At 41.4% G+C, this 60,948-nt stretch overlaps 1 protein-coding gene across 13 annotated transcripts; it reads right to left on the bottom strand.

The window, feature by feature from the left end:
• Positions 1 to 14,484: 14,484 nt before the first annotated feature.
• Positions 14,485 to 60,538, bottom strand: pcbp3 (poly(rC) binding protein 3). Of its 13 annotated transcripts, none has more exons than XM_035522368.1 (17): positions 60,228 to 60,538; positions 46,932 to 47,009; positions 46,677 to 46,786; positions 46,071 to 46,215; positions 31,873 to 31,979; positions 27,089 to 27,258; positions 26,574 to 26,597; positions 26,405 to 26,437; positions 25,603 to 25,719; positions 25,020 to 25,151; positions 24,574 to 24,702; positions 23,356 to 23,499; positions 22,019 to 22,060; positions 20,653 to 20,731; positions 19,635 to 19,687; positions 19,098 to 19,267; positions 18,265 to 18,719 (listed from the first exon to the last, which is right to left on the bottom strand). In XM_035522368.1, exons 6-17 carry the CDS (start codon positions 27,161 to 27,163, stop codon positions 18,665 to 18,667), a joined length of 1,053 nt encoding a protein of 350 aa, XP_035378261.1. In that variant the 5' UTR covers positions 27,164 to 27,258; positions 31,873 to 31,979; positions 46,071 to 46,215; positions 46,677 to 46,786; positions 46,932 to 47,009; positions 60,228 to 60,538; the 3' UTR covers positions 18,265 to 18,664. The 13 variants fall into 13 exon arrangements, with proteins under 13 accessions (XP_026861506.1, XP_026861505.1, XP_026861510.1 ...); XM_035522347.1 differs by lacking the exon at positions 31,873 to 31,979 and adding an exon at positions 49,163 to 49,257 and having other exon boundaries at positions 60,228 to 60,537; XM_035522358.1 differs by lacking the exon at positions 31,873 to 31,979 and adding an exon at positions 51,138 to 51,230 and having other exon boundaries at positions 60,228 to 60,537.
• Positions 60,539 to 60,948: the final 410 nt, after the last annotated feature.

Here is a 60,948-nt window from a genome sequence, read left to right on the forward strand (position 1 = left end):
AAGGCACAGTCCATGCCTCGCTCCAGTAAGCTCAATGTGATGATGCGCCTATAGACACACAAAAGGCGTTGTAATGCAGCGCCCAGTGAAAGCACAGGTGCTGGAGACGTGTCCTTGGCCCTACTGCACACTACAGAGGTGCAAGCCCACCCCGGTTCCGAATGTGCTACTATCCCTTAACGGTCCTCCTTTTGCCAGCCGCCCTAGGAGCGCCCCAGGGGCAGTCCACCTCCTGGGCTTTGGGCGGACCCATTCAGTATTCCTGGCATGTCCACAGAAGCGGAAGAAATTGGGATTTTTCCTCACTAGCCAGGGACCTAGCCGGCTCCACCAAACTGCTTTCACCGTGGTCCCTGTGGATCCCCTCGGCTCTCTGAGGTCCTGGCTCGGTAGCCCTAAGTTCCCCCCAAGAAATTTCAGGGGGTGTTTTCCTCCTCCTCCGGTGTGGCTGCAAACATTGGTCGTGGTCCTCTCCCCAATATCCAGGGATCCAGGTGACAGCTTGGGATGTCCATAAGCACATCCCTGTAGGAAGTCCATTTTCTGCCGTAGATGGAGTTGGTGTCCTGTGGTGGTCGGTTATTCTGTAACAGCCCGAGTGCCGCAGGGCAATGAGCAGGATGTACAGACTCCTCCAACAGAGACAGACATTTATTGAAAAACACAGAAGACAAAGGTACTCACATATACATTTAACATTAATGATGTGAACATTAACAAAGGCATCGTGCAACAAAGCACACTCCCACAGTGGTTTAAGTACACACAGACATTACCAGACTAAACCATGTGCAGGTGTGTGCTAAATACAAACAAGATGATTTTTCTCCTGAAAAAAAAATATTACAGGACACAATCTAATAATGTATCTGTGGGTTGTAATGAATTTGGCCTAGGTGGAAAAAATTACAGGGTAACTGCACACCCCATTTTAGATACAGGTTTGAACCATTTGCCTTTGTTGGTTTTTGAGTTCATATTTTCACAATAAACTTGCTTTATTTGATAAATGTAATCACAAAGTAACTGTGCCTTTGATGCTTTCTATGCACTGTCAAGTTTGTTTATCAGCTGGCTGGCACTCAGCTGTTGAGCCTTCCTAATGCAAAAGTGCTGCATCGCATCATTAAGCAGATGAGTGGCTACTTATTGTCAGAGAACGCTCGTCTCTCACCAGTCACGTGGTTTGGCCCATCACGTGTACTGGGAGGATCTTTGTTTGTGGCCACGCCTACACACACTTGCACCTCTTGTCTATGTGTATTTAAACCCGTGTCAGTGTGTGCAGTGTTGTTGGTCATTGTCGATGTAGTGTGTTAATTGTAGCTCTATGTATCAGTCTAAGTTTCTTTAAGATGGTGTTAAATGTTAAAAGTGTTTAGTGTGTTTGTGTTCATTGTTTATGTTTATACGTGAGTGCCACTTTAGTCCTCTTTGTTTTATGTAAAGAGTCTGTGCATCCTTCGGCACTCGGGCTACATTTACATTTATGGCATTTAGCAGACGCTATTATCCAGAGAGACTTACAAAAGTGCTTTGTCATTTACTTATAGAATATATCCATGTACAGTAGGTTAGAATTAAACATACCAATGAACTAGAATACTGCAGAATACAGGGATGAATGCTGATAGAAGTGCAAAATACATAAGGTCTATCTTAAACAATAAGTGCTATAAACAATAAGTGCTAGAGTTTGTTAAACAACATAAACAATGCCCTACAATAAGTACTAAATTAGTCAGTCAATATGGGAGCAGTGTCAGTTGTCCTTTAAATATTCTGCAAATAGATGGGTTTTCAGTCTGCGTTTGAAGACTGCAAGGGACTCTGCTGTCCGGACAGCAAACGAGAGTTCATTCCAGCATCTTGGAGCCAGGACAGAAAATAGTCTCGGTGCTTGTTGTCCATGAGACCTGAAGAAAGGTATTTCAAGCTGAGCCGTACTTGAGGTTCGAAGTACTTGAGGTATGGATCGGGCTTTGACCATTGACCTCATGTATGAAGGGGCTGGTCCATTTTTGGCTTTGTAGGCAAGCATCAAGGTTTTAAATCTGATGCGTGCAGCTACAGGGAGCCAATGAAGGGAGCGCAGCAGTGGAGTAACGTGTGAACTTTGGAAGATTGAAGACCAGTCGTGCGGCTGCATTCTGGACAAGTTGTAGAGGTTTGATGGTTCTTAGAGGAAGACCAGCAAGTAGTGAGTTGCAGTAGTCTAGCTTTGAGATCACAAGAGACTGCACAAGCACCTGGGTAGCCTCCTGCAAAAGAAAGGGTCGAATCTTTCATATGTTACAAAGGAGGAATCTGCAAGACCGGGTTAGATTAGAAACATGAGTTGAGAACGACAACTAGTTGTCCAAAGTTATGCCCAGGCTACAGGCAGCTTCAGATGGTGATACAAGGGAGTTCTCAAAGGAAACAGTGAGGTCATGGTAAGGGTTGGGAGTACCTGGGATGAACAGAAGCTCGGTTTTACTGGGGTTGAGCTTCAAGTGGTGAGCTGTCATCCATGACGCGATGTCAGTCAAGCATGCCGAGATACGTCTGGAGACCTGCATGTCAGAGGGTGGAAAAGAAAGAAATAATTGAGTGTCATCAGCATAGCAGTGGTAGGAGAAACCATGAGAAGATATTATATCACCAAGAGAACTAGTATTCAAAAAGAAGAGAAGGGGGCCCAATACTGAGCCTTGTGGAACACCAGTGGAGTCTACACAGTTTGGATGTGGATCCTCTCCATGTCACCTGATAGGACCATCTATCCAGATAGGACTGAAACCATCTCCAAGCAGAGCCAGTCATACCAAGTCTGGAAAGTACAGAGAGAAGAATGTTGTGGTTCACTGTGTCAAAGGCTGCTGAAAGGTCTAGAAGAATCAAAACAGATGACTGTTTGGCAGCTTTAGCAGCATGAGGGTCCTCAGTCATTGCTACGAGGGCCATTTCTGTAGAATGTGCCGATTTTTAGCCAGATTGATTGGGATCATGCAGCTGGTTCTGGGTGAGGAAAAGAGACAATTGATTATAAACTGCTTGTTTAAGGACTTTTGAGAGGAAAGAGAGAAGTGACACCTGTCTGTAGTTGGTAACGCTGGAGCTGTCAAGTGTGGCCTTCTTGAGGATTGGTACCACCCTGGTGGTTTTGAAGGCAGTAGGCACGTATCCAGAAGATAAGGAGTTGTTGATGATAACAGATGAAAGAAAGCATCTCTCTAGCGATTGTCTGGAACAGAGCAGAAGGAATTGGATCCAGTGGACATATAGTCGGATTGCTGGAAGTCAGGAGTTGAAGAATTTCATCTGTGGAGAGAGGAAAAAAAGAAGTCAGAGAGTTGGATGTTGAGGAATGCATATTGGTTGGAGTGGTGGGAACAGAGAAGAAGGACTGGCAGATTGCTGCAACCTTCTCCTCAAAGAAGGTGATAAAATCCTCCAGACTAAGAGATGAGGAGGGAGGGGGAGGATTAAGGAGAGAAGAAAAAATAGTGAAGAGCTTGCGTAGATCAGATGATGATCATTCGAATTTCTCTCTGAAGTAGGATGACTTTGCACATGTTACTTCCAGTGAGAACTTGGAAAGGAGAGAATTGCATGAGCTGAGGACTGAATCTATGTGAGATTTCCTCCACCACCTCTCTGCAGTCCTTAGTTCTCTCCTGTGGCAGTGAAATGTTTCTGTTAGCCAGGGGGCAGGTGGGGAGGACTTAGCAGGTCTAGAGGAGAGAGGGCGCAGAAGATTCATTGATGAGGAGAGTGTAGAAATGAAAGTATTTGTAACTGTATCCAAAGAGAGAGAGGATAGAAAGTTAGGGTGAGGAAGGGTGGACAAAATGGTAGAAGTAAGGAAAGAGGGAGTTATGGAGTGCAGATTGTGACGGTGGGAGGAGGAACATGTTGGAGAGGACTGGATGGAAAGAGAAGGAAGGGAGAGAGAGAAGGATAGAAAGTGATGGTCTGAGCGGTGGAGGGGGGTGACTGCGATGTCTGATGTTGTGGTGGTACGGGTGAAGAGCAGGTCCAGGACATTGCCCGCTTTGCGAGTCGGAGGAGAGTGGTTGAGGGTGAGGTCAAATGCTGTCAACAGCGGAAGGATGCAGGAGGAATGCAGCTTGTCTGATGGAAGGTTGAAGTCACTAAGGAGAATGAGTGGATTTCCTTCAATGGGGAATTGATGTCGAGTTCATCAATGAAATGATCTAGGGAACCTGGTGGGCAGTAGATGACAATGATAAGAAGTTTGGTGGGGAAAGACATTGTAATGGCATGAAATTCAAAAGTGGAGATGGAAAGTGTAGAGAAGGAAAGTGGAGTGAAACACCACTCTTGAGACATTAGTAAGCCTGTGCCACCACCCCTGCCAAGACACCTCGAAGAATGGGTAAATGAAAAGGCAGAGGACAGGGCAACTGGAGTCACCGAGTTCTCAGCGGTGATCCATGTTTCTATTAGAGCCAGGAAGTGTAGGAAGTGGAGGGATGCTAATGCTGAGATGAAGTCAGCTTTCTGGACAGCAGATTGACCGTTCCAGAGCCTTCCTATTTACTGTACTATTTACTGTTTACTGTAGTGAGTAAATACTGCTACCAAACAACTAACAACTAGGTTTAGACAACAAGCCTTGAATTTCACAGAATCTAAGACAAAAGTAAGTGAACTCAGAGCCTACCTTAACCAACCAGATGATAATCCAATGAGACAAACCAAAGCACACACTTATATTTTGACTGGTTTGTTGATTCTATCTCATTATTTACATTTTTGGTGGCAGGCTGTCAATTATTCTAACTATTCTCTGAGTAAGACAATATATACAACAGTATTTATATTCATAATATAAATGAATGAGCATTCCAGCATGTGGCATCACTTTCTGCACTGCCTGAAGAAGCAGAGTGATTGGAGCAGAACGACACTCTCGTGAAAGCAGAAGGAGGTCCATGACAAAAAACGGAGGTAAAATAGCTGACCCTACTGATGCAGGTGGTGCTGTTTTGGACCAGGCCGGACTGCCCATCAGGGCAGGGCAGGGAAAGAGACTTTTCCCAGTGGCCTGATCTTACAGTTGGCCTGGGTGGTATGGCATGCTAAGATATTAAGATGTCAAGATTCCGACTCAAACAGTACCCATTCTCAAAAGAAGCTGAAAAAGGTACTGAAAGCACCATTAGTGAACTACTTGAAACCATACTTGTAACACACCTATCTATTCTGTAAATAGCCAGGAATAGGAAAGTGGAGGATCATTAAAAAAATCAATTAAGAAGATCATGAACGTTGAATATTCTGTTATTCTGTTATATACTATGTCTGTCTGACACCAAACCAAATACTGCTGTTGAATTATTCTCTGCATTTTTCAGCATCCTGATAGCAGACATCTATTTGCATTCACATTTCAAGGCTTACAATTCATAATTGGTCAAGCGGGCCAAGGAATTAATCCTAATTTTTAGACCAGAGAAAGATAGCCAGTTTATATAATTCATGGTTGGCTACTACAGAATGGAAAAGAAGAGGAAAGATTATGTAGAGAAGGAGAGGATTAGAAAAAGACCAGAGGAAGAACATTCTAAAAATATTGAGACATGTACAGTGGATATAAAAAGGTTACACACCCCTGTTAAAATGACAGGACTGTAAAAATTATATAAAGTTAAAGTTAAAATAATGTCAGAACATTTTCACCTTTATTGTAAAATAGCACAAATCAAGTGACAAACAAGAAATGTTTTATGGAAAAAAAGAAAAACAAAAATGTACAATACCCTGCTTACATAACTGTGCATACCCTTTTATAATTCAGAGTGTGGAAATGTTCAGAATCAACCAAACACATTCAAAGTCATGTTAAATACTGATTAGTATATTCTTCCTATAGGATTTTTTTGACATCTTCAAAAACATCTTGGTAACATCCGACTGGAAAAACCATGGGCCAGAAAGAGTTTCTAAAGCAAATACAGTATCTCAATGTTTAAAAATATCAATCAGGAGGAACAATGGAACATTGGGGCAATGCCTTGGATGGCAAGATCCACCTTGTCCTGTAGTATCAAGCTGACAAAGTGTAACCACACAGAAAAACTTCTCTAGCCACTGCAACAACTCCAGAGATGCTCAACGTATGTGGCCATCACGAACGGCAAGATTCCATCATGTGCTGCCATCTCTGACAAAGAGAACACCCCCAAGTCACTCTTAACTCCCTCAAGGCATGATTTTAAGTACTAAGTACAGTCTAGGGAGTAAATACACCCCTCCCACAAATGATCAGGTACTCTGCTTCTCAGAGCATGTGAGAAAGACACTCTCCAGAATCAACCCTTGCAAAAGTTATAATGTAACTGAGAAAGTGCTCAAAGACAGCGCAGTTCAGCTGGCTGATGTCCTCATGGACATCTTCAGCATCTTCCTAAGCCAAGCAGCTGTGTCACAGTGTTTCAAGTCTACCACCTTCATACCAGTTCCAAAGACGTCTGCAGTAATAAGTCTCAATGACTACAAACTCATTGCCATTATTATTACATTATGAAAGTGCTCCTCATGATACACATAAGAACCAGACTAGATTTCCTTACTGGGAGACCCAATCAGTTTGGCTTAGCTGAGTCCAATGCTGTTCACATTGCTGACCCACTGATCCACCAATGACAACACTGCCAGGCATAGTTTAAACCACGTCATTAAATTGCTGATGACACCATACTGGTTGGCCTCATCAGTGACAGCAATGAAATACTGCACAGAGAGGATGTGGAATGGCACTTGGCTTGGTAAAGGACAACAATTTGTCCATGAATGTTAACAAAACAAAAGAAATAGTTGACTTCAGGAGGTCTCATTCTGATCATTCCCCCTCATTCCCCCTTACTGTGGCTCCACAGTAGAAAGAGTGTCGGCTAAGAGGGTGCAGCAGCATCTGTATTTCCTCCAGGGCTTTAAGAAGGCACCCTTCCCATCATGTACTGCACGGGCTCCAGAGAGAGAGTCCAGACCAGCTGCCTCACTGTCAGGTTTGCTAAGAGCAATATCTCTACAGACAACTGAATGCATCATGAAGGCACCTCTACCCCATGTGAAGAACCTGTTCCACTCAGAAATCATCTGCAAGCACCCAGAATTGTGGACAATTACAATCTATTTGCTCCCTTGCCATCTTGCAGAAGATTTACCAGTATCTGCTTGAGGACTACCAGCCTGGCCAACAAGTTCTACCCCATGGATATCCCCCTGCATGGCAGAACTTGTTTGCAGCAAGACACTTGATGATGTGACTCATGCCATACTGCACATCAGTTTTAAATGGCATTCTTTAATCTGATCCATCTCTGGCACAGCATTCATGCACTGTCACTTTATACTGGCACTACAATTCACATTGTACTCATGCTTAATTTCTGTCTGCAACCATGAGAACTGTTATGTTTACTGAAATGTCTTATCATCATGTTATTCCCATGTCAGATGCCATGTAAATGTTCTACTCTCCCACCACCTTTCACTATTCACCCCCCTCAACTGTACTATTTATATACAGTCAGCACTGTCTCTGTCATTCGTGTATGTATGTATTTTGCACCTGGGTTGAGGAGAAATGTTATTTCATCTCACTGTATACTGCACATCATATATGGCTGTGATGACAAAGATCTACTTGGGTTGACTGGAGATATTAATAAATAATATCTTGATAAACTAATTAACAAGTGGAGAAAATATGGTACAACAGTGACATTACTAGGGCTATATGCTAAGGTGACAAGACAGAAGACTTTTCATAAAAACAAACACACACAAACACACAAACACACACACACACACACACACACACACACACACACACACACACACACACACACAAAAAAAAAAAAGACTGACTAAATTTTGTAAAAAGAAAATATACATCCAATCTCCCAAAACCATGTGGAATAATTTGTTACTGTCCAATCAGCGAAGCACGGTGTTGGAAATATCAAGCTTTGGGGCTGCATTTCTTCATCTGGAACTTTATTCATGGTGGAGGGAATAATAACCAGCTCCAATTATCAGTCAATTTCGATACAAAATGTTAAGGCTTCTGCTTAAACACTTAAAATGAAAAGTAATTTAGCCTTTTGGCAAGTCAGTGGCCAAAAGCACATCTCCAACTGAAGAAAGCAATGGCTTCACTAAAAACAAAAAAACAAGGTTTTGGAGTGGACTAGCCAGAGTCCAGATCAAAATCCAGTCAAAAATCTGAGATGTGACCTGAAAAGGTCTGTGCACTGGAGATGCCTAGCCAGTTGGACAGTTAAAATGGTTTGCAGGGAAGAATGACCAAGCATAAGTGAACACATGCCAAACTGATTTACTTAGATTTAGGTACATTTACATTGTACATTTTTCATTTTTTTCTAAATCAATTCTTGTTTTTCATTCTAATTTATATTTGCAATTTCACAAAAAAAGTTAGATCTGGCATGTTTAATTTTTTCCATCACAAATACTTGGCATTTTAGCAAAGGCGTATAGAATTTTTATGTTCATTTTACAAAGGCTGCTATGAACTGACAAAAACAGTTTGCAAAATACTAGATTGTAAACATGTGCTTTTCAAAAGAAGTGCTTTTCAAAAACAATGTTTGTGATAAATATGAAAAAAATTTTTTTAGCTGAAGTGCAATTGCATGCTGATATAATTTTCAATACATGAAAGAAAAATTATTAAAATTATTCAGATTAACATGCATTTTTACAATAATAAACATACATTCATTTTATTCTTATTTAACATATGCTTGAACCACTTAGTGTACATTAGTTGGATATTAGATATATTGTTTGTTGAAGCCATGCTGTATATTGACAGACACATAGAATGAATATTGATACAATAATTAACAATGTGTTCTTGATAGAAACATCCAGATACAAATTTGCAAGTTTATTAACTCACACACACACACACACACACACACACACATACACACACACATACACACACACACACACACACACACACACACACACACACACACACACACACACACACACACACACATACACACACTGTACCCTTGATTAATCAGTTGTTTATATTAACAGGGGTGATTTGAAGTATATAGGAACATAATTAAGGTATGCAACTGCATCATACATTTTTAAAAAGTCTCAAAATAGTTTGCTACCTTTATAGAAAAATGAATGCTTTTATTGAAAAATGACTAAGAAGAATACATACTACTTTCTCGACATGCTATTTCTTTAAACATCTATTTGCATCAGCTGAAAAGTTGCAACGCTGTTAATACACATACATAACATTAAAGAACGTAATGTTCATTTTGAAATCTCTCCAGCTAATCACATGATTGGTTCCAGAAATGTCTGTGTGTTTCAGTGTGTTGTAGCATGTTTAATATAGTCTTTGCATAGTGGCACATGTAGTGCTTTCACTACCCAAATTCACTAAAACTAAGCTGTTGGCAGAGTAAAGGGACAGAAAATAAAATAAAAAATAAAAGAAAGGAAACTTTGTGCTAAAAAGTCAAGTATAAGAATAGATGAGGAAAGTAACCAATAACACATTTACATTTTACAAATACATTTTAATCTAGAGGAATGAAGAGGAAATTAGGACAAGTTATTGTAGGTATGTGTGCGTGTGTGTGTGTGTGTGTGTGTGTGAGTGAGAGAGAGAGAGAGAGAGTGTGTGTGTGTGGGGGGGGGGGTGTAGGAGTTGGGGGGGGGGTAGCACACAATTAAAACTAAGGACTTTTTAACCTTTCTATTGGGTTCCATGGTTTGTGTTATGCATTATTAATGGTCAACGCTAAGCCAAGAAGTCGGTTATAAAAAGATAGAGGACACCAGGTGGCAGATATTTACTTATGAATGAAGGCAGGCTAGCAGGTAAAAATTAGAACTCTTACAAAGGCTTGTGTTATAAAATTTTAATTATATATTTTGCAATTAATTGCAAAACACTCACTTCTAAAATTTCTCTAATCAGTTATGTCAGAGGGAACCCCCCAAAAAAAGGACAAACACACTTCAGAAACCATCCATATACATTTTGATAGCTTATGATAAATACTGTATATCTATATACCAAGTTAAAAATAAAGAACTATAAGTATATATAAATAACTATATAAGGTATATAGTAATGGGACCTTTGGAATCCAAAGAGCCAACATTTACTGGCTACAATTTCCTCATTGTGTTTCTATTCTTTATAGGGTGTGTGGTCTTACATAGGTCATACACTGCTTGGCCAATAAAAAGATCACCACCTGGATTTAACTAAGCAAATACTTAAGAGCCTCCCATTGGATAATTACTGCATGGGTGATTATGTTTCAGATGGCAACAAGTTATTTAACCCTAACTGGTGCAATGAGTAGCTTCTCATTTGTTAAACAACCATGTCGAAAGACATATCCTGTGGTCATGGAAAATATGTTAATCTGTTTCAGAAGCATCAAATTATTGGCATACATCAAGCAGAGAAAACATCTAATGCGTTGGGTTAAGAACTATCCAACGCATTATTAAAAAGTGGAAGGACAGTGGGGAAACATCATCCAAGAAGGAATGTGGTCGAAAAAAAAAATCTTGATTGATTAAATGTGTGGTGAAATCAAATTGTAGAAAAATTACAGTAGAACTCAGGGATATGTTTAATAGTGCAAGTAAGAACATTTCCACATGCACAATGCGAAGGGAACTCAGGGGATTGGGACTAAACAGCTGTGTAGCCTTAAGAAAACCACTTGCCAGTGAGTGTAACTGGCAAAAACGGCTTCAATTTGCTAGGGAGCAAAAAGATTGGACTGGAATAAGGTCATGTAGTCTGATGAGTCCAAATTTACCCTGTTTCAGAGTGAGGGGTGCATCAGGGTAAGAAGAGAGGCGGCTGAAGTGATGCACCCATCGTGCCTTGTGCCTACCATACAAGCCTATGGGGGCAGTGTTATGATCTGGGGTTGCTGCAGTTGGTCAGGTCTAGGTTCAGCAATATCATGTGCCCAAAGAATGAGGTCATCTGACTACCTGAATATACTGAACGACCAGATTATTCCATCAATGAATTTTTTCTTCCCTGATGGCATGGGCATATTCCAAGATGACAATGCCAGGATTCATCAGGCTCAGATTATGAAAGAGTGGTTCTGGGAGCATGAGACATTATTTTCACACATGGATTGGCCACCACAGAGTCCAGACCTGAACCCCATTGAAAATCTTTGGGATGTGCAGGAGAAGACTTTGCGCAGTGGTCCAAATCTCCCATCATCAACACAAGATCTTGGGGAAAAATTAATGCAACTATGGACAGAAATAAATGTTGTGCCATTGCAGAAGCTTGTGGAAACGATACCACAGCGAACGTATGCCGTACTCAAAGCTAAAGGCGGTCCAACGAAATATTAGAGTGTGTGACTTTTTTTTTTTTTTGACCAGGCAGCATATATTAAAGTGAAATTAAATCCTTTTACTGTTCCAACTGTCTTACACCGTGGAAGAGCTACTATCAGCAAATCTGAGCCTTATTCTGTAAACACACATGGAAAGCTACCTAGCCTTCGTATGCCCTGCACCTAAATAATACACGAGGAAGAACCCAGCACCTAATTGGTGTCCATGCACAATGTTTCACAACATCTAAAAACCCAATCTTGTCCATAGCTGTCACGAATGGCCACCCTCCTGACATCCCTGTTTCCATACTTTCCCTGTTGTGTCCGTTTTCCTTTTGCTGCCTGCTTGTTCCTTAGTTTTGTTTTCTCCGCCCCTCGTCTGTTCCTTTATTCCAGTCCTTCTTTTGGTTCTCCCTGTTCATATGTTCACCTGTGTCTGATTAGTGCTTGGTTGTCTTGGTTATTTAAGACCTGTGTTTGGTTTCCCATGTTGTTGGTTATTGTGGCAAGTTACGTTCCTTCCGTCATGTTCACATCATGCTTGTTGTACTGTCATCGCCATTGCTTTTCTGTTTACTCCAGTCATGTATTATTTTACCCTCAGTGTTACCCCTTTGCCCCTCTTTGTTTTGCCCTTCGTGTTTGTATTTCCCTCATTTAATAAACCACCTCCTGCATTTGCGTTCTACCTCTTGTCTTGTTCCTATTGGAATCGTAACAATAATGACCCAGTCATGAACCTTGTGCCTTCACCTCTGCTCTGTTACATGCAGTTGCATGCATGCATGCGGCAGCTCAGCATGATCGTATCTGTATATAAACACACGCATTCATACAGTCTTTTAGTTAGCCTGTCAAGCTGTGATTTCCACTTCCCTGTTTCAGATGACATGTAGGTATTATAATTTCTCAGCAGATGAAGTGCTGGCTCTCATGTGGCCCCGTGTTTATAGTGCATGCTGTTTTTACATGACTGCACCTTCCAGAGCTTCTGGTGATGAAAATCAAATTACTGCGTGTTGGCCTGACAGCGCTTGTGGGAATAAGTGTAATTATAACTGGTGAAGGCAGTTCTCATTGGCCTAATTTTAAAGTAATTGTTTACCTTTGTAAAAAGTGTCAAAAAGTAAATGAAAGATATCAAATTAGCAGGACCATTTAATAACACCAAATCAGGATGTAGAAAACACTTGCAATTTCCTTATAGACAGTAATCATAAGTCCTAGTAATGCCTTCAAATCAGACCCATGTTAGTCAGTAATTAATCCAAATTAAGCAGAAAATGATTTGCATGCAGGATCTTACATTTAAAATCCTGCTGGACAGACTATTCTTAAATATATACAATACTAATGCAATAAAATACCCTTACTTCAGCACCATTTAACTGAGCTTCACTTAGATAACAAACATTGTGGGATTACCCTGGAAATACTTTAAAACCTGAGCATTTGCATTCTAACCTGTCTCTGTATCATTAGAGAGACTATGATTTATTTATTTTCTTGCATTGTTGCAGCAGTGTTTACACATTTTCATCTGCAAATGGATGTATATGTCAAAGTGCGCCTTACATGTAGTGTCATCCCTTGCGCAGGACACATTGTAGAAGCACACAATAGCAGTGGCTATTAGCAAGGACTAATCCTACTGCCTGGTTCCCACCAGTTTATGCTTATGTTTGAGTAACAATAATCTTGGTACTTGACATCTGTCAAGAAATAGAAGCAGCTGCAAAGAATGAAGAAGTGTAGTAGAACATGACCACTGAGTATCTTACTAGAGACCCACAAAATCTAGAAAATGAATACTGACACCTATGGGAAACAGGCATTAAAATAGCCTAGACCAGTCAGAAGAAAGGAAGGAACGAAGAAAGAAATTAAGAATGAAAGAAAGAACATTAAACATTTTTATGCCTAGCAAGACTTTCCAGTTTATCAGCACAGAGGCAACTTTGCTGAGAAATCTAAATAAATTAGGAATGTGTATGAGCTTTGTTTGTTTTTGTGTGTGTGTGTGTGTGTGTGTGTGTGTGTGTGTGTCTGCATATGCATGCCACTGTCTTTGACTGACAGGGTAATACCTTAAATTGGCATTAATGCAGAAGTCCACTGCTATTGGTAACACACTGAATTATGTATTTATGCAGGTTGATCATCTGGCTTGTTTTCTGCTTTCTTTCCTAATTAATTTATTTATGTTTTTTTTTTGCTAGCCAAATTCAGAATTCAGAAAGACAAAGGCATTCAGGGCCTACTGGGGAGAAATCAAAGGCCTCTTTAATTTGATCTAATTTCCAACCTAGAAGTACTTCTCTGGAAGCAGTGGCAGGGGCTGGCTAGAGGTGACCTCACCTCTCCCTAGACCATTGGTGCTAATTTGGAAACACGGTGGTGGATTGGGACCATCAGTGTGCTTTCCCATTGTGCTTTGAGCCTGAGGCAGAACGAGGAACCCACAACCCAATGCAATTATACACTCTGCCCTGCTAAACTCAGGCAACTGTGATGAGTTTCAAACTAAAGGCTGTCATATCTACTGGTAATACAGTGTTATTTATTACGATCTTATAAAACTCAGTAATCATTAAATCCGTCATTGGTATCAACTTGGGTGCATTTTCTTACCATGTGATCTCATAGTTAATGTCCCACACAAGGCAGGCATATCAAGTAGTAGAATCACGATTGGTTAAGGTGTAATTTTGACCCGGGTTGTACCTGGGTAAACTGGGCATATGCTGTTCCAGTGACCTACAAAGAATAAAAGTTGTTTCATCAAATTAAAAGCACCTTGGTACTTGGCCTAACAATTACAGCATCAGTGCTGGATTTTAGCAACCTAACAGTCATGATGATGCATTTCAACAATATCCAGTTTACAGTGTAAAGACACACCTATATATTAGACTGTGAACACCAAGCTTTTTTACAACATTCAGAGCCCTCTAGTGGTAGGATACAGTTGACAACCCTCGTTATAAACAGGCTAAAGCAGAACATTTATCAACATCTCTAATTATACTTGCAATAATGTAGACATGATCAACAATAACTTTAAGCAATCAAAACAGTATCAAGGGAAAAAAAAACTTTATTTTTCTCCCTTTACAAAACATTTTAAAGGTAACCTAACTTCAGTAATGTAAACCTAACATAGACCTGCAAGCAGCAAATTATCTAATGTTAAATAATCACTTTATTACATTTAAAAACAACATAATTTACAGAAGCACAAAGAGGAAAGGGCCCTTGTTTTTTGCTGCTCTAGTACACTGAAAGCCTGGGCATGAACAATGAAACTAACAGTAAAAAAGCTAATTTATGTGCATTAGTTGTGAGGACAAATAAAGGCCTATGCTGAGCTAATACATGTTATTGTGTGTGCAAATGCAGTATGTGAATGAAGACAGGAAAATGCAATGTCATGATATTTGACAATGAAGAAATAAACCGAAAAAGCAGGGAGAAGGAAAAAATGTTTAAATACTAAACATCATTGCACTCCCACTAAATTATTGTATTGCATATAATAATAATTATAATAAAAACAACAACAGCAACAACAACAACAACAACAACAACAACAATAATAATAATAATAACTGCCTACCTTGGTAAAGCACTAAGCTTCTTTGAAGTGTCAGTTACAAAGCATGCTGTGAGAATATTATGCTTCTGTACAGTGAGTTACAGTGCAGCACATTATTGTCCAAAACATGACAAATAGAACATTCCATACAAATATTATAAGACACAGTCTTGCTTGAAACATACAATCTAACTTAATATTTAAAAACCCCAAACACAGACCCAAGCACAGACATAAACCTCATTTCAACTTGGTGCAAATCTGTGTATCTGAGATTTAAAAAAAAACTATCGCTAACAGAATATGTATGTTTAAACACTAATAAAAACTGTAGCTAATATAATCTGTTAATGTAGCCATTTTATAGCTACAATCGTACATTATCTTAGCCATGTGCACCACTGTCCTATGATAGCCATGTGCACCACTGTCCTATGATAACCATGTGTATACATGTGCATATTAACATTTTTGAGTTTCAAAATTACAAAAGTTTTGAGCTCACAGCACAAAGTAATTCACAAATAAATTTCAGACTTTAGTCTAATTACCTTTCAAAGTGTTGTGCAGTGGATTCACATTCAGTTGCATATTGATTTGTCCACAGTGTGGTAAGACTGCTTCAGTCCCAGACTAGAAGCACTTTTAAATTAGTTCAAAACTGCACTTATTATGGAAAATCAAGCCAAGAAATGGGTCTTTCTTCTCTGAACAGTGGAATTATGAAGATAATTGTGGAAATTATTTTTTAAAATTGGCAAATGACCAGCACTACAGCAATTACATTCAATTCTCAGACCTAGACTTTTATGAGATTTAAATGATTAGGATGAGAAGCTATGGTTTATTAACAATGACAGGGTCTCATTATCTAGACTGGAGAGACACTGTGTACTTAAGATGAAGGTAAGAGCGTCACCTATAGGAACCTAAATGAATAGAGGTAAAGCCAAGGGCTTTATTGACAAAGACCTGACATCAGTTAAAGCTACACATGGCTCTGGAAGGGTCTCTACATGAATCATAACTTGAGATTACAAAACCAGTAAAGCTCTGAAATCTACAAGCAACTGCATGTAACAGTCGGATAACGGGTTTTATCTCTATGCTTGTTCTGGTGTGCACAGTGAGTCCTCTAATTAATTCTGACAGTGATAACAGTTAAAAAGCAAAGCAGTCTACACTTAAAGCTGTGCTTACTGATCTGAAATTCAGCAACAACAAGATCACTACCAGCACCAGTTACTTACAAAAGGGAAACAAGCAAGACTATGCTATAGCTGAAGATTCTGGAAAGCAACTACAGGAAGGCAGCTGTTAAACAAGCCATGGTGGTCTTAAGCCAGAATGAACAAAGCCAAAGAAGGAAAAAATCATGATGCTAAGGGAGGCAGACAGTTCCCCAAATGCACTGCAGGGTCATGCTCATGAAGACTTAGAGATACAGATCAAAACGATAGATTTTTACTATCATCTGAGGATCTCTGTGCTACAGCAATTTGAGAAAACCTCCGGAGTGCTATAATCTGCCATTAAACCTTGGATTCTCAAATGAACTGATCAAAGTGGTTGACTATGGATGGCTGAGAAACAAATTGTAATGTAGAGATTATTGTTGTTGGTTTTGTTGGCTGGGTGCTTACATGGATGCTCAACATGCTGCTGGAAAAGAACAACCACTAGTCTATATCTTCTGTGTGCAGGCACTTACACATGCACTTCCTGTTTGCCTAATAGATGGGAGTTTTAGTGGAAAAACCAGAGAGCAATATGTCAGACTAGAGTAATATGGCTATGTGTGATGGAGGCATGATGCAGTTCCATGAAAGAAAAATTAATCAGGCATCATTATCAGCAAATCTCTATTCACTTTTAAAGGTACCAGCAGCTATCATTTTTTCAGCTTTTTCCATTTTGTAAGGTATTGCCTACATACTTACAAAGAGATTATATATGAAAATAGACTACAAACAAATTCTGCTATATCACATTGAACCTGAATACATTTGTAATGAGGACTAAAACTGACCTTCCACCATGCTGCAATGCAGTAAACACAAGCTAAATCAATCAACCATTATTTATTAGTTCTGTTTTTTATTTGTATATTTGTATTTATTTATTTACTTTTTTTTTGCCAGCAGCTCCAAAAGTAAATACAAAATTCTGGCTGATAATGGTCAACCTATGTGGGGTCATGCCACACAATGAAAATACAAGAGAGCAACAGATTACTGGGGCTCTGGGGCTTTTGGTGTGCAAGATGCCGCACTGTCTCTTGGGCTTTAGTAATTACTGTTTTGGTTTGTTAGAAAACCGGCAATAGTAAAGAATGTGTTCTGGCTCTGATAGCAACGGTGCAGGACTAGCAAAACCTGAATTAAAAAAAGAGCAGCAAAAAAACAAAGCATGAATTCACAGTGAAAGTCACTGGGGCTCTGGGGCCTTTCAAAGCAGAATGCCAGAGAATAACATGAAAAGTACTAGAGTGCCAAAAAAGTGGTGTCCTTTAAAATGAAGGGATAAGGAGAACCTGGGAAACTGGGAAGCATCAAGATAACAATATGGGACCAGTAAGAACGACACAGAACTGGAGATTTTAAATATGTAGTGATTACAGAATATAAATAAGTTTGATTCACTTAAAATACAGGAAAGCCAAGTACAGAGAAAAGAAAACAAACTAGGTGCAATGCCATTGGCTCAAGGGTCATGTGATGCAGTGAAGGATGATGGGTAGAAATTAGAGAGTGCCCATTCCAGTGACTTCAGACGTCAGCCTAAAACAGTCGGGAAGAGGGGAGGGGAGGGAAGGTGGGGTGGGAAGGGAGAGATAGAAAAATAGAGAAAATAAAATAATTCTGAAAGTATTTTCAAACCTTTCATAGAACATTCAACAGCTCTATCTACCTTGTTTGCTTTATGTTTTCCCTAGTCTTGCATAATGACCATGCATTTGTATTTACTAATGCAATTGAGAAGAAAACAGCCAAAACACCTGGTCAGCTTGAAATAAAATAGATTTCCACAAAAAGACACATTTTCCAACACCTCTTAAATGCATATCTGTTTTAAAGAACACAGTCAAACATAATTTGACAAATGCACTCATTCAAAAAGCAGCACTTTGTCAAGCATATTCATGGGCTCTGATTGGAATAAACTCATTCCAACTTTCCAAGAACACCCCCCCCCCACCACATCCTTATGTTAATGGTTCACATCACACTATCTGGCCAAAAGCATTGCTTTGTAGCAATCAGATGTGAGCCATATATTTTATTTTTTCATATGTTTTTAAGCTTTCCCAGCATGGAGTTTCATTACAGAACTAGGAACCACACATAACTAATATACAGAACACAAAATAATAAACAAAAATACAGTGGGAACCTAATCATTGAGCATGCTAGGACACTGTATTGAAATAATATACCATGAACAAAATTCACAGCACTATATTCTCATAATTTGTTTTTCCTTTTACAGTACCTACACAAGTTAAGGGTCAACACAAGGAGAGCAGGCTCGGGGGGGCGGGGGGTGGGGAGATTGGGGGTTTGATGAGAGATGGTGGTTGTGAGTCCTAAGAAGGTCTGATACATAAGGTTAATAGGAAAATGGTTGCTGTTAGCTTCCAATAATGAGAGCAGTTTGGGGCGCTTCAGGATGTAGTCATTGATGAGGGGTCATTCCACATGGCTGCCACGTCTCTGAACCTGCCAGCGGAATTGTGGGAAAGCAATATCCATTAGTGCGTCCTCCCCACTGCTGGTGTGCAAGCCCCACTATCTCTCTCCCTCTATTTCACACACACACACACACACACACACACACACGGCTGTAGAGCAGCTCACATCCTTTCAGTCACCTTTCTGCAAATGTTACCATGATAACATATCACCATGTGCACAATCATCTTCATGTCCTGCCTTCATTACAGTCAACGTCCTTGCATGTCTTCACACACTTCAGCAGACACATACAGCAGACATACATGGACAGGTTGTTCTTTATCTTATGTCAGGTCTATGGAAACATTTTAAAATAGTGACAAAATAATGTCTCTGTAGTCTGGTGCTGGGCCGGTCTCTTACCTTGCGTTGATGAGGTACTGGGCAAGGCTGATGTTAGCAGGCGTTCCTGTGATGGTTATCTGACGCTCTGATGACCCTTCCATGGCATTAGCAATTTTGATCTGTGCTCCAGACATCTGACGGATCTCATTAATTTTGGTTCCCTGGCGCCCAATTATGCAGCCTATTAGCTGAGAAGAAATCACAAAGGTTCTTAAAAAACAAAATTATGTTCTGTGGGGAAAAAGAGAGATGGAGAGCTCTCTGGCAAAACATTAATAGTGGTATTCTTACTGGCTATTAAACAACCAACCTTGGCAATATTAACCTCATTATGATGGCCTAAAACCTTGTGAGGTAGCAAGCATACAAAACAGGACAGAGCTGTTCCTGATGTGGGTGAACCATGCCCTGCATGCGTTGATTGCACCCTGCTTTGCCAACCCAGCTCTAGAATCTGACATGTCAGGGAAAGGAAAACCCTATACTGTGCAGTGCTGAGGCACTCCAGGATTGGAAGGGCATGGGCTGCATCTCAGTGTGCTTGCCTGTACTCACATCATTGGGAATGGTGAGTTCATGAGTACTGGCCGGGGGACTGGCATCCAGACCTGGGGCGGAGAGCAGACAAGGGCGAAGGGGACAGATCATGATGAACAGCACAGCACACACAGACACACACAGACACACACACACAGACACACACAGACACACACACAGTCACACACACTCACTCATGTCCTGTAGCACCACGAAAACGGCAAAGAACAGGATCAGAGTACCAACAAGTGAGGGAACTCCTCTCAAGGTGCTTTTATTTCCTTATGTTTCTAGGTATAACGCGATCTACAATTATTTGAAGGTTTATATGCACAGTCTCTATGTCCTCTGACCAGGTTGAGCCTCACACAATTGACTGTGATAGAAATTGACTCCCTAAGCGTGCCCAAAGTGCATAATTAAGAGAAATGCATAAACTGGTGTTTATTTTGTCTCATCGCTTTAAGGCTGCTTGAAGAGACTTTGTTAAATCCTCCAGAGACAGACACTTGAAGAAAGGCTGTTGTACAATTCATCAATCATGTAATGTGAAAGAGTAGGCCTTCAGACCCTCTGTGGGTACACAAGGAACCAGCTATCAGCATATTTATTTGTCTATATTTATTATCTTCTTGCCTTTTAGAATTAAATAGATTTTTGTTTCTGCATTGGAGATTACATTTTCTGAGCTTCATCTCTCAGTTCTAAATGTATTTCCTGGTTACATATTTCTGTTCTTTTATGAATCAAGTGAAGTGGGCTGGCAGTGAAGTCTCTTCAGCTCTTTACATTCTTATCTCCCATGATACCAGTATTCACTATTCAAGCAAATAAAAAAGAAAAGAAACGAAAACAAGAAAAATGCAGTTGAAAGTTAGAATGAAACAAAAGGCCACAGTAAAGTCAAGAGCAACCACCAGGGGTATATCATGAAGCGAGGCACAGATAGAAAAGGGAAGAGAAAGAGAGAAAGAAAAGAGAGTGTTTCTACAGGTATGGAGAGAAGGACGCTTTGTAAGGGCTTGTGGGTACGTACCGGGGAAAGCAGGGGTGGTCTGTCCAAGGGGAGTAAAGGGAGTTTGCTGCATAGCCAACTGGTGGAGCTTGGTCAACTGCTGAGGGGGGCATGAGGGACAGTAGAACTAAGAGGTTATTTATATAACGCACAGGTCACACTGAGAAACCAAAAAATGAAAAACCAGAATAAAGAGAAGACAAGGAGTAGAAGCCAAAACACATGGTGGAGGAAGACAACACAGATGAAAAGAGAGAGAAATAAAGAGAGTGTGTGTGTGTGTGTGTGTGTGTGAGAGAGAGAGAGAGAGAGAGCGAACAAAAGAGAGAAATAAGCTCGAGGACTTGGCCTGACTGTGAATGCGTATATCTTTCTGGGCACGCTTTTAGAAAGAGCTAACTCAGATCTGGTTGGATTGCTGTCATAAAGGCTAAATGATGAGGGGAGCCTAGTATATGCGTTCATGTAACCCTTGTGATAGAACATTTGCTCTAAAGGTTAAGGCTTTTCTGACAGTATCCCTTGAAGACACATACCTGAACCCAATGTGAACTCTTTTTCAATTACCTACAAATGGATGAGAGAGCGAGCAGGGGCAGCCTATCCCAACTCATTCTGAAGATGAGAGGTTATGAGCACAGCCACATCATCCCTCAGAGCCACTGGCTGATGTGCCTTTGCCCTCTAAAGCTGTGTGTAAGTGTAGATGGAGAGCATGCTTTTGCTCTATGTGAGTGATCACAACGTCACCCGGTGACTTCCTAAGCAGCCATCATTGCCCATCCTCAGTGAGAGGCACTGACATGCACTACACCACCCAGCATTTTGAGGACACGCTGATTCATTATTCATGGAGATGAAAGGCCTCTCTGGGAATGGGGAGGTGTGTGCTGTTCTGTTTGATTGGAGCTATAACGTTATTTACTGATGACCATTGCCAACAACTTCTGTTTACAAAGTAGTTAGCTAACAGAGTTTACAAAGTGAGTGGATTCGGGTAGGGTAGAATATTTAGTTGGTATTCGTTAGACATTGACATTTTGGCTGCTTGACATCTTTAAATGCTGTTAAAACTGAATCAGTTCCATTACAGATCCTTGGATAAGGAAAACATATTACACCAGAAAATGACAATTGCTACAGTGGTATGACTCTTGATTTTAACAGGCCAAGTCCTAAGTCTCGTTCTTAACACGGATGACTCAGGTGGAGAACAGTTTCAGATTGTAATGCAAAATAAATTATACATCAGATGTGTCATAGTAATATTATTAAAAGTCATTATTAATATTATTAATGTTATTATTAATATTAATAAAAGTCTGTCCAAGCAGCTCATGGTGCTAAAGTGGGGACTGGGGTGCAGATTCTGAGGCTGTTAACTCACATCTGGATGTGGAATGGCATATTGTCCCTGAATTGTGTAAGCCTGTAAATGAGAAGGAAAAAGGGAAAAAAAATGAACACATTTACTAAACAAAAGTCTCTATTCTTAATTCATAATATATTTTTTTAAATTAAGAATTATAAGAAAGTAAAACAGAAACAAACCAGTACACACACAGCTTATAGTGATAGACTTTGATAACCATGACAGTGACAGTTTATAGCTCTTCACAGCCTAAGATGTGGAAAGATCCTATCTTTACCTACTGTGTAGGTTCAACTCTCTTATGACCCAGTTGAGAGGAATGATAAATAAAGCTGTAAATAAAACTGTTATAAAGCTGTAATATTATAAAACCAAGCTGGCCACAATTTTGAAATCTCTGGAGAAAACATGGATTTAATAAAGGGAATTTGGGGTTCTATGTTGACAAAGTATTTCAAGAAAGGGAAAAAACTCTAAAGGGCAATATTACATTGTAAGCTTTCATTGCAGACTTAAAATATCCCCTCCACACCTCAAAAACAATTAAGTCTGAACAATTGAAATGCATAAAATGACAGACATCTCTCACCAAGAGATATCATCTTCTAACTTTTCTGCCTCTCTGTTATTTCATTTTAAAATGACTATTGTGTTTGTGGTAATGTGTTTTCTGTCACCTGCAATTGAGAAATATGACACTAATGGTTCTTTCAAGGCTTTATTGTCACCCTATTCAAGATGGCACACAGAATGAATGGCTGTCTGAAATTCTGTATAAGCAGTTAAGGTGGAGTTAGTGGAATGCTAAGAGTGGAATACTAAGGTATAATTTACCTAGCTCGGGTTAGAAGACTGAAAAAAAAAATCAGAAACACACTGCATAGTCATGTTGGTTATTGAATAGGTATCTTCCTATTCTTACTTGATTTTGCATTAGTTTTTGGCTTATTAAAAGGATGTGATCTATTTCAGAAGGAAGACGTGAACTACGTAAAAAGAGCTTGCATGCCAGACATCAGTAAGGAGCACTAAAAACTAATATAAGAATACATGTTAAAATCAGAAGTGAAAATATATCTCTTAGATTACAAATGCAATATTCGGTTGGCGTTCACACATTCTGAACAAGGAACTGGCTCTTCCAATAAGCAACTAGGAAATTCTGATATTCTCTAAACATAATAGCAGAGGATGCACTTCAGTACAGTAAAAATAACAGTGGCACCTGGGCATGTGTCTAACAGCAAGCCCTGTGCCTCCCCTCCCCCTTTCTGTCCGCGAGCCAGGTGCTCCACAGACTGTCTGGCACAGTACCATGCTTGTGAGAAGGTGAGAAACCTGCGTGTACTAACAGGCAGTGGCTGGTGCTGCAGTAAAAGGCTGAGATTGGCTGTGGACGCGGCCAGCGGGTCGGCTCTTACCTGGCCACCTGAAAAAATGACGGGGGTGGAGGCGGGCTTTGGGCGGTAGGGGATGGTGGCACCTTTCGGTGGGGACTAGCAAAGGGGAAGAGGGAAGAGGTGGAGATGATGTTAGACTTGGAAAGAGACAGAGTGCGAAGACAAGTGTGTGTGTGTGTGTGTGTGTGTGTGTGTGTGTGTGTGTGTGTGTGTGTGTGTGTGTGTGTGTGTGTGTGTGTGTGTGTGTGTGTGTGTGTGTTTGCGTAAATAAGACCAATAGTGAGGCAGAAAAAGTTGTCTCATTCTCACTCCAACCCATTAGACTGCCTCTCCCAATGATCTGCATATCTGCATTCATCTATCCAAACACACAACACACACTCATCTTTCTCTCTCCTGCCCCTATCTCTCCCTTCACCATTTGCACCATCTATTTTCTATAAACTTAAACCCTTAATTTCTGTGCGGTGATCAGTGCCTCAGCAATACCCCAGTATTTGCCATTTAATGTTTGTATTGGTGTTATCCTCAGTATCATATAACTATTTTTCATTGCTGTTGCAGTTTAGTTATTGTGCATGACACATGTAAAACAATTTCTTTTTGTTGTATACAATTAATGAAATTGACTCTGAATAGAATAGAACAGACCTAATAGAACATCCATAATATAATGTAATATAATGTATAACACAGAATAGAAATAATAGATTAGATTTTTACTTGCAATGTCTCTGTTTCTAATTCATCTTCCTTGTTCATTTTATATATTCACTTTAAACTTACACAAACACAACAAAATCCCAACCACAATTAAAAAAAGTATTAAACTCAAGTACAATATGTGATGAACGAGGCCCCTGACAGAGAAAACAAAAGAGTTTGTACAAAAAGGGCTGTGACACTTTATTGAATGATGGAGCACCCTCAGGACAGAACTAGGGTGGAGAATGAGAGACATTCAATACTGTCCCGTCAAAGCTCACTGATCCACTGACCTCCACTGCCCTGCCCTATGGGACCAGTCGAGAAATGGACGGATGAGAAAGGGGAGGGCGAGAGAGGGAGAGGCAGCGCATAGGCTATGCGTGTCTGGTTGTGTTTATACATGTGGTGGTATGTTGGCTATCTCAGAGGCTTTGTCTGACCAGGCCAGCCACCCCACTGTACCTCCAGCATGACCACACATATCTGTTTGACACACTGGATGATGGCGTCCGGGGTGCCTGAGATTGTCACGGCGCGCTCAGTGGAATTGGGCAGCATGTCCCCAGCAACCTGTACCTGGGCTCCCGTGGACTAGTAAGAGACATCACACACATTCACACGCACAGAAAACAAGTGTCGCATGCACATACAGATGCACACAGAATCTTGTCACAAAAATCAATTTGTATATAATTGTCTTCTGTAGTGGGATCTGTGAATACGTGGCCACTGTGATCTGTCGGCTTAGAAATAAGAAATGTGAATTGTGTGGCTTCAGAGTTCTGTGGTGTACTATTTAGAGGGTGAGCCATGCCTTGCAGAACGCAGTCAGGCTTTATGCCCAGTAAGGGGGTACTTAGTGTCATGTGTGTGAGAGTGCAGTGCCGTGTTAGGGAAGGGCATGGCACCTCTCTCATCTCCTTGATCTTGGAGCCCCCCTTCCCAATGAGAGAGCCACACTGGCTGGCTGGGACCACCAGGCGCAGGGTGACGGGGGGCTTGCTGGTGGCCGGGCTGTTGCTCATGGAATTGATTATATCCTGCAAAAGCATCGCAATAAAGAAAATGCATGAAACCTATGAATATTAAGGCCTAAATCAGCAAAAGGAGGAATATTGCCAACATCACACCAGCAGAATTGGCTCTGAGTGTGGCTGGCTTACACATTGCAGCATTTAAATGGGTGCAGTCTTGCAGTTCTTTCCAGCTGGAAAGCCTTTGTAAGCCACTACTGCTAAGCCTGCCAGAGGACTGCTGTGTTCAGCTCTGACTACTGTGAGTCATTTCATTTCACTCTGATTGGCAGCCCTAGGAGAGGCTGGCATTGAGCACATTAATAAACTACTGCGAATTCAGTTCTGTTCAGCAAAAATGGTGTGTAACCCATCAGTTTCTGTGAGTTGCTTTGCTTTTTTTCTGAGCAATCCAGCTGTGTTAAATAGACAGAGAGATATAAGACCAGTTTGACCAATAGCTCTAGATAAAACTCACCTCTTCAAACTTGTAGGCGATCATGGCAAAGGCCTTAAAAATGGCATCAGTGGGTCCTGTAATTGTGACAATCCTCTCTGGACAGTTCCCTTCAGAGATGTTGATACGAGCAGCACTCTGCAAACCACATAAACCTGAGATTACATCTTGAAAACTGTAGATAAAATAGTGAAAACTCTAGATTAAATCTTTATAACTCTAGATGAAATCTTCCATCAGAGGTTTGTTTTTAGATCAAATTTGTGGGATAATGCAAATTAGTTTTTAAAGGTAGGATTTTAGTAGGTTTGTACAATTACATGTATGGCATTTAGCTGACACCTTCATCCAATTATGACTCAAGCAATTGAGGGTTAAGGGTCTTGCTCTGGGGTCCAACAGTGATAACTTGCCATTAGTGGGGCTAGAAGTGGCAATCATCTGATTACTACTCAGTACCATGACCACTAGAACTACCACTGCTCCAAATATAGTAATCCTTTGTGAACACAAAAAATAGGTTTGGATCCCACTCACTGTATATACAAGTTTTAAAATACCATATAGTGGATGCCACTGTTGTTTTTTCATGTCAGCCACTTAGGAAGGCCATGATTTAGTACTTTAGAAATCCTAGTGAGAGAATGCTGCATGTTGTTACCACCAATCCTCCTGGCTGAACCTTTAATCCTGCAACATGAACTCAGTCATGGCTGGAGGATAACAAGGCAAGGGAGCAAGAACTGCACATGCACATCAATGAGACAGAGAGAGAGAGAGAGGATGAGAGAGGGAGGCTGAGAAAGCAAGGAAATTAACTGACCTCTTCACGCATCTTCTTCACAGTTTCCCCTTTCTGAAAAAAACAAAACAAAACAAAAAACAGTATCACACATTTTTAGAATAGAAACACTCAGAAAAATCTGGAGAATTCAGACTTTAAATTTAATACAAGGTATGAACTAAAAGCAAAAGCAAGCATATATTCATACCTTTCCAATGATACTTCCAACTTCCTGTGGAAGTAAAAGAAAAAGATAAGAGAAAGAATGAAAACAAACATTACTACAATAAATCCAGTGACCTCCTCCTGGATGTTTTAGAGGAACAAATGAAAACAGGGAAAATCTCAATATAGCTCTACTATTATCCATTGTGAACTGTACAATATCAATATTGCAATATTTACACTTTTTAACTATGTTGACAAGAGCAGATAAACATCAGGCATGTTGTTGTGTAATGAGAAAATGGATGCCGATTAGGACTAATATAAGCAGGGAAGCCTTGCCCTCCGCTGCTTATCTGTTCGCCTCTCCTGCATGATTCAGAGGCCTGGCAGGAGCAGACCTGCTCCATGGACAAGCCCAATCACACCGGCTCTTTAGTGTGGCACAGGCGCTCATCAGATGTTTCACCCTTACCCTCCTACTCTATCTCTGCTCTGGCTCACTCTCTTGCCATTACACTCTCCCTCTCTCAACCTGCTGGCTCTTTCTCTACTTACCTTGCCATGCATGAGGAGGCGGATGGTCAGGGTGACGTTGAGCCCACCTTCTGACTGCACTTTGCTGGGTTCCATACTGGGATTGGAGGAGAAGCAGGAGTGTGGTCACGTGAGAAAAGGAAGACCCCAAGAGCAGAAAGAGAGAGATGGTATGGCAGCCAACCAGTCACCTGAAAGATATTCACACACACACACACACACACACACACACACACACCACACACCTTACTGATGGACCTGACAGAATGTGAATTCCACTTATTGTTTTTGAATGAAGGTTATTTAAAGGAAGGTAGCAATGAGTCAACTGCCTGACCTTATTCATGATACTATATATGCATACTCTGAACACAAGATGGAGCACTTCTCATAAATACAATTCTCATAAATTTAATGTCATGCAATATTTTATTTGGATTTATAATACTTTTGGCATCAGTCTAATATAACACTCAAAAGCAGACTTTGGCCATATGGTGGAGAATTTATTAACAGAAATATCAGTGCCAACTGTTTCTGTGACTCATTAAAATATATTTAAAATATCTAGGATCCCATAAATTACATTTCACACATTATTGCCCAACTAAACCAAAATGATTATGACAGTAAAGTCATTACCTTCAAATCTAATTCTTTGGCTCAGGGTGCACACACTGACCACACTCACAGTTAGGATGCTCTGGCTAAGGAGTGGCCATATCAATGCACAAAAGACTGTTCACTGGTCCTTGATTTCCCCAGATCCAAAACTTACTAGCCCCGTCAAATGAACAATTACACATCCTAAAAAAGTGTTAAACTACAGAGTGGTCAGAATGCAAGATAAGCAAGCAGGAGAAAAAAGACAGTATAAACAAAACCAAAAACACTGCTTTAACATACGTAATAAAGAATAACAGTGGACTTGGGTGAGTCTAGGTTTTCTGAGTCCACATGGGAAACAGAAAACACATTGATACACTCACACCAGCTTGCCACATCTCTTAAAATTACCATCCTACTGAACAGCAAAACCATAGAAAGAGAGACAGAAACAGGAAGACTGCAGAGAGACACAGAAACAGAGAGAGAGGTAGCACAAGTCTTCTCTTAGTTTTTAGTTCAGGTTCATGGATCACTCTCTTGCACACTCTTTCTCTCACACAGTCTCTCTCGTACATAATTTCTCTCTCACACACTTTCTCTCTCACATGTTTTGTCTCTCATACACTCTTTTCAGTCTCTCTGCTCTTATGTCTCTCTCTGCTTTCTGAAGATCAGCAGTCACCCAGCAGAGAGCGTGAACCATTTAGAACTTTCAGAGAAACTTACAAACTCAAGGTCAGAGTCACAGAGTGTGTGACAGTATGAGTGATGAAATCCGTTATATAAAAGGGTGGTACATGAGAAGAAAATGGGTTATGTTTGTTTGTGGGAGAGAGAGAGAGAGAGAGAGAGAGAGAGAGAGAGAGAGAGAGAGAGAGAGAGAGAGAGAGAGAGAGAGAGAGCACGAGAGAGAGAGAGAGAGAGAGTGAAAAGTAGAAAGAGAGAAGTGAGTAAGACATTAGAGCATATGTATATGTGTGCAAATGAAATCAGAGAGAGCGGTAAAATGAGAGTGACATATGAAATCTTCAGCCAGCTGTCCACCAATTTCCCTGCGGAGCTTAGACTGGGTTAAAAAAGAGAAACCTTAATAAATCCTCTTAGACCATGACAGGGAGCAAGGCCATGGCTCAAATGAACAGAAAGTAACCCACCAAAGCCATAACTCCTTCCACTAGCAGGCCTAAGCTTTAAGGCGCCAGTGACCTGGTGAAACACCATCAGCAGCAAACACAGTATGAACCTGCTGGGCTTCCTTACAGAGTAATGCAGCATGCATGTTACATAACTGGGCATGATGGCACCAAAAGGCAGAACTTTACACTGAAGGTCATGAGACAAAAATAAAACAGGATTTTTAGGGCTCCAGCTCAGTGAGTTATTCATCTTTGAAGCTTTAAGCTTTTTAATGAACATACTGTTTATCATAGCATTATTGAAAGCTTTGATTTGGCTGGGAATCTTTGGGATGTTCATGTTAAAGTTCTGTTTATTTGGTTTGATGTTTCCAAGAGAGAAACTCCAGTGTAGGAGGGGAAGGAAAAGTTCTCCAGATGAAATAAATTAAATGTATGATTGTCATGGAATTCCCCCCCCCCCTGCCCCCAGTGGTATGACCTACTGTGTGCAAGGGAATTTACATTTGTTGCCATGCCCTCCATGATGGCACGCATGTGCACAGGATGAATGTTGAGTGTATGTCTGTTTATTTAAACCCCTGTCAGTATGGGCCTCATTGTTGGTCATTGTTCGTATTAGTGTTAAGGAGTGTGTTATCATTAATGTTATTGTCAAGGGAGTCTGTGCGTCCTGCTCAACGCTCTGTGGCACTCGGGCCGTGACAGTGATTTAGTTGTTATAATCAAGACTGGGCTTTGATTCATGTTTCCTCGGACAGACTTTTGAAAATGTTAGGAAAAACAAGTGCTGCAGTAACACCCCCCCCCCCCCCACAAATCCTTCTTCTTTTCCTTCTGGTAACATACATTTTTACACATTTAGCATTGCAATAAAGCTAATCAATATAAATAGCATGCATACACTAATAAATAAAGCAGTTTAGTTTTGCATAAAATCAATATGATAATTGCACAGCCTTAAACACAAATTTCAGAGGTGCAACACTAGTATTGCAACATAATTAATGGATGCTACAATATTTGGTTTAGGGAGAGCACACAGTGTACCTGTTACATTTCTGCCAATTTAATGAAAATCTGTTTGCACTAACAGTTATGGCATTATAATCTAATTAATGAAAGGTCAAAAGGTTTCATACTCAAAGCTGAATCAACATAATTTCCAGGTTCTGTATTGAAAATGTTAAATTTGTAGTAGCACTAATGGGCTATCAAAAAACTAACAAACATGTAAGTAAATAAATTAATAAATAAATGCATGTTTACAATTTGGAGGCTGTCAGAGTTTTGCACTGGTGCTTTCTGATTACAGAAGTAGACCACACAAACCCAAAAGCAGCATTTCTGAATTGGCACTGAATTAAAGCCACGTGCGCTCTCCTCCACCTCGGCAAGAGACAGCACAAAAGCACTCTGGAGCATCAGAATTTATTATAGGCAAAATTAACACAGAAGCCATATACATACACTTTACTTGTGTTCACTGTTCTAGTTCCCCTTTTATATGAACTACATGTAAATCTGATCTACTCCCGATGGTTATTAAGAACAGTATTTGTGGTGTATTGTATGATGCCAAAAGTGGGTCAGGCTGTCATGGAAAGAGCTCCTGGCCCCTTGCTCTGTGCTAGCTATTGAATTAATCACGCTTTATGCTCGGTCAAACAGGGCACCCAAAAACGCTGCTTTCTTATTTCTTGCTCCCTTTTTTTCATTTAATAAGCACATCAACATCAATTATTTCATATGATAAATCATTTGAAATTCATTATATTAGGTTATGAATACATGTATATTGAATTTGGATTGTTTACAGTATATGTTGTAATTACACTTTAGTGAAAATAATCAAGAAACATTCGATAAAGATATGATAAGAGGGTGAGCCGTCCCAACTTCTCAGCACTATGTGGTTTGTTGCCCACTCACACCAAGTGCCTAAAGACTAATCCTGGCCTAGCATAATCCTGTGCTCATGCTAAACTCCAAGAGCTAATTTTCCTGCTTCTATTCTCCTAGTCATTTCTATATCCTTCTAATATGCTGACTGAAATTTAATCCCCAGGGAAGAAACTGTTTACTGGGATTAGACCTTGTAAAAGGGAGGAGCATCGCCTTCTAATTCCCATCCAGACCTAACCCTAGGCTACCATCTCAATCTGCAAACAAAAAACATCAGCAGAAACGCCCTCTTCCTGCTAAAGAATCACGACAGAATAACGCGGAATAACCCATCACGAAATGAAAACACAAATCAAAATGTTTCCTTCAAACAGGCTGTTTTTCTAATTTATCTAAAAGCAAGACAAAATGAGGAGTGTGAGAGGAGCATAGCATTTGAAAGTTTTGCAATTGAAAAGCATTGTATTCTGTCTGAAAAATGTTTACCAACTTCTTAAAAATATTGACCCTATCAAGGATGCTGTCTTTATGAGCATGCTACTAAACTGCTGATGATCTAGTGGCTATATAATATTTCACACCCTTCAATAACATATGGAACAGAAAGTAAGCTAGGCAGTAAACCCTTGTGCATGTAACAGGGGTATCTTTCTGCAGCCGTGATGCAGCAGTAGTATCGCAGCAGTAGTAGGAGGAAGAGCAGAGACTTCAGCAGAGACACCAGCTCACTCAACTGAGCCTGATTAATGAGTTTAATGTCAAAACTGCACACTCTTAGGCTAACTGCAATAGTCATTGTATTAAAAGCTGGTGCAGAGAAATATGAAAAAGTAGTCATGATTCTGTATGTTTCCTGCAATCTTTGTAGTCTCCTGGAGCTCCAGGCAAAGCTTTATCTGAGATGGAGTAGATAACACTGGTCCACGCTCAGGTGTCCATGGGCAGGAAGGAATTGACTAATATTCTCACATTCTGAGCTGAAAAATAATTTCACTCAGTATATGGCAGGAAAAATGTAAATTTGGTGAAAGACTGCATATGTCCCATTTTCTATATAATGAAAGGAGCAAGCAGGGTGGAGATTTTGAGTGACAGGCAAACAGAAAGCGTGACAGACAGAGAGGGAGATAAAAGGATGAAGAGAAGCTGCCCCACCTGATGGTGGTTTTGATGGTGTTGGGGGTAGGGGTGTGGGCTGTCAGCTCCTCCCAGGCTGGGGCTCCTGTCCCAGGCTTGAGCTGGAGGAGTGCTGGCAGAGACGCCTGCACAGATCGGGAGCTATGATTTATTGTATTAAACACATCACTAGTCCTGTCAGTTCATCAGGGGGCTGTGCCAAACATGAAGTGACACTGTTTATTGGAGATGCTGTGGCTCATACAAGATTTCAGGGCAAATTACAGCCCGGGGCAACACGCCTTCACCTCCCCTCCACACACAAACAAGCCCATTTCTTTCATTCTCTGTGCTGCAGCGGAAACCTGCAGACAAACAAAACCAGCAGAGTGGAAGGGAATATTTGGAAAGGAAGGAAAAAACAGCAGAGCAGAAGAAATGTTAAAATGGGGGCGGGGGGGGGGGTTGGCACAACTGAGGATTAGTTCACAGAAGGCAGTTCATTACCTCTTGATGCCCATAAGATTTTAATTGCTTGATGAAAAGACTACTATTATATCACTTACATCTTTAAATATTCATCTTCAAAACAAACAATGATGTTCAGTCACCTCTTAGCTAGCGGGAAGACATGATTTCACACACACTGCACACACTGTACAATAGTGTGCAGCTTCCTCATCTATCACCTGCTCTTATGCATCCTGATGCTTGGGAAGGCCTGCTTCATTTGACTAACGCTGCATGGAGTTTAATTTGTCACTGGCACTAACCATGCACTTTGCAAAAATTTAGGACACACCAATAACACTTTGTGTCTAGGCCAGTGATGCATGACTCAGCTAGCTGCCTGCACTCGTCTGGTGGTAATGCTGTAGAACACAGGGGAACACAGGGACTAATGGTAAATATAGTGCAGCAGGCCGTTCCAGAAATCAGAACAGTTACTGCAGAGCATGTCACAATTGAAGGCATTTAAAGAAAGGCAGGGGGCTGGAAGCAGTGTTTGACGGTCACAGAGACAGGAAGCTCCATGAGCATGTCATACATCCCACATGGCTGGCATGGCCATGTGCCATGTGCATGCATACGGGTCTCTGTCTGACCTTACCCAGTGGAGAGTCCATCTGTCACCTCCAGGATGTGGAACACAGTGGACTCCTGTACATTCAGAATGCACTATCAGCCTCTGAAAATGGTGTCTTACTGCAGCCTTTCAGCTGCTAATATCATCCTCATTACATGTTTTACAGCAGGGTAGAACAAGTTCATCTTTCATAAGTGTCTTGGTCATCTTTCATGGTGTCATGGATGCTGCTCTCGGCAATTACTTAATGATGAAAGGATGGAAATAATGTACTTAATTTGCTAGTATTTAAGCTCGGGCATCAAACTAGACATTGCAAGAAAATCATTTGTACCTTAAGCCATGCTCTATATCATTAGTTGAAAATAATAAAAAAATGAGTGTGATATAATATTTTTCTTAAAAATAATAAACTGTTTGTGATCTTTATTTATATATTATTTATTTTAAAAAAACTGTGAATATGAACATTCTCTCCTTCACTCTTTTTAGGCCACCTATCTAGAACCCACATCGCAGAAGATACCATTACCCAGGTAACATTTTTAACAGTTACATGTTGGGAACCTGTTATAGAGCTAAGTTCATACTGGACAAGCTGAAGGCTTTGAAACTATTCTATGTCAAAATAAAGATTTACCCTTTACAGTGTTAGAGTATACAAACGCCAGAAATTATGTTTAAGCAAAACTTTGTTCACGGAGAAATTGGAGAAAGTGGCTGGTTTATTCCCCTTCTACTGGGAATGTCTATTGTTTTGTTGTTGTTTGCTTGTTTGCTTGTTTGATTGTTTTTGTAAACTATAGTATAATGTCTGTATAGTGTATGATCTCACTGGTGAATCTGACATTTCATGCCAACAACCTCAAATGAAGCAAGTATCCACTTTTTTTTGTTTGTTTTGTATTATCCTATAGTCGTGGGCCTTACAGTTGGCTACAACAACCTGCAAATCTTTGGCCCTAATTGTGGTGATTAAAACCTTCTGTTGGCAGTTGCATCTTTAACTTAAAATGATAGACTTTTAGACTTCATGCAAAAAATATGTCTGTAGGTTGTTTTTGTGGTTTATGTGGCTTTGTGGCTGACTTTACTGTACTGTTACAATAATGCATTTGCATTGGTGTGACTATAAGGTAGTTTTATTTTGATGTACATCCCCTATAACATTCCTCTTTCATAGTGTGATGACTGGGTATGGTATGAGTCTCAAGACTGAGTTAGTCCAGGGCCCCAGAATGCCTTAATATGGCCCTGATATGAACAAATAATTAGAATCATTACAGAAAAAGTAGAGAATTCTGAAAACAATGCACTTCTGGTCACTGCTCAAATCTCTGTTGCAATTATACACATTACATCTGCATGTTGCAAAATTATTTGTCTATTTTTTTGTTGTTTAAATGCAGTAAGATTTACAAAATGTGCCAACAAAAGTTCATTTTAAAGGCATGCTGCATAATTTCTTAAACTGGAAAGAGGTTGACTTGTCTTGAAATCTCAGTTTTCAACAATATGATCAAATCTCATTCTAATATTTGTGAGAACACATGGTTAGGTATCCACTGGAACATTTCCAGTTTTCCAGCAAAAAAAAAAAACAATGAGAAGGACAATAGTGAAATGTAATCCGTGTGGATCTACTGTCGTCTGGCTTCTCCCAGTCCTCTCAGACTTAGACCACTAGCCATTACAGTCAAATATGAACAGGCCATCAGAGTAAGACAATGCCACAGGGCATTGCCACCTTCACTCTTTAGAGGGCAACAGAGACAGTGCAGCTTTATAGCAGCATGCAATTGTATGCCAAACTCATCAAACAGACACTAAAAATGTATTAAAGGAGTAAAAAAAAACCCCAATGTACTTGCTTAACAGTGTGTATTAACAGTGTATATTCAAATGTGTATATTTATATAAAAAACTAGTCTGTGACAATGTAAATGAAGTGAAATGATTTATGGTTATTGAACTAGTTAAAGGGATACAGTCAATCGTTTCACCCTGGCAAAATACTGTTAAAACACAATGGTGATCCATGGTATTCAACATAAGGACTTCTTCAGCACTGCTATGACAAAAGAACTTAGCCCACAATGCATTTGCATGCACATCAGTGCTTAGTAATTGAAGTAAGTCATCTTCCCAAAATAAACCCCCAAAGTTACTCCTTCTTTCTCTTACGGGGCAAGTGCACTATTAAAATGACAATAAAGGGACAATCCATTCCTCTTCTAATCCTATGATCATTTCAGACTATGAGCACATAAACAATCAGATCCTAAATAAATTAGGCATATTAGTCTATATACAGAATCAATTTACATATGATTTAAGTTTACCTTGACGGTTTAAGCTTTTTAAACCATGACATCAATTAAAAGAAAATCTAAAGGTGAGTGACAAGTATTTAGTAATTATAAATGCACATAAGTATCATCTACAGTGAAAAAAGAAGGGTGCTTCAATATTTTAGAGCAGATAATATCTGTAATTAGACTCGATCCTGAGCAGATCTGGCAGTGTTTCACTGTGAAAGTGAGATTTGCCTACAGTGTTTCCCAGCCCATTACACATCTGTTTGATTTTCCAGGATAAAATCACTTTTTGAACATGCCCTCCAAGTGCTGATGAGCTTGGCAAAGCAACATATCCAGGAGGTGCTGTCACCAGGATGTCAAAACTGTATCCTAACCAGAATGCAGACTAAAAGCTGATTATTTTAACATTTCCATAACTTAATGTCTATGAGCATCCAAATGTTGTGTCCCCTAGTGCTAAACATGAACGCTGTGAGCAGTTTCGCGCTGAATACTGAGGAGCAGGCTGCTGGAACAGTCTGATTAGTGCAAAGAAAACATGGACAGCAGAACCCTCTGGCTTCATTTTATTGGGGATATGTAAATATTCAGCACCATCTAAAGTGCTGTCAGGACCTGACAGCCTCTTAGTTTTCTAAGCATCCCTTCTCCTCCTTCAGGTACTGTCACTAAGGAACAGGCCTGAAAAATCCCAGGCAACTTTTTTCTCTCCAATGAAAATTGAGCTACTCAAGGTTAGTCGCCCATGTATAAATTAAGAAAAGTACGTTCAGTTTGTAAAATGCTAACCAACTCTTGCTGCACGTCAGAAATCCTTTCTCTGCTTGTTTAAAATAAAACAGTATATTAAGCCCCTGTTCTTACGTTATGCTGCATCATGCATGTGTTCTCGTGTGCATGCTTGACATGTGAGAAATGTCCTGTGTGAATGCACCATGGCCAAGACCTGGAAGGCTGGGTGTTTTGAAGGAGGAGGGGGTGTGGTCCACTCCAATCGGACAGATTTGTTGCAGGGCATGTGTCTGCGGGGGCATACCTCACCTCCCCCCGCCAGTGCTCCTTGTCTAAAGCAGCCGCTTCTACAACTGTCAGCTCCGATCAGTTGCCTTTGGCTGGATCTCAGCCCAAATTATAATCACAGTCCCTGTCACCTTGCACTGGGCAGAGTCTGGAGAACCAGCACAGAGCATCCTCTCCACTGACCACTCCCCCAGCTTACCAACCACCGTGAGCAGCGATGGCAAAAGGCTGAATGTAACAGAGATGTTGCAGACGGACTATGGCCATGGTGGCATGATTGGGGACTGAAACTCGCAACTATTGTTATGCTGGTCTTTGTTGTAGTGCAACTATCTCATGCACAGCATAGCCCCTACAAACTCATTACAACTGCTTTGCCAAAAAACAACATCGGGGCACCATCTTCTGCAGGCATGTAACCAAACACAAAAAAAGAAGCGTTGCCATTTATTCTTAGCTCTGATATTGGTGGCTTCCATCTTGAAGGGTGGGTTGCAACAAAGACAATAAAGACATCTAAAGCCAGACCTTCGATCTCCACATAACTCTCACCAGCCAAATCACAATCACCGCTGCCCCAGTACTGTCAGACATGACAGTACGAACTGGTTTCTTTTCTTTAAATATGGTGGATGTAAATCAGATATTTTTCTGACCTGGAACATACTAATATGGCTACACTAATGTTGCAACCAAACCTATATCAATCCTTTTAATATACCTTGTTTTTTAATATACCTTGTTTTCAATAATCACTGTCAGAATGTTATAAATGAAAGTCTGCTTGTCATGTTCAGACAATGCGTAAATACACCTCTAGACATTAGCAGGAGTACCGGACATTTTGTGTGGGGATAAATCCCTGTCTAATTCACTATGACAGACCATAAAGCCATGATTGTAATTGAAGTAATGATGCTGGGGAGGACCCCATAGCTTGTAGAGGCTTTTACAAGAGGGAGGGTGCTTCTCTAAATGTTCTGAACCATTATGAAAGTCAGATAATGTGTCAGTAGCTATAATCATCTAAAATAGCGCAGTCTTGTCATACTGACATCTTTGCCATTGAATGGCTACTTGGATTCATTTAGTTACCCAGTACCATAATTAGAGTTACACTTTCTGTAAATACAGCACAATTTCACATAGAATTTTGTCCATTGGTTAATAACTATAACTTTGGTTAAAACCATGCAGAAATCCAAACTTGGATGCTAACAAAGATAAACAGGCAATGGGAGGATCCAATCTGCTCATCTCTTTATAACAAAACACCATCAGGTTCTTTAGAGCTTTGAACCTGCCATAGAAGACATTGTTCGTTTTGACCACTGTTTACCAAAATTCAGCCTTAAGGGCACAAATGGCTTTTTAAGCAACATGCAAAGTATGTTTTCATAATGTTTTTACCTTTGTGCCGCTTCCAACAGATGGTCACCACTTTGGATGTTTGGTAAAGATTGAAATTATTTTTAATAATGTAGGAGGGAAGGATTTCTGCAGTCCCCTTTCTCTCTCTCTGCCCTTACAGAATGCTGGCATTTGATTGGCCACCATAAGAGGTCATGTGGGCAAGGTACTGGACACGTGACCTTTGAGAATCAACGCACTAAAAATCCCTAAATCCAAATTCCACTGCAGTGGGAGAATCAGTTGCTGGTGCTTTTGTCATCAATTTGGATTTTTTACATTTTCTGTAGGAGAAGTGAGATGTTTAAGTCTGCTCAGCGAACAGCCCCAGGGGTATTTGTGGTGGGCAGGTTGGCACCCAAGGCTACAGTCATCTGGACCCTTCCTGGGCGACACTCTTGTGTAGTTTTGTCCACCTCACTACAGATGTTCCCGCAGTCTGCCATGTCACCCTCCGTCACTTCAGTCATGTGCAATTGCAATCGAATCATTTGTTTATTGAAACATTTAGACCATCATATGCTTCCAGCCAGCCCTTACCAACCTATCTGCATTTTCCAGGAGAAAGCCCTTTGCCATGAGTAATGAAATAAAAACAACAAATCAGGCTTAGATCAGCATCAGCACTGATCCCCTGTTTTAATCTGGCAGCATGTGGGATTGCGGGCAGTGCCCCAGATGCATGGGATTATAAACCTTGCAAAGTAACCCACTTCAGTTGGACTGCAAATGGGATTTAATCATCCCTGAGGCTTAGTTGCTAGAATTGCATTGTCTTTACAAAAATAGATCAAAAATCAAGGAAATGATGGCCATACAGTGAGGTTCAGTGAGGAAGGAAACCTTTCTGGAAAAGAACTCATGGAACATAAAATTCTGGCATAGACAGAATCATGCCCACCAGCGCCATCTCACATCTCTCCTAAAATCCACACAGTCTGTGGGCGGCAGTGCCAATGCTCTGCCCTTCAGACGCCATCACAAATGATGCGCCGCACCAGCGCACTCCACGTGAGCTTTTCGGCTCACGGAAATGAAATGAAAGCAAGGAGCAATATGTTTCAGAGTAAAAACATATGTTCCAGAGCACATTCTATAGGCCTGGGTTAAGGACACAATTAGATTCAATTTTACCGAAACCTGACTTGCTAGGAATTTCTTCCACTGCCTACCTGGGATGGATCCAGTTCTGTCCCATATTATACAACTACAGAGCATAGTAACAGAGAGGCAAAGGTCCAGAAAAGCGCTGCAATTGCCTGTGGTGCTGCTGAAAATCACTACGAGTAACACTACACGACACCTCTGAGTGTTAAACTGGACGCACATACTCTCACAGCTGCATCTGAAGCACCCTAAAAGTTAAAAAGTATATGTGAAGTGAAACATAAATAAAGATTACCATCATCAATATCAGCGTTATCATTTAGTCACTTAGTCTGTTGCTCTTACCAGACAAGGGGAAGTTCCGGCAGTTGAGTTAAGACCAGAGGTGGAAGAGAACAGGCACAATGAGGAATCAGAGAGAGTTCCCGGCCCTATAAGTAAACTACACTATTGCCCCTGGCAAGGTCACAAGGCACCCCACCAACATGGTGGGAGGGGGGCAAGGCATACCGTATTACTAGGCACTTGGGTCAAAGCAATGGCTTCATTGCTTCATCGTCCACTCATCAATTGAAGCAGCTAATCGGCCTAGATGAGCGTGAAGGAGAGAGCAATCAGTATGATCAAACAGTCCAGAGCCTCAAGGCAGGAGATTTGCATGTGTGGAGGATTTTAAGAACTGTACACACACACAGACCTTTCTTATGATGTAGCTCACACATGTAACACTTATTCAATAATGTATTTTTCCTTCAACTTAGTTCTGTGATTGGCAGTGTTGCTATGCTGCACTTCCAAGATCGATCTGTTCAGCTCAGTCGGCAACACTGGTTTTAATTGAGCTGCAGGCCTGAAGGCTGTAATCAGGCAGTTCATTATTGGATGCAGGCCATGACTCCTCTGGCTCAGCACTTCAGACTGCTGGGTGAGATGAGTGAAAAATCCATGCATCACCAAATAGAAATGGAGTGTTTGAAATCACACACACACACACACACACACACACACAAACACACCAACACAGGGGATTACAATTGTTTTTTTCACGTTGGCCTTTGACCTAGAATGCCAAGTTCTGACACCAAATCTCCTTTATCATTCAGTTTCATGAGAGCAGTGGCTCTTTAGACCAGGAAAGGACACTTTACAATGTCTTTCAGTCATGAGGCCAGTGATAGGCCCACTCTCTAGCCCCCTCCTTGCACACCAAAGTCAGTCTCACTGTCTGAGAGCTTCAAGAGACAGAGGATGCAAGGCTTGGCTGGAGGGAGTAAGTGGATGTAAATGGGTTACAAGTAGAAGATTCTCTGGGACTCAATGGCCTTGCCTTTTGGCCCTGGATGTAAGCTTTTACGAGCCCTGTCTTGGCCTACCCCAACCATAACTCGTTAATGGGAAATTTCACCGGACAATCCACTCAGCCACAGTCAGTGCTTTCAATGGAAGGGCCTTGCAGCTAAAACCAATAACCATTGAATTTGAAGTGGAACTGTCAGATGCAATACTAATTCACATGTACACAAAGTGCACAAAAACACATTGAAGAACATGTGTTTTCATGATTAGATCTATACAACATCCTGGGAAAAAAATCCAGAGTGAATAGAATAGTTATAGAAGTTCACCTGTACAGTGCTATCCCAGAATGCTATGTTCCTGTCACATCCCTTTTCTGCATAAAGGACCATGTGTGCATGCATAGACAAGGACATTACAACCAGGAGGTGAGTCACCCCCCTACCCGTATCTCCATGCTGCAGCTCTCTGGGTTATTCCTTGATGTTTAACACTTGCCCCTTCACGGTTTTCGCTAGCCAAGCACATGAAAGGCTGAACTCCAAGGCATGGCCCAGTGCATAGCCTTCTGCCATGTTTTATCCCTCTCTTCCTTTTCTCTTTGCTCTCAGCTCCAACCGTTCCATATCATAACTTTTGCAGGGGTCTCCAGAGAGAATATAATTCTATTCCCCATCCTTGAAGATTAGAATCGGCATGACACAAAATATACAGTCAACACGCCCAGGAACCTGCTTGTGACTCTGCAGCTTTCTGCTAGAGACGCTGGATACATTTCTGATTTTAATCACTTTAGGCGTTAATAAATATAGAGCTGGACAAGGTTCCAGCTCTATATTTATTAACGCCTGCACTGCCATATGGGAGACTGTGATTAAAGTCTGAAATTGATCTGGGAGGACATGCGAATGCGATGGAGTAGCACTGGTCAAATGGCCCCGGTCACTGTGCACCTCTGTGCATAAAATGCACCTCTGACTACTGAGCAACTTAAAGTCATTTGTCAGCAGCACCATTTAATACATTTCAATAAAAATCATCCACTATATCACAGAAAAACTTCACATTTCATGCTAAGTAAAAGTGGCTGTATCAGTGGTTGTGAGGCCTGCTCCTTGGAGACCACTGTGCTGCATGTTTGTCCAGTGCCCCCCTGCTAATACACTTGATTCCACTCATCAACTACTTATTAACAATCTCTTACAAACTGAATCAGGTGATTAGGCATCTTAATTGGTATTACGTAAAGAAAATAGACCTCAGAATACATCTGGACTGGTGAAAAAGAAAAAATAATCAAAACCAGAGCAATCCCACATTGTGCAGGATATTTTTTAAAATGTTTTTTATGTTTTGCATTTCAAAACATTCCTTACAAAGACCATAATCTTCACAAGCTTCTTATGTGGTGCATCCATTGCAAAGTCTTGCTGAGCAAACATTGCTTTGATGTAATGATCCCCACACCCTTGCACCCCCGAATCATGATGTGCAAAGCTGAAAATGACATCTTTATATCTGCAAGAGTGCAAGATGGCCTCAATTTCAGGCTATGAATTTATAACGTGCAGAACACACTTTGGTGTTTAGAGATGATCTGTCAGAGATAGTGTCTAGTTGTAAGTTCTTTGACCCAGCTAGATGCAAGTGGGGTTTGATTCCAGTTTCTTTTTTATCCAGTTTCTTTTGGTGCTTGAGGTGTAGTCACCATCATCTGTTCCAATCTAAACAGGACAGAGCCCCTCAGGCGACAGCCTTTCTGGCTTTAAAGAGTAGTTGCAGTGCAGGCAAGGTGGTACCATGAGAGCTGTACATTAGTGAGCCCTGTACTCAGCCTAAAACATTTGTTACACCAGTGAGCAATGACTGCATCTCAGTGGTTAGTGGTGTTATTCTGAATGAGGCCATCAGCCAATTGTTTGAAAACGCAGTCAACGTCACAGCAGGAAAAGAAAGGGTGTCACATCAGGAAAGTCACAGTTGTGCCACTGTTTCACTTTCCCGGCTGTGAGCACCACTGCTTTGTATTTGGCTGTTAATGTCCTGCAAAGAGCCCATCAACACACCACAACCACAAAACGACTGTCAGAGATTCAGACTGCACTACTTAGAGACACAATACAAGAGAGATTAGAATGATGCTCTCATTGAATAATTTTTTGGTCTGACACACAAAGGGGTGCCATTAAAAAGGTTTAAGATAGTAAGTGCATGAGGGATGTCTTAAATGGCAATTACTAGGAAAGAGATTTCAACTGAAGATCAGAGGCAAAGATTTGGCTGTCACACAGCGACAATAAAATAGTAGGGGGTGAAATTCTAAAGGCTGCTAATTGTCGATGGTAAGACAAAAACATCTTCAAAACAAGTCTGTTGTTTAGATTACGTTCCTGCTCCCAAACATCTGAAATTTCTAGGAATTTTCATCTCCCAATTTCTGAAAGTCAAAAATTAAAACAAAATGTAATACTAACAGAATGTATTTAAGGAACTGCCCCCTGCGCATATTCAAGCCTGGAAAGAGTGTGCATGCAGTAAAAATCGGTCACATTATATATAAAAGATTAACGGGGAAATGTTCTCAAAGTGAGAGCCAAAATAAACATAACATTTGATGACACCATCATAAAGCAGTAAGCCTGTACACCCGTTGGTGGCACAGAACAGAACAAAGCACTGTTTTGAGGTTTTTTTTTTTAAACTGAGGTCAGAGGGAGGTGTTCTTCTCCAGAGGAATGAGGCATCATTCTTCAAGCAGAGCCCATCATTCAGGAAGACCTTTGGAGTCTGTTGCCCACAGCCCCGATTCCTTCTCCCCCGTTAGCATGCGGCCATAACCCTCGGTCGTTGTGACGGGGCAGGGTGTCCAGCAGCAGCCTAACCCTGAGACCAAGGAAGTAGTGGCAGAGGAGTAGAAATTGTGTGTGTGTGTGTGTGTGTGTGTGTGTGTGTGTGTGTGTGTGTGTGTGTGTGTGTGTGTGTGTGGGCATGTGTATGAGGGTGTATGCATGCTTATGTTTTATGCTCTCCCTGTGAATCCTGTTGTCACAGAAACAAAGGAAGAAGAAGTAACTGAGGAGGAGGTTGTCACAGCAACTCACTTTTGCAGTTGACCTGGAGTGAGGCTCTTGGACCCCGAGCCCAGCCCCTTTCTCCTGGGCCTCAAGAGGCTGTTCCAGGCCATACTTGATGTGGACCAGAAGTGTCAGTCAAGCAGAACTGAGCACAAACTGCACAGCAGCTAATTCCTTTAGTCAAGGCCTCACACCTTCAGCTAGCACTAATACTAATACTGGAGATATCTTACAACTTGTGAAAGACTGAAACAAAGGAATATAGCAATAGAGATCAGGCAACTAAAAAACCAACAGTTTGTAAAGCACACTCACATGTTTAACTGCCTGGCAATCAGACTCAGTCAGCATCAAAGTGAATCATGAGTAGTATAAGAAAGCATATCAGGTCGATACCTGATCGTGAAATCATGGTACAGCAGAGGAGCCTCCACTGCTAAACACAGAGTATTATACTCAGCACAGATTGAGTGTCTACCAGTGTTCTGATCCAGAGTCTCCCAGCCCTTGCTCATGTCCTAGAACTGGGGAAAGCCATTTCTTTATAACATGCGGAGTGTCTGAAACACACACCAGGATACATCTGAGAGTGAGTGCAGTAGCTACATGCCTGAGGCCCTTTCTCATGCCTCCATGATAGGGCCCGTTCAGTTCCAGAGTGCCAAACCTGCATTAAAATTAACCATGGCAAAGCCAGAAAATGACAGCTTTTGGTGCAAATAGATGGCAGTGTTTTCAGCATAATAAAACCCACTGGAAATGCTTCTGCTCGCAGCATTGTGCCCTGGGGATGAGAAGACCACAACGAGCACATCAGCTATGTCCCTCCACACAGGGTGGGGAAGTCAGTGTGTGGCGCAGCAGGTGTACAATTTTGATTGTGCATACACATGTCTCGACAGGGCATACCCACTCAGGCAGGGCTGGAGTGTGTGTAGGGGTTTCATTGGCTCAGGAATTTCTTATTCTCAGTGACTGCTCATCTATATTCAAACTATTGCTCTCTTCAATTCAATCTGGTCTTTTTTGTACTAGGTGTGGAAAAATATATATGAAAATGATTGATAACAGTGGGTTAAATGGCTATGTAATAACCTAGTCCCCAAGCCTAGGCCTATTTTCATAATACAATTTACAATACAATGAGTATAAGCACAAATTATTCATAATGAGGTGTGTGTATGGCATGATACTGTACACACAGTGCATCTATGAACAGTGCATTTGTGTGTAAACATATATGCTCCAAATACAGCAGCCAGATGGCAAAATAACAGGAAGGGTCCCCATGGTACGTGTGCTTTTGCCTGTGCACTATGCATACATGAATACTAAAAAACTGACAAACATTTCAGGCCTATTTGAACACAGCAGACTTGTAGATCTCCATGCTTCTGACAGCTCTTCATGAATCACCTCTGCCCCATATGAAGCAGTGACTTTGACAAAAAGGGTGACTACGACCACAGATGAATTGATCATGGTGGCATGGGGATGCAGATGACAATAATCTCTAGCATCTCTGCCACAGATGGTCTGGCCTTCATCAAGCTGGAATTTTCACATTTGTCCCAGTGAATCTTTGCTCTATCAGTAGGAATACATTTTCCTTGCACCCACTCATCATGCATCTGTAAATCTATTATGTCACGTATGCCAAATAGTACAATTAAGTAGCATCTTATTTAAGATGCATAATGCAAGACATTTCATTTAGTCCTGAAACAAAAATAACACTAGGCTATAGTTTTCAGTAGCAGCTGAAAATATCTGGTCATGTGTCTATTACAGCTATTCATGGGCTAAACTGTGCTTTTCTTTCTTCTCTTTTTTATGTTCACTAACCTCTCTGCTTTCTACCTGTGCAGCTGTGAGAAGAGAGGAGAGGTCCTCTGTAAGGTGCTCACAGGTTACAGGATTCAACATTTCCCTTTCACTCAGTAACCCTCCCCCCTCCCCACATCACAATCATCACCTGAACTTCAGTGTGTGGCCCAGTGTTTACATGCAGCAGCCATGGCTCCATGCAGGTTATTTTTAACACCCGTCCTGCAGCTCACATGCCACTCACCCTTCGGCCAGAGCTGCCACTGCAATGAAAGCACTTGTGATGACAAAGGACAAAAGCTCCCTCTGAGATGTACCAGAGACACTGCCCAGCCATGGGAAAGCAATGTCATGCAGCAGTGCGGAGTGGAAGGGGTGCAAGAAAACCTCTGGAACTACCTATATCCATGCTCCCAAAAGCATTAATCATTACTAATGTTTCCATGGTGTGAGTCACAAAATTGATCTCACTTTTGTTGAGGCAGCACTGCTGAGTTGGTGCTAGACATCTCTATGTGATGTGGTTTAATTTCTTACATTAGATTTTCAGAAAGGAAAGCCCCAGCTGACCACAGTGACTGGAGAGCACATAGCACAAATGCTCAGAACACAACAAAAACCACCAGAATATCCTTCAGTGTGAGTTCCTGCTGTCACCACCACAGCTATCTTCCTATTAAATTAGGAGCACGATAAGAGATTAGTGTTAAGTCATTGGGCATTAAGTTAAAGCTGGTATCCTCATTTCAGGCAATTCTAGTGTTCTTTACTTTTAGTCACATAGTGCTGTACAGTTCAATCCAAAGAACATCAGCAACAAAACAATTAATAACTGACTCTGCAATGAATCACTTAGGTTTGGAGGGCTCCAGGGTAGGAGGTGAGAAGCACTGGACTGAAAAACAGTCAAGCATTCAGAAGTGGACCAGAGACCCGGCACGTGTAGGAGGGAGCCAGCTAGACAGGGCGTAACGCAGCCTTTTGGACAGAGAGAGTGGTGTGGGTGGGGTCAGGCACTCACAGAGGGAGAGGCAGTATGGGTGGGGACAGGCACTCACAGAGGGAGAGGTGGTACAGGTGGGAGTGCGCACTCACTGGAGTCGTGCAGGCTTGCAGCTCTCAGGGCATAAATGGTGAGGTCAGGCAGACTAGGTGAGGAGGAGAGAGAGTGCAGCTGTGTTGCCTTGCGGATCAGTGCATCAGCCTTCCCACTTCTTTCCAGCTTGATATCCAGCCCATTCTGTAGATGCAAGCGCACAACCCAGGAAAAGCATTACAACAGTGCCATCCTGGCGTTTAGCCAGGCCAGGCCAGGCTGCCATACGCTGCACACTGGCTATGACATGGCCTTACAGCAGCCAAAAGGCTCACCACCCCCAGCAGCATGGGTGAACACACAGCAGCCATATGGGTACTGATTTACTTATCACATGCTTAGCTGACTCACCTCATTAGGAAAAGATCCACAAAAATAAAGTGCTAACATTTGAAAAGGCTCATGCCTCTAATTAATTAGTGAATGCATCATTAAAAAACCCCCAAAACAAAACAAAAGAACCACTTGCATATAAGCCTAATCATATAAAAAAATAAAATGAGAGGTGGATTTGGTGTGGTTCTAGGTATTGCGTACGACAAGCCAGCAGGCATTCCTCTACACTCATGATACAAATAGATGGACAGGTGCAGAGGGTCTCTGACCAGAGAGGGATCCAAAAGGTCTCTTGAGTTTTTTCTTCCAGGTCATGTGACCAAGTGCTGTCACACTTCCAGAAGACTGGGGGAATTTGTTCTGTCCAGCACAATTCCACCTGGGAGGGTTGTGGTAGAGAGAGAGAGAGAGAGAGAGAGAGAGAGAGAGAGAGAGAGAGAGAGAGAGACCACAATCTATCAACACATTTAGATTAATGCACTTTTTAAGTACTGTATTCAAGATCAGTAGCATGCCAATATTACCTAAGCCTTGATATTCTTTTAAAGGGGTTTATGGATGTAATTAAAGTTTTTTCTTCTTCTTATATTGAGTAGACAATTCTGTAAACAGGAAAATGAATAATGTAAGTACACTTCACACTAAATATATAAATAACACACACACACACACACACACACACACACACACACACACACGGCCTAGCAAATATGACCTTTCCTGAATAAAACAAGTTAAATAAAAAAACACAGACAGCCTAGAAAGGTCCTGGTGAAATGTGGTGATATTAATTGTTAACTGGGCAGCCTTAAGCTATGAAGGAAGATGACAGGTGTCTTGTTGAATAATGTTGAGGATATGTGTATAGTTATCTGAATTCAGGTCTAATGATGTACCATTAATGATTTTTTTGTGTTAATCCAGAAGAGGTAAGTTTTCTGTCAAGGTATGCCCCCTCCTCCAAAACGTCTCTCTCTCTCTCTCTCTCTCTCTCTCTCTCTCTCTCTCTCTCTCTCTCTCTCTCTCTCTCTCTCTCTCTCTCTCTCTCTCTCTCTCTCTCCGTCCGTCCGTCCGTCCGTATGGCCACACCCCCCTGTGTTTCACAGCTGCTACTCGTTGTGTATCGTTAGTATGCGTGTATATGAGTATCGTAGTTGCTTGCAAATGTTGTCGGCGTTTGACCCTGCTCGCCTGTGAGCTATGTCGCGATTGTGGTGTGTATTAATAAAAATGTTCTGTGTTCCGTAACTCGTCTCCGCGCGCTACATTAACAATGAGAAATTTGAAAGTAACTGGAATTTTAAGGAAAGAAAAAGAGTGAAATACAAGGTTGCCTTTATCAGTGGAATCAGCGTTATCTTTCTCAGCTTTATCTGGGCACAGGGGCTGGTGCATGCAGCCCTAGCTGGAGACGTTCCATAGTTAGCATTCAAATCACCAGAGGCGTCTTACTTTCTGTAGTTAGCGTTCAGATTGTCGTCTTTATCATTTCTCCTCTCTAATGAGAGGACTTATAGTGCATGCTTTCAAGAAGAATATCTAAATTACTGAGGTTGCATGTTGATGAGAAATCATAACATTTACAATCATGTCACATTGTATTTGACCTCCTTTTTGTCGCAGGGTAATAGGAACTCTTGCAGACAGATTGCTAGTTATATGCCTGTATTTTTGAGGGAGTTGCTGGCATCTGAAATTTTTGCAAGGAAATAAACAATTTACTTTGGGAAAACAGGTCAAACTAATTTTAACTGGGTGACCGTACAATTCGCGGAGCTAAAATTATATCGATTTATAGATGGATGATGATATCTTATAAAAGGTGTTTAGGAAGTAGAGCAAGTGCTCAAATGTTCAGCCACTGTGGGAAGAATGCATACAACATATACATTCATTCTCAGCAGTGGGCAGAAGGTCTTATCCAGAGAGACTTACATATTTATCATTAAGACAGTATAGTTTATTGGGCATTTATATGAAATGTTATATCTGTTCCTGTGCTTCTGTGCACCTATTCTAAAGCAGAAGAAGTGACAATGTCTGATATCATTAATTACGATTCTTTCATTGATAAGGAGGTGGAAGGTTGGAGCAAATATTTGTCAGCACTGCAGTCATCAGTGAGCACCATGGTGGTATAAATACAGCAAAGATTTAAGATAGCAGTGTCTTTTTTAAATTGGATTTTTATTGAGCTTTGCTGGTTGGAGGATTCTTCTGTCAGAGCTGGCACTGTACACCTCTGGCACTGACTGTACACAGAGAGGAAGAGGACCTTTCAGAATGACAACATTAATAAGTTAACACTTCATCAGCTAAGAGACGTGCTTTAGTGTTGCCTCTTAACCCCACAGCACCATCTAATGGTGCTGTTTTAGAGGGCTTCTAAAATGACTGAAATAATACAATAGTATTATTGTCTTGGGTTTGTGTTGGTTTGGAGAATACCATACAAAAATTCAACACAGAGAGAGGGACTCTGAACAGTTCTGGCATGTTTATTTCTACTTAACACTCTATGAGGTGCCTCACACTATATGAGAAGGAATGTAGTCACATTCCCACACGCGGGAGTAGGCTAAGGGTAGACTGCCCTCTACTGGTACAGTAAAGTGGCCACAGAAATCAAAAGACACCCATTAACGATCATCTATTTAGTGCATATAAACTGGCATGGTTATTGCACTGAGTGAAATTTGATTACAAACGGCATTCTTACCCAAAGTATCAAACAAACAAAACCCAGAATGCTTACTTTATCAAGTATAGTCATCAGGGGACCAAATTAACATCCTTAAATTGGTGAAAATCTCATCCTGAGATTTTGCTCTCTTTGTTGAGAGCTCATTCCTGAGAACACACACACACACACACACACACACACACACACACACACACACATTATATGTGTGGGCACAGATTAAAGGTGGAGGCAGGCCCCACCACACGACCACTAGCTGAGCGTGTTCCTCTGACCTCACACTGTGAGGAAGGGTATACAGCGAGCAGGGCAGTTAATTGTTTCCTCTGAAGCAGCTGGTGATCTGATCTCCCATTTGACACGCTGCTACTCCAGACAGTCCCGGGGGTGAAATTCTATTACGACGCAGCGTGAAATTCCGTGAAAGAAGGCTCGACACAGAAATCGGACCGCATGAATATTTAATGGTACCTAAAAGATGGCTTTGTCTGGACCTAAACTCCAAACCTCGCCATGTTCTGTCCTGATCCTTGCCCAAGCAACCAGCACAACAGCAAGGTGACGGAGATCTGCAGCTGGGCCAGGGGGGTGAGCCGTACATGCTCATCAACCAATGAGAAACAGAGAGACAGAGAAAGATGGAACGAGAGAGAAAGAATGAGAGAGTGAGATTAAGAGAGAGGTAGAGAAAGAGAAAAAGCAAAAAGAAAGAGAAACAGGAAGAAAGAAGAAAAGAGAATGAGAGGGAGAATGAGAGAGCTAGAGAATGTTGGACTTAAGGTAAAATTGAGAGAGGACAGATGAGACTAATACTGATGTAAGATTAAGAATGGGTGATACACAAGTAATTGTCATATCTGAAAAACATAATATTACTGAATGTGACTGTGAATGTAACTTCTGAAGAAACCACATCAAAGAAATATTGCTAATACATCTTGCAAATACCCATACAGGAAGCAAATGTAAAGAGGACATTATGCATATTTATATTTTGCCATCAAGTTTATCATTTTCCAAACAGCAGTCACTCAAATCTTTTGTGTAAAATTCATGAAATTTTAATAGGACCTAAACTATTTATATTGTTAGTTTCAATAATGCATTGCAGGGCTTTAAAATTGTGCTTTCAATGTTAAGCGCAAGACAGAGGAAAGAAGATATTTTATCCGTTTCCATTAACACTCACTGCATGGCTCCTGCTGAGAAGCCACATGCGTTGCTCTGTTTTCTGGTGAGCTGATGAGCCCTGCATGTAATCCACTGCAAAGTCTTCAGTGAAGGACAAAAGGTTCACATGTGGAAAGAAATGAAGGAATAGCTAGAGGACAGAAGTGTTGTTCTCCTCCTCTACCCTGTCAAGCCTCAGAAAGCTCAGAACTGACACAAAGGACTGATGCACTCAGAGAGTGTGTGACGACGTGTGAGCTTCCCCCAGCCGGTGGGAAATGATGCTTTAGTCTTAGTCTACCCACTTTTCTCACAAGAAGCCCATATCCTTCCTGAGTACAGGTCACTGGAGGCATATGCATGCCAGTGGATTGTGGATTCACATGCATGAGGTCCTTATAGGTCCTTAACTCCCCATTAGGGGAGTTTCATCTAGCGCCTGTGCCGTATAGGCTACATATGCAGCCAGTGAACCATTAAATGGTGAGGATGTCCTTCAACATAAATAATTACACTCAATTGTTGGTATTTGGATGGGACTCACTAATCAGATGTAGGACTGTAGGATTCAGGACTGTTTTCACTGGCCAAGTAAGACTCTCAAGTAATGTGTCTTGGCAGTAGTTCACATTAACACAGAATAAAACTACAGATGAGTCAACAGCATAGCCTCAGAGCACTTTAAACACTTTGTTGTTTCTAACTTAATGAAACCGAAATTATTTTGTTGCCTATGGGGAATTTTTTTTTTCAAATGAGCCTTTTTGATGAACATAAACATAAACAGAGCTTTTTAAAGTTGAGTGTTTCTGTTCAGGCACAGAAAAAAACAGACTCGCTCCTGTGGGTGGGCACTTACTTTAATGCGCAAACTGAAGCAGTCATTGATTTGGGAATGAATCTCCCAGCAGTTCAGGCCCTAATCAATCAAATGTTTCCATAGCTTCTTTTTCTATTAGATTAAAATGAAAAAAAAAAAAAATTAAGTCGCTGACGATGGCATTTGTGTAAAAAAAAAATAAAGAAAGAAAGTACATTATTGTGCTGATTCAAAAATTATCCAAGAGGCTGTCATTGACGCTGAACTGACAAAATATTAAAAGCAACTAAATAATCTCCGAAATATTACAGCTAACACTGCACAACCTTGATAGAGAAATTATTGATGAAGGCAATTTTTTAAGCAGCTTTTTTCACAACCTGCAACAAGAAGGTGAAATGCAAGCATGTCTGCATGACTGGCTAAGTTTATGACAAAATTGTTTGAAAATTCTGCTTAAGATATAGGTAGGTATTCAGAAGCAAAGCTGAGTTTTTGCAGTCTAGAGCACAAATAGAGGAACATGGGGACCTCTCTCCCTCTCTTTCTCTCCCCTCCGCCTCTCTCTTACACACACACACACACACACACACACACACACACACACACACACAAATGTGCATACCCGTGTAAGCAAAAAGTCAGCAAACTGCTAACGTGTAGCCTAGGTGGACGCTGGCATTATGTCCCTTACACACAAAGACACTTGAGCTCTTCCAATTTTGATGCCTTTACCAAATTCACTGTAAACTTTCTCAATCCCCAGAAATATCCAACACATTTAACCAATCATGGATGCGCACACACACACACACACACACACACACACACACACACACACACACACACACACACACACACACACACACACGTTGTCATTAAAATCTAACACACTCAACATCTACAGTACCCCAACACAAAATTACCCACAGTAATATTGTTAAATAAAAAGAAATATATTTCTGTCATGAACTTAGTCCATACTCTTGTCATGTACAGCCACTAACTAATAAACTCAGAGTTGGTACAATTGGCAGTTAAATACAATGGCGTATTGTTAGTAGGCCGTTAGGCAGTAATCAATACTGCTCCCCTTTGGAACTGGCTCTGCACTTTGTGTTATGTCGTTAGAGAGATATCCTGACATATCTTTAGCTTGGCCAAATAATTTAACATGCTGCAAGGCAGTGAATGTCAATTTGCTTGAAGACAATTGAGTGTTTGAAATGACTCTCCACAAGGAGAAATTAAGAGCTTTGTCTGATAATTCCTTACTACATAGGAAAGATAACTGCAGATAAATCAACTGAGCAGCCCTGTTCACAGTGGGCTCATGGACAGCGTGTCTTGATTTCCATCACAGTGACTTCCACAGCGAAGGCTGGGCACAGAGCGGCAGGGTTTGTCTGAGTAAGCTACTTTACTCCGGTGCCCATTTGAAGGGTTGAGTCACTGTTCTGTGGTTCTACTGAACAGTTTTTTAGTAGATACAGATTTGAAAAGCCTTTGTTCCTCTTCACAAAAGACTGGAAAACTAATTACTGAAAAAAATGGTCAATGAATTTTCATGTGAATTGGTCTTTTATCCTCTATTTTTTCATGCATTGACAAAAAGACATGAAAAAATGTACTAAGGACATAAAATTGCAGAGGCCAGCCCCCCCAAATGGCCAAACCCCCAAAGACAAGCAACTAAGTCTTCAGACCTTCTTTGAAATACCTCCCAGTGAACCTGAAATTACCTGTGATTGAAGATGCATTAATCTATACATTTGCCTGAGCCAAATCTGTGAAATATATAATTAGGGCCTAACAGTGATGGACATTAGAAATGGTCAGGGACTAGATTAAAGACCTGACACTGACATTATTGTGTAGATTCCTAGGAATACATACTCTAATGTGAGATTATCAGTGAAGCAATGTTTTTCTTAATAAATCCCACTACAGTTGTAATGCATTACCTATGGATAGTTATTGAAAAGCATTATCATTATTCTTATATCCAAGCAAACCAACCATGATATAATCCATTTAATTACTGAAAACCAAATGGCAGCTTCTTTTAATAGCACAACCCTGTAAACAATATTACCCACATGACATAAACAGAGTCTTGTTTTGCCTTTCTCAGATATGGCAGTATACACAAACAAGACAGCACGCCTTTCTCAGAACCCAGTCTGAGGCTGATTCTTTTGAGACAAATGTGCATTCCCCTGACAGGTCATTGTATTTTACAAGCTCTTGCGGTTAATTGGGTGCCACTGGCATTCCATAGATACCCTTCACACGAGCCATCTTGCTGTGTGTGCACCCCGAGAAACCACATCACTCCACACTCCCTCTCGTCCCAGCAGAAGGTTTGGGGGTCTTTGTGCCACAGTCTCCACTGTCCCCTTCATGCTGTCTGTGCTCACAGTGCAAGTCTAATTATTAAGATGAGCAGGCTCACAACCAGCCTAACGACTGACGAGCAATAAAAGCAAAACAACACTGAAATGTCCAACAGCCCACAGTGCCATAGAGACATATGGTCCTAGGGTAAGTAAATCCGCACCTCTCTGTAGAAAATGGAGTTTTTAGAGAAACATATCCAGGCGCTACTCTTTTTGTCTAAATTAAATGTAAAATCAATACAGCTGTGATATCTTCCAACCAAATCACTTACATTTACACAACAGAGAACTGAAATGTAATCAGTTTTTATACATTTAGTAATCACATAACATAGATCACTTAATTAGTCATGAATCTGGCAGATTAGGCATTAATTCAATTGTATCATGGGAGACTCAGACCGACTAACTCCAGTATTTGTACGCATGAAAAGAGAGGGAAGAGAGAATTGAAAAATATGAGCATGTTATATCCTTCTCGAGTGTGTGGCTTAGTGGTGGGGCATATATAAAAAGGATGTAAATTAGCCCTTTAAATGAGCAGGGGGAAGGAGATATGGTGCAATGTTCAGCAAAACACTTCACACTCATACCTCAATGGCAGTAAATGCTTCCCCCTTATGGAGTAGTGACATTAAAACACTTTGATGATTGGGAGCCTTTAAAGTCGTAATCCTGCAAAAGACGGGTTTACAAAATTCAAAGCCTTGTCCTAGATTTGAATATTGCCCATAACAGCCTCTCCACACCACCCACAATCCACCACCTCCAAAACACACACACACACACACACACACATACACACACACACACACACACACACACACACACACACACACACACACACACACACACACACACACACACACACACACACCCACAAAACAGACAATGTTATTTTCTGATAAAGGTTTTAAGGGGGAGCTGGGAGAGTGATGTGTTGTTACTAAAACTCTTTCTTCATGGTAATGATGGACAGGAATTAGCCAGCGGATCAAATTTCAAACCTTCTGTGAGAAATCATGGCATGCTAAGTAACCTGGCACTCCGATTTGCATGCGGGTAAGAAAAATGAGTTTCCAACTTGTGATGAGCTATTTAAAAGTGTCAGAAATCAAGGCACTGATGAAATCAAAGACTGATGAACTTGCAATTGCCCAATAGTTTGCTAAGCCTAATCTTTCAAAACAGAAATCTGATTAATGCCGTTCACTTTGATATCGGCCTCATGATATAATCTATAAGTGGTATTAGATGATCCACCTATAAAGACATTTTTATAATGCATCTATATAAGATGAATAGAAAAGACCTTTGCTGTTGCATATAGCCAATGTCATTTTTATCATGAGGAAGATATAAAATGCCAATATTTGAAACATTTATACTGACCAATTGGCCTGCAATATCTGTAATATGATATTACCATAGCATAGGCAGACATTAGTTTGGTATATTTTTCCTAGCTGTTCCAGAAAGAAGTTCCAGGCTACTGTGTTTTTAAGCTGCGTATCTTGTGGCCACACATGCTGCGCATCTCTGCTCGGCGGGCTAATCTGGAAAGAGAAGGCTCTGGCTCGCAGAACAGCAAACTGTGCTGAGCAGGGAGGAAGTGTTCTCTCCTCCTCCATCTGCTCCCGTGCTCGGCACACTTACTGCTGACTTAGCTGGGCAGATGCTTTGGGAGCGCAAACACAAGCGGCTCGGGGAAAGTGTGTCAGGCAAGCATATTTGTTACAGAAAGGACACGGCAAAGAACTATGCAGGGAAAAAGGCGGGGGGGGGGGGGGGGTGGGGGGGGGAGTGGTCTAAAGGCAACATGGTGGGAAGATTAAAAAAATGTAAAAAAAAAAAAAAGAAAAAAAAAGAAAAAGAAAAACATGAGGTAAGAGGAGTTTAGAGTTAAGGGAAGCAGAGAAGCATGATTGGACAGATGATGCCCCCTTCTCTGTTCCTCTCCTCCCACAGCCCAGCCCTCTTCCTGCTGAGACTGCTGAGGCCAATCTGTCCATCGGTGCACTCCCACTCGGCTGGGACAGAGACCCTGCCAAGGAGCAGGTGGGTGCATAGTGTGAAGAGCCCTGGCCAACAGCTCAGGAGGTTTCGGCCGTAGAGATACTGCGCTTCTTGCCATTCCTTTCCACAACTGATGGCTGTCAGTGCGGAGTGGCTGGGCCGTGTGCCGCTTGGGGTGGCCTCTCCGGTTGTCAGCATCACGTGACTAGGAGTGGGGGGTGGGGGGTGGTGGGTTATGGTGTGGGGCAGCGAAGTCTTTTGCAGCAGTGACACTCAGCGGATTGTGTCTAAATAAAGCCCCTGCACTGCATGATCCCAGCTGAGACATGGAGCTGCCTTTGTCTCAGTGATGGAGAGAGAGCAAGAACAACAGAAAAGGAGATACCGACAGACAAAAAGAAGATGTATGGGGAGTAGAAAGTGAGAGAATGAGCATGAAATAATGAGAGAGCAAGCGAGAGAAAGAGAGAAAAGTGGAAAAGGTGTTCCATCAGTGAAGTGACACAGCTTAGTATAAGAGCCTTGAATAATCAGTGGTTAAGCTGCCAGGCCTCTGCTTACACCTACAAGAAAGCAATAAACTCACACATGTTTAAATCACACAAAAAACCCATATGTCCAGAGGGGCAAAGCATGTGGGAAGACCTCTAGCCTGGCCTCCACCCTGCCATTAAAGAGCTGTACCAAAGAACCTAGGTCTATGCTCAGATACACAAAGCTGTACAGAGTCAATGATTGTGTTATGGCCCAAGCCTCCAACATGAACTGCAGGACTAATTACACTGAATCACATGTAGTTTAATACTAGAGATACTAAATACTACTTAAACACCAACACCATTACTTTGGCTTATATAACCTGCACTGAAGGGAGCTGAGAGGCACCTGTCCAGTCCCTGGTGCTTCATACATCTGCAATCATAGAAATAGGTGCTCTAGCCTGTGGACCTTAAAGGCAGACTGAGGGTGGCCATGCGGGGCCCCACCCACTCAGATGTGCCCCCCCCCCCCCCATCTCATGGGCCCTGATTGATCTTACAGCCCATCGGTGGGTTAAATTACACTGCAAAGTGCCTCTACACAGAGACAAAGGGCTTCTGGATTTCATAGACTATAATTCTATCCGGCCTTAACTTTGAAAATTTGAGGTTCAATTTCAGTACCAATCCCCCAACACCCACAGGCCAATGTTTGAATGCTTTTATGAGTTATGACACGGGCCTGATGCTGTTAACTCACTGCACAGGCGAGTGGAGAAGAGATGCTCACCAATCAGAGAAGAAGATGGGGAGCTACACCCCCGCCCCCCCGCAAGCATCGAGCAAATGTAAAGCACTAAATAAACCATGAACACAGGAAGCAAGAATTAGAAGAGCATGTCCCAGCACACCAAGCACAATGAATGTCCTGTTGCAAAGTTTGGCGCAGGCAGATCTATGTGCAATTTTGACAGTCAAATGAATGTGACTCTGAGGTCCAGGCTCCCACTAGAGTTCTGGCAGAGTAAGAGTGAAGAGGAAGCCCACAGAAAGCTGCGCTCCATTCATACTGCAGCCCTGCCCATCCAACAGCTCGGAAGCCAGGACAGCATGGGATCCGGAGCGGAGAAAAAACCCCAGCAAAAAAGCAGAAAAGGGCCAGCTGCTTGGCGAGCATGGGCGTCAGCGGAAAAAAAGGGGGAAAAGAGGAAAAGTAGAAGGAAAAAAACAGCTTGTTACGAAGATTCAAGTCATCTGGCATGTAATAGCTCTTGCCCAAAACTTTCCTGTCATACGTCACACGTCTGTCTGGAGTTGATGAAAATATACATGGCTAGATAAATATGCAGCTGAAACGAATCTGGATTGGGTTAGCAGAAATGTTAGCTCTCATCGATGACATTTCCAATTTAGCAGAGCTTAAAAACTGGTCTGTATTTTTAAATAAACCCTATGTAAGATAAGCAGCTCTTATTTCCTACACCCAGCTTTGCAGCATAATTCCAGAAGCACAGGGCAAAACCAGGAGCACCACTGGAATCAGCAGCTAAAATGCAAATCCGTACTGACTGACAGGCAAATTTCACAAGATTCCAGCATTCTGAAAAACAACCTTTCTCTTTGTGGAAATATACACATGACAAGAACAGAAAACAGCAGTACTTAATAAACTTAAATGTTTAGGCGGCACAACCTGTGATGAAGCGCTCGACTCTGAGTGGGTGTGTACAGCAGTACGTAATATTCAAATATTTACAATAAAATAACTGCAGCTAGAAAATGCCCTGTGATGTTGTGAGATCACATATGTAAAGCATAGTGCAATAAGCAAGTGTGTTGTCACAAAAGATCCATTGCTGTGGTGACACATTACAGTTTTCAGGAGTCATGGAAAGTTGAGGAATATGAGAAGGGAGACAGTGAGCAGAGAAAGAGAGAGAGAGAGATAGAGTGAGTGAGAGAGAAAGTGAGTGAGTAAGAGAGCAGGAAAGAGTAGGTGAGAGAGAGAGAGAGAGCGAGAGAGAGAGAGAGAGAATCCTATAAATTACTAATTCCACATGGGATCTGATATATGCATCTCAAACAAGGCTTTTAGTGAAATTTTTCTAGGGGGCATGGGTGGAGCCACAGTAAAAACAGACTATAAGTGTGTTTACATGACAAGACAGTAGACATGTCCTGATTAAAAAAAAACACAGTTACCCTAGGATATGGAACAAAAAAATTACCACATGTACATGAACTGAATAAATTTTGCTCTGTAGGAATAAACATTTAACTCAGTAGGGCTTAATCCTGCACCGGAGTTTCTTAATGTGTACATGTTAAAATGTGCCACCCTGTTAAGAACCAGCTCCACTTGCTTCCTGTTTCTGCAGGCTGCCTGCGATGAAAAAAACAGCCTTTTAATTTGAATAATCACTTGTTCTTTATCCCACCGCTGGAAACCAGCCAGGATGGCGGCAAAGGGATATTGGTGTTAATTAAGACACCTGTTCTTCTCTCAGTTTACTTGCCTAATCAATGCCTCCACAGATCCAGCATCCCCAGACACTCTGGGGACTATGCTACAAAACAAGACTGCAACCATTTAGCTGAACGAGTGCACGGCCTCACCGTGTGCATGACAAACAAATCACAGCAGCATCATTACAACTACCCAGTCACTTTAAGCTGTCTCAAAGCCAGGGCCCAGTGAAGTGGTTTTGTTGGTGAACAAGTGAACCTGGCAAATTAAAAAATTGATCCTTCACAGAAGAGCTCTAATACAAGACCTATGCTCTTCTGTCCAGATGTTATGATCCAGTGGACTGCAACCTGGTAACATGGTTTCAAATCCAGTTCAGTGGGGCAATGTTACCAGAGGATCATAACTAATGAACTGCCGAAAGTTGTTCGGCCTAGGGCTACAAACAATATACAAACTCATGGAAAATTTGTCCTTGATGCACTCATTGCCTTTGTTACTTTCCTGCTGCAGTTAAATTAGAATAGTGCTGCGCTGACTTTAAAATCTTTGCAGGCCAGATCTGGAGGATAGATCTGGGCACCCATCTAGCCTCAGAACAGGAGCCAAAGAGAAGTGAACCTGTGCTGACAGCTCCATCCCTTCAATCTTCAGGAAAACTCTCAAAATGCTGTGTGGAGCATGGGACTAAGCAACTTTTGTTCTGCTGTGGCCTGCGATGCCCAATAGACCATGTTAATGCCTGAACTGCACTCTTAAGCGCTTGCTTGGCTTGGCCAGGTCAATTGACTCCTGCAGCAATTACAGTTTCTGCTACGTCATGCAAACTTCAGGAAGCATGTAGAGAGCAGCATATATTTTCTACAGAATACCTACAATTACATTCATCTTACAGCTTTGCTCAAAGTAATTTAGATCCTACCCGTACAGAAAGTGTTCAGCAGAAAGAACATTACGTTATAGTAAGTACTTTGCCTAAATGCACAATAGCAAATGCCATCAGATGGAAATTAACCCATGTTAATATTTAAACTGTAGTAAGAGTATGTCTAAAAAGTAGAAACATACTGACTTTAATAAAAAATGCCACTTTTAATCAAAGTACAGTTAATGTTTGTGTTTATTATAGAGTGTTCACAGTCTGCTTGGGTAAGGAGTGCTTCCAAAGCAGATCAGAAGAAAGTCATGATTAGAAGAGAGAAACATGCAGCACTCAGTTAGAGGTGAGTTTAGGCTACAAAGCAATGGCTTTACCCCCACCTCTAACCCCCACCTCTAACACCACCTCTAACCCCCACCTCTAACCCCAACCTCTAACCCCAACCTCTAACCCCAACCTCTAACACCACCTCTAACCCCAACTTCTAACCCACACCTCTAACACCACCTCTAACCCCAACCTCTAACCCACACCTCTAACACCACCTCTAACCCCAACCTCTAACCCACACCTCTAACACCACCTCTAACCCCAACCTCTCTATCCACATCTGTACAAGAAAGGGCACTGCCAGAGGGGGAACTTTACAGCTCAAAAATGAAGGTGCGAGTGCTAATGTGTATAAGTGCATGTCTGGATGTGTATATGAGAAAGAGAGAAAGAAGAAAAAGAATGGGGAAAATGGCATGCTGGAAAAAAACAGCAGAGGGGGGCAAAATTAATTAAATGAATGCAATGAGTAAAAATAAAAAGAGCAAAGAAGAGAAAAGCTGCAGTACCTTGAGAGCAGCTGGGGCAGCGCTGCAGCCAGTCATGTTTTCTCCTTACCTGCAGTTGACAAGGCGGGACGGTGAAGAGAGGAGAGTCAAAGGGGGTGACGGGTGGAGGGTCCTGGCCGGTGCAGCTGCTGAGGGGCGATCCAGGAGGGAGGGAGGACGGAGTGACAGGGAGCAGGGAGATGGGGAGGCCAGAGGGGGAGATGAAACGGTGCTCTTCTTCCTCTCTCCCTTTATCCCTCTGCCACAGACACACACACACACACACACACACACACACACACACAGTGACAGTGGCGCGCGCGCGCACAGAGGCTGACTCCAATACCTTCAGCCAGTCAAATAATGGGAGAGTAGAGTCCCCCTACATGCTCACGCGCTTGTACCGGGAGGAAAGGGAGAACTCCCCTCCCACGCTCTCCCGGGAGCCAATAGCGCGCGGGCAATCTGTATCAGTGGCGACGAATAGGAGACCAAGCAGACGATGCTTCGTGCCAGCCAATAAATGCAATTGCTCATACCCAATCGGAATAATCATTTAGAGAGCAGCGTGAAGCTTCAGTTTCTGAAGGACAGACAAACCGGCGCACTTAGCTCATAAGGGTGATTTAAGACCGCAGCTGACATTAGAGTAATTAGATTGTAAGGCACTTAGCCTAGCAGAATAACCCTGCATGGTCCACTGCAGAACTGGCAGACTTCAAATCCAGAAAAGGGCTTTCACGAAGTGCGGAGGACTTCACCAGGCACCAAATAAAACCAGTCGAGGCAGA

This window comes from Electrophorus electricus, chromosome 2 (assembly GCF_013358815.1).
Source record: "Electrophorus electricus isolate fEleEle1 chromosome 2, fEleEle1.pri, whole genome shotgun sequence".
NCBI lineage: Eukaryota > Metazoa > Chordata > Actinopteri > Gymnotiformes > Gymnotidae > Electrophorus > Electrophorus electricus.

Excerpts from the sequence above, each read along its gene's own strand:
- pcbp3 (XM_035522368.1), bottom strand. The coding sequence starts at position 27,163 with ATGGAACCCAGCAAAGTGCAGTCAGAAGGTGGGCTCAACGTCACCCTG. Across the intron at positions 19,688-20,652 it reads GACCACCCCTGCTTTCCCCG|GTCTGGATGCCAGTCCCCCG; the intron begins GTACGTACCCAC and ends TCTCCGCCCCAG. Across the intron at positions 19,268-19,634 it reads AACTCACCATTCCCAATGAT|CTAATAGGCTGCATAATTGG; the intron begins GTGAGTACAGGC and ends ATTTCTTCTCAG.